Source organism: Amphibalanus amphitrite, unplaced genomic scaffold (assembly GCF_019059575.1).
Source record: "Amphibalanus amphitrite isolate SeventyFive unplaced genomic scaffold, NRLGWU_Aamphi_draft 000123F_arrow, whole genome shotgun sequence".
Lineage (NCBI taxonomy): Eukaryota > Metazoa > Arthropoda > Thecostraca > Balanomorpha > Balanidae > Amphibalanus > Amphibalanus amphitrite.
The window spans coordinates 19928-92016 of NW_024881618.1; the positions used below are offsets into that span (position 1 = coordinate 19928).

General features: G+C 50.6%; 1 protein-coding gene and 1 long non-coding RNA gene across 2 annotated transcripts; both read right to left on the minus strand.

Annotated features, from left to right (window-relative positions):
* Positions 1-6398: 6398 nt before the first annotated feature.
* On the minus strand, positions 6399-59918 carry LOC122381624 (discoidin domain-containing receptor 2-like). Its single transcript, XM_043366022.1, has 18 exons — positions 59701-59918; positions 52784-52889; positions 52275-52503; positions 50675-50822; positions 46496-46672; positions 45727-45860; positions 44089-44296; positions 40876-40974; positions 37814-38019; positions 37038-37314; positions 36176-36507; positions 35320-35424; positions 19923-20014; positions 14345-14527; positions 12523-12615; positions 11576-11717; positions 7970-8125; positions 6399-7558 (listed from the first exon to the last, which is right to left on the minus strand). Exons 1-18 carry the CDS (start codon positions 59786-59788, stop codon positions 7400-7402), a joined length of 2934 nt encoding a protein of 977 aa, XP_043221957.1. The 5' UTR covers positions 59789-59918; the 3' UTR covers positions 6399-7399.
* LOC122381625 lies at positions 26698-28070 on the minus strand. The gene is made up of 2 exons (XR_006256562.1): positions 27316-28070; positions 26698-26931 (listed from the first exon to the last, which is right to left on the minus strand). It is a non-coding gene; the product is annotated as an uncharacterized LOC122381625 (long non-coding RNA).
* Positions 59919-72089: the final 12171 nt, after the last annotated feature.

A 72089-nucleotide genomic window follows, 5' to 3' on the forward strand; every position in this document is an offset into this window, starting at 1 on the left:
ATTTCTCGTTTCGGTTGAAACGCATGTTGCATTTCAGTTGCGTCTTATCAGCTCCGGCCAATAAATTTATACGACTGACTGGGCTTGTTCCAGCCACCGTTGTCATACTAGATCAGTTGCCAACTATATATTTTTTTAGGCAGACTTGCCTCGTCATTGGGGGGCGTGCTACCTGCTGATGATTCCCGCCAATGCACAAAAAAGACACAACGATCACACAGTAATGCTATCGACATTGATTCCGGCAATAATCTCGTTTGACTGTTTGATCCAGGACGTCCAGCACATTCAAACAAGCTGTTTCAATCTTATCATATTCTGACTCAGCCCATATGCTGACTGGTCGGTATAGCTTCAACTGCTGCTGTTTGATGCAACTGTGCAGTCTTATCACCTTTTGACTGATTGTCTGGTCCGAACTCGTCATCCATATACTCGATCAGTCCACCATCATTTTCAGTGACCAGTTGTCCCGGTGCCATCTCTGCTGACCGATTGGTCCAGCCCGCCGTCCACTGACCGGCGAGGTCCAGCGCTCGCGGGAGCGGCCACCTCTCCTCTCCGACGTCTCACTGATCCCAGTTGAGCCGCGTGCGATCCTCTCTGAGCCTGCGCTCATAACGTGACGTCTCATCTGCCGGGAGAAAGTCGGCGGCTCTCGGCTGTCACCGCGGTGCCGCTCACGGCTCCACGGGCCGCGATGGAGCCGCTCTCCGGCCCGGAGCGACCCACTCCGGCCCGGAGCGACCCTCTCCATCCCGCTCCGGCCCGCTCCGGACCGCTCCGGACGGCAGAGGGTGCTCCGGAGAGGGGGCCATTGCAGGTCACCGGTGCTAGAACCCGTGTTTCAGCGCCAACCGACTGCCGCAGACGTATATGACAGCCGGGCTAAGATGAAGAGAGAGGGAGGAAGAAGGGAGAGGGGTGGATAAAGCGATTCCGACCATGGCTCGCAGCTGCCCGAGATATTGCTGGTTTTACTGCCTGTTCGTCCATAGGAGCCAACCGCAGGGAGGAGTGGACGACCAGGAGTGATGTGAAGATGAGAGCGGGTGACCAGCTCGACCATCGAGCTAGATAAATCAGTGTCACCTCCTCTGGAGAGCCCCATCCCCCGCTAAGTGGAGGGCTGGCTCCCACGACAGACGGCGCGGCGGTGTCTATTAGCTAACGTGGCCGTTCCAAGAAGCTCGGACGGAACCCTGAACAGTCGACCGCTTCACAGCATTCTGAATTATAACCCTGATTAATGGTGGCTAGAAAATTAGGAAAATGAACGACGTGCTACATAACCTTGTATCAGTTAAGGAATGGAGGAGAAAATTTATTCCGGCAGCTAGCCGATGCACAATTAGGAAAAGATAGCAAGAAACGTAAATCGTAAAGACTTCCATATCTCGCGCAGATAATCGGCTTAAGTTATAGGTATAACACCGTACTAGCTGCGTTTGAGAGCGACTGAGGCGATTTGATGCATTTTTTACGAAATGGAATGTCAGAAAGCACTCATATTCTTGACAGACTGTAGCTGATATTTACTGACTTGTCAGTTTTTGTTTTGGCTATTGGTTGAGAAATAAGAGTTTTAAAAGTTTCAATTTCGTTAGTTCCGCTCGCTGTCAATCTTTATATGCTAGACAATAAAGTTGCAAGTATCTTTTTTTTTGGTCGACTCCACCCGTTGGCCGATTTTTTATTGCGCGTGTGCATGCAAACATGGTTTGATGAGCACCAATTCTGTCAGCACCATTCTACTGCATAGTCTGTGGCTGGAAGACTGGATCACAACGGGACATCCTCTGCTCCATTTTCAGATTCTGTCACGAGATATCATTTCTGGAATGTGGGCCGGTCGTGCCCAAACACTTCCAGTCACTCAAACCATCACTGTAACATTAAATCCGGGAACTAACGGAAGTAATTGAGTTTCAGTTGTTAGTTTAAATATCTTTTTACAATCCACTCTGTTTCAACTAAAGTAAAAAACTGAGCTTGGGACGGATTTTCGTTCAGCTTTGAATCCTCTGGTGGTCTGGTGCTGCAAGCAAGCTAGTGAAAAGCAAGCATTCGTCCACCTTGCAATTAAAAGATTTTTTTCTTTTTTTCCTATTTCCATTTTGTTAAAAGACGCAGCCTTCCTGGGAGGCAGAGCGATACAGTTCCCACCAACAAGAAGAAATGTTACTGTTGAGACTTCGCGAATTTTTTAGGCTTACAAAGATTATACGAATCAACCTCAAACTTTGTCAACATCCGTGTCACATGTCATCCATTTCCTGTGACCGCAACTCACTGTCGAACCGTGATCACTTCAATCGCCATCTAAACCAAGCAGAGAACAGCTTGTGAAAATAATATTTTCGAAAGTGAGCATGGGAGCAATGCTGATGGGAGTGACTCCCTTCTGTGTATGACTTTAAAGGTCCTACCATGATGCAAATTTTGGAGTTCTGCTAGGAAAACCGTCCACCTTCCCTGCAGCACCGGTCACCCTTCGCTGTGACCTCGCTCGCCCCGTCTTTGTGGCGCGCCGCTGCAAGGCCCTGCCGGGAGTGGCACCGGACCGTGATCGTAAGGTGGTCATCACTGCACCCTGGGGACCGGCCGCGGACCAACAGAGGCGGACCACGGTCCCTAACTGCCGGCCGCCGGACACCTCGCGACGCCCGAAAACAAACGAGACGAGCACAGAGCCAAAAAGTCGCCGGGCGACCGCCGGCAAACGTCTGCCAGAGAACGGTTCTATATGTACTGTTTGGAAAAGACATTTACAGTTAGCACAGGGAAGAGACACATCTCCTCAGCTGCAATGATGATGCATTAAAGTTGCGGTACCGGCTAAAAAGAGAAGGTGCTTAACTGTTCAGAATTTGTTTGGTGATAACCTTTTCTCTTTTTTCCTCCATGCACTTCTTTGAGTTTTAATTCTGCTGTTTTATGATTCATGTCTTTGTGAAATTATATGCGCAACATATTAGGACAAAGGAATTCACCATAACATTCTTCTACGTCTCACCAAAAACATTTCAGTTTTATTTAAGATCCAGTAGGCCGTTTACTGCCTCCTGTCACGCGGTTTTATCTCGCCTAGCAAATTCAGTAGAGATTGAAATCAAACGGGATGAGCATGGGACCACCATCCCGATTGAGAATGGAGTGATATGACTGTAAACGTTGTGGATTTGTGTGTGCATAGTATGAATTGATCGATCTGAACGAATGTAACATGCGTTATTAATGGATTTCGGCTCATAAATGAATGTTGCACACATGATGCAAAAATAGTGATTTTGATATTTTCAGAGAGACAGACGTTGGAATGTGATGTAGTTATCATAGGTGGTCGTTCGCGAGCGAAGACTCCACATTAAACATGTGATGTTTCCACTAGCTTGAAGATATAGATTATACACTTCACCGTTTTATGGCTGGCAGGTTGGAATAATCATGTGCCCAGGTAATCTGAACCAGCTTCTCTGCTACCTGCGGTGCCTCTCCCCAGTCAAGGACCCTTGGAACTCCTTAAGCTTTTAATAATTCTCTGGTGTCAACATTCACCGAATGGTGAGCGACCTTAGCAGTGGTCACCGTCGCGTCTCATAACAATCCCGTCTAGTATTGTCCCGGCCAGGGACCGCTTTTATAACACAAAAATTTGCCATCTTGGCGCTGTCCTCCATTTGGCGCTGCGGGAGCGGGGCGGCACATAATTTATGGGTCTCGTTACACCATCCTTCTCTAATAACGGGGCGGTCGCCGGCCGGAGAGGATTCAATATGGGATGATTGACTATACAGTGCGGCCGGGCAAACAGAGATGTCAGCCCGCGTGGACCGGCGGGGGCTGTCTGTCACCGGGCGAGCTGGCTGAGAGGATGTCAGTCACTGCCGCACGGCATACAGGGTGGATCATGCTCGTAATTGGTACAACAGTTATTTTTTACTCATCATACTCGAGGAGGGCATAACATAACAGCATTTGATGTATGCCTAATAAAAGCTTTTTCAATTATGAAAGGAAATAAATAAAACAGATTCAAAACGTAAGTATCAGAAGGAACTTATGTTTAGATACTATCATAATATCGAAATGAGCGAAGAAAATAACCGAATTGAAAGGACCAGCACCTTTTTTATACACCTGGCGATTGGTCGACAACCCTGTATTGTACATACTACATACACACACAATTGCACTTCAAGTCATGCTTCATCCAAGTACTCGAGTTGTCTAATGCATATTTGATGTAACCAGCAATAAAACGACACTCTACTCGACGTAACATGATCCTTTAGAACACGAGAACACGACCGAGCAATAGTGGTCGAGCTTTGACGCTTTTAAAGACTTGGAAAGTTGCTGAAGAGTTCTTTGAACACCCATCCGTGTCTGTTCGGGTTCTTGGTAGACTCAACTGGTCGGTGTATCCGGTCTGTATTCCGGTGACTTTGGACCGGTCACATATGTTTGCCACTCGGCGCCAGCAGCGCAATCGTCAGTGGATTGGAGTGGATTGGAGTGGATTGCGGTGCAGTGTGGAGTGTGAAGTGGAGTGACTGTCGAGGTGGTCCGAGTGTTTGCCCGTCGGCTGGGCCGGCACCGCGGCGGAAAATGACGCACGCTGGGCCTAATTCGTCGCCGGGCAAACACCGTCTGTCAATCGGGGGTTCATGTTCAATAGCTCCGCGGTGCGTCGGCGTCGGTCAGCGGCCAGCAGGGCAGTCTGTCGGCGTTCCACCGACCCGGTCGCAGCTGCGTCGGCTCATTTTATGGCGACCGAACAGTGGGGAGAGGGTGTATTAGTTACAGAGGTTGTCATGCATATGGACGACATAAAACTGAGTGATGGCGCAGTCACAGTTATGAGTGAACGCTAAAATCTGAATCAGATTTCAGGCAGAGGAGCAAACAGACAGAGGGCTTACGAAGGGAAAGAGAGGGAGGACAGAGGATTACTGACAACGGGGCAAAGAACAGGAAACAGAGGAACAGATGAGAAAGTGTAGAACACTGCAGTGTGCTGAAAGTTTGATCACAACTCTTCGCTGTTATTTTATTTAAACATACACATCAGTGAGCACCTGCATTGACTAATTGATCCGGTATGTGAGGGACGGTGGACGACCCCCGTTAATATCGGTGTCCAGGGAGCCCGCCCCGCGCGCCAGCGTATGTCACGATTTATAGTCGCTCTAATGACGCGATGCACGCTGAAGTCGGCATTAGCAATCGTTTGCCGAATAATGACCCCATTCGACACCGATCAACCGGCCAGGAGTTCCCACTGTCATTGGACTTGTCGGCAGGCAATCTATTGCTAGCCGGTATCGGTTTTCCAAGATGCTGATAGTCGATTTGGCGATCACCCGATCTGGCGCAAGTCATATTGCCCTCGAACATGTCATAGCGTTTTCTGACGACATCATATCATCAGGAGTTGATTACAAGGCAATAATGAAACGTCAACGGTATCGTCCGCATTTTTCAAGTCCATTGTGGGTTAAATACCCACAAAAGCATTATAGATCTATGTGAATGTTTCATGTCCACTGCAGCCATGTGCACTACAAGTAAACGAAAGTCACTGAAGTAAATGACGAGTAACTTCGCGTGAGCAACGAGCGTGAATTTGTCGCTGTAGAATACAGACAGAACGCACGCAATAGAAGGAAATAGGAGCAGTTCGAAAACGACGGTAGGCTGACCGACGTCTTATGACGACAACCAATTCGACGAACCATTTTAAACTTTTTTTTCTGAAAACGTTTGGTGCCCCGACACATTTCTACTGCTACCTGTCATATTATGAGGCACTGGCGCTGGCACAGTCATTTCCTTCCATTTCGCGGCTGACTTCCTGCAAAGTGAAACAGGGCGCGGCTTAGCCGGCCGCTTGGGTAACAGACGAGCGGGCTTATCTTTAATGAACGGTTTACGAGGGTCTCCTTAAGTAGATGCCCCCGGGCGGGCAGCCGTAACTGCTGACTGCGTCCGGACCTAATAGCCACCAATGACATGGCTGATGCTCCTATTCCGAGAACTAATTGAAATAAGAGGACCATAACTCGCCTGCCTTTGGACCGTCCCAAATAGCGGCGTCACTGTCCTGTGTCGTTATGTGTCACCGGCCGGTCGTACCGCACAACACTTGCAGCGCCACGCCGACTGAAATGCCGACAGGATTGCAGCGATAATTTGATGTCCAGCTGCGACACATGTCACTTAATAATTTTACTTGATTTTATAACAAAGATACGTTAACCTTTCCGTGAAACATAGTAGTGTGCATGATTATTTGATGACGTGTTCAGGGCAATTACACCTTGACATAAATGTCTTTAGGAAAGGGTTCCTGTCGCTCTTCCGCTAAAACAAATTAAAACAGTGGACGGTTCCGATGCCGATAGGTGCTTTACATTTTATTCACAAGTACAAAGGATTCACATGATGCATGTCACGCACACTCGGATGCACGCTTCCGGTCTGCTACAGGTCGTATGTCGTCGGCGCCTCTCTGCGCGCGCAGCTATCACTACGTCCGGCGTGGGTCAACAGTGCACCAGATCTCCTCCGATTGTCCTTCCGAAGGCAACAACAAGCAGGGTCACATCCTAACCGCTGCTGACATCAACGGAGCGCCGCAGCTGCGCCACTTCACGGCGCAGCTCGCCCGGGGCCAAACCTCTGCGAGCGCGGCTCGCCGACAGAACACTTGGCACAGAAAGCATTACCAGCTGACACTTTGGAGTGCCAGTGACCTCGAGGTTTCCCACAAGAGGGAGTCAGTCATGCACAGGACTCGGGCCTTCTCTGACGGAGCGCGCTTGGCGTCAACTCGGCGAGAAGTCCTCTGGTACTGGTCACTGGTCGGGGAGTCCACACACTGATACCCCGTCACAGGCGCGCTCACGACTGGGTGTATGTAAAACGGCTCTGGCGGGTGGGACACCATGCTATGTCAGATGAAGGAGCAGGGTTCTGCGGCCCTCACACGGCATGTTTTCACTGCCACATCGGCGCGGGCTGCCTCCGAGGCTCCGACCCGCGCAAAGTCACCTAACTCGACCACTGTGCGAAGACCAGCGACGCTTCACTAACAGCACCCGTCCCGGTCTTCTTGTGCATGTCTTCATAGTGACACCGACTTCTCCTGAAGCCGGCTCTCTGACCCTGTAATCTCCCGATCCACATTGCAACGTCCCACAGACGAGTCCTGCTCTAAGCGCACTCACCAGCCCTCTTCTGCTGCCTTCCAAAGTCTAACCCACACTCTCCGCCGTCCAGTCGCCGCTGAGATCACGTCTGACCACGTCCTCACGTCACGTCCGCATCACGTCTGAGGGGCGCACTCGACCAGGGCGAACGTCCTGCCGGCGGGCGCGGAGGCGGCGTCCCACTGTCACGCGCTCTCGGCCGCCGGTCGGTAGCCCAGGTTTAGTCGCTGCAGGAAGAGCAGGATCTGACGGAACCGCGGCCGCTCGGCGTGATCACGGCGCCAGCACTCCAGCATCAGGTCGTATACCTCCTGGCCGCAGGTCAGCGGCGGCGGCAGGTACTCCTGCGGGTGGGGCACGTCAGGTCAGGTCAGCGACTGAGGTAGGTACTCCTGCGGGTAGGGCAAGGCAGGTCAGGTAAGTGGCGGCGACAAATACTCCTTCGGGAAGTTAAGAGTATGTAAGGTCAGGTCAGATCAGGTCAGGTCAGCAGCGAAGGCAGGTACTCTTGTGGGTAGGTCGGAATAGGTCAGGTCAGGTCAGATCAGGTACCTTTGTACCGTTTATTTACGGTCATAGAAGGTCAGGCCCGTGGAAGCGAGTTGTCTCTGATGTCAGGTCGGCAATGGAAGGCAGCTCTCTTGTACGCTATTTTTTTTTTAAGAAACACGAATGACGAATGCATTGCCTTCGTTAAAATACAAGCGATTTTTTAATGAAGAACTCAGCACACATCTCTTGACTACGTCACTGACCGGCAGTCGTCCGCCGTCGTTGTTGTAGAAGAGAGCCAGGTTCGAGATGACGGACTCGTCGCTGAAGTTCTCGAAGGGCTGCTCCCTGGCGAACGTCATGATCTCCCACAGAGTGACGGCGAAGGACCAGACGTCAGAGGCCGAACTCTGCTGGCCCTGCAGACGGAGGAGGGTCGGATCAGTGTCACCGGGGTACTGGTCGTCGGAGAACTAAAACCATTTTATAATTGAACACCTCTCTACCGATATACTGTATTTCACTATGTGTTGCCCGTTTTTAGAAAATTCTCTTCATTTATGAACGCACGGTTCTGGCTGCTATCAAAATACCTTAAGACTTCAAACAGTAGCCTGCAATGCTGCATACGAACCGCTTCAAAGAAGACTGACTCTGTTCGGAGGCCGTCAAGACTCAAGATACCGCAAAGCAATACCTAACCTATGGCTAAGGACGTGGAACAGCTTACGTCGGACATGAGGGCAATATTACCGGCTAATACATATAGCCGCATTTGATGTTTAATTAATCACTCAGCTTCACTCCCTCTGAACCTGCATAACTAACAGTTTAGCTCCGGTGGTAGCAATAAGCTACAGCAGAGTAATATCTGCAAACCTGCCCAAACAAACCGACACAGCTACGTCATTTTGACAGTTATTTAGGCTGGAGAATTCCGCATGACTCTCGAATAGTTGAAGACCGAACTACTTTAACCCGCGCACCGACGGGGGGGGCGGATATCCGCCCCCCCCTGAGGTTTTTCGCGAATAGCGGGAAAACCGCGGCGTGTAGCGCCGCGAAATTTGGTATGACTATTCCCTTATCAATTTTACACATGGTGTGCAAGTTTGAACCTCCTACCTTTCAAGGTCAGGTCACCAGGTCACTTTGAATGACCCAACCTCAAGTCACTTTTTTGCAACTTTGTCACCGTGCCAGAGCTACAGTAGATGTCGGAGGCCTTTGAAAGTCGCAGGATGTTATAAGGTCATTAGTAGCTACAATTAGTATATCTCGGAATTTTGATATCGGTGACCTAAGGTCAGGTCAATTTCGCGACCTCCCCATTATAAGTCAATGGGGGAAAAATCAACTCCCTGTTTTTACCACTAAAACGGGTCGGAATGGCCCCATATACCATACATGACTTCATATACGATCAACCTTCACTACCTTGAGGTCTGTTTTGCTGTTGGGCAGCTGTGAGGTCATGTGACGTCATCAAAGGTCACCAAAGGTTTTTGGCCAATAACTCCGTACAGGAACAAGATACAGACGCGTGGATGGTCTCATTGTGTTCAGCTCGTCAAGACGCATCGAATGATATACATGATGACCTCGAGGTCACGTGACCTGAGGTCAACCTTTGACCTTGACCTTTCGAGGTCAACATATATATCATTCGATGCGGATTGACGAGAGGATCACGATGATGCCCTTAGTTTGTTCCTATCTTGACTAATTCGAAAGTTATTCGAGAAAAACTCTCTCCATATTTAGCGCCGCCATTTTGACTTTTTCGACCCCTGTGACGTCATCTTTGACCTGACCTGAAAATGACCTTGGTAAAAATTGTAGATCTTGACCGTGCGTATCCGATGCCGTTTACCGCTTGTCGCTATCTTGCTTCGTTCTCGAGATCTCAGGGGGGGCGGTCTTCCGCCCCCCCCCCGTCGGTACTAAGTTGGCGCAGACCCCCGTCGGTGCGCGGGTTAAATACAAAAGCAGGGTCAGAGAGGCAGCCAATAGTTGCGGCGTTTTCACGCAATGCCACCATAAGAAATTATGATAATTAATGCACATTCGACATTTATCCAGACTCCATGCAATAAGCGGCCTATGTACCACAGCTTATGACTTGGAGCAAAGCCATATCGACCAATCAGCTAACACGTGGGACGAAGGTTAGACCGAACTACCTAGGCAAAAGGCAATTGACATAATATGCATGACGCAATGCTCCAAACTGGTTAACCCGCGCGGGGCTGGGGGGGGGTAAATTTTACCCCCCTCGCGAATTTTTGCGATCGCCAAACTTTCAGTACCTTTTCTTACATCAATTTGACACGTTCCCTGAAAATTTGAGCGAAATCCGTCGGAATTTTTTTGAGAAATTGACGTTTTAGTGACGTCATGTTCGCCATTTTCGCCTCAAAAACGGCAAAAGTTCAAACGCCGCTAACATCTTCATTTTTAAAGGAATCAAGACGTAACAAAAAATGTTATATGTAATTTTACTTTGTCTATCAAATGGCTATCTCGGTTTTTGAAAATTATGGATTTTGGCCTAAATTTTTTCAAAAAACTGACTTTTTTGGGAAAATCATTATAAAATCCAAAATTTTGAGTCTATCGAAAAAACCGGAATATATGTCAGAGAAGTGGTCTATGTGCACCTACATACCAAATTTTAGAAGAATCGGTTCAAAAATGTGGGAGTTATTTAAAGTTTTATGACGTCACGACACACAAAATTCTTGAAAAATGACTTTTTTGGAAGTTCTAGACCTCGTACGGAAACAAAAATAGCACCATTCGATTCGCCGCGAAAAACTGCATCAGATAGACGCCTTTTTAGGCCTTAACAACCAACTTCAAAATTTGACCTCACTTGACCTGACCTTGACCTGACCTCGACCTGAAATTCATCCAGAGGTGGTCCATATCACTTATTGAGTGTGCCTATTGAATTCTATGAGTAAAATGACCCATAAAACATGTGTCGCACATGCCCTTTTCTATATTTTGTTTTTTGGTGACCTGACCTGACCTGACCTGACCTTGACCTTGACCTCTGAATGATATTGTATGCAACGAATATTGTCTTGGTAGCCTAAGAACACGTTTTGGGCGATCAGTCTCAGTCCATGACTCCATTCTTCGGCAACTACGGTGCAAGGCCGATACTGTAGAAACTTGCAATTTGTACCCTTGACCTGACCTTGACCTTGACCTCAAACTTTAAATTAAGTACATGTTTTTAGTAGTTCGTGATGAGAGCTTTCGATTGGCGTTTGAATTTTCCAAATTGGACCATTAGTTCGGGAGATAACAGGGGGGGGGGGTAAAATTTACCCCCCCCCAGCCCCGCGCGTTCGGCTGGAGACCCCAGCCCCGCGCGGGTTAAGGTTTTATGCTACGGTTACGCAAGATTTATCACTCAAGTAGAGATATGGCATGCCAACCACACTTCTTCAACCATCGTGCGGATCTGAATAAGCACGGTTTGGATCATGATCAATATCGGTACCTATTAAATACCATGCATACGCTAAGATATGGCAATACTACTTGATAAAAATACCACTGAAAAAAAATCAGCTTTGGAATAGTACGCTGCAAAAATAATGCTCCCTCGTTTGACAAACGACCATCATTTTTGGCGACATTGCGAAAATAAGTAATTGCTTCCTTCTTTCATCAGCTGAAGCTACAAAGTTCCCAATGGGGCTGCCGAGTCAGAGGTGATTTATCACAAAACTCGCGGACATCTATTATCATATTCAGTGCGCGGCCGAGGCCCGTCGGTGGCTCAGGGCCGCCAGGATCACAAGACGGTGTCAGGGAGAGGTTGGGACTCCTGTCCTACCACAGGCAGTACTCACCATGAAGAGCGCCTCCCAGGCGATCCAGCGGACCGGCAGTCGGGTGTGGTCGTCCAGGCGGTAGTAGTCAGCCGAGTATAACTCCCTCCCGGAGCCTGTGTCCGTCAGCTTCACATGCAGCTCGTCAAACACTACGCAGTTTCTGCGAGAACGGCGCGGGGGGGGGGGGGGGTCACCGACAGACTTCACATTCAGCTCGTCAAATACTTTTCATGCGGCGGGTGAGGCGGGCGGAGCGTCACCAAATGCTACTTGTGCGAGCAGAGGATAATGATTTTATACAAGTTCGGAAAATAGATAGCCTGCATAAGTGTCCATGGCTAATTCAACAGCTGAGGCGCCAAGTCTCTAAAATGAAACAGGCAGAGTCGGATCCAGCTCAGAGTTTTTTTTTTTTGGGGGGGGGGGGGCAAACCATAACAATTTATCGATTCTTTCCATGCCTCGTCCATAGGCGTAATGTTAAAATTATGCCGTTTGGGAGGGGCAAATGCCCATTTTGCCCCCTCCCCCTGGATCCGCCACTGGAAACAGGTGACCGCTGAGGCATCTCTGCACTAGAGAAAGGTGGCTGCCGACTGATGGCTGGTGACCGGCGTCTGGAGACAGGTGACCGATGTCCTCCAATCTGTGACTGGTGACCCACCCCGCCAGCTCATCTGACCCCCATTACACCAATGGCGGCGATGCGTGTCGTAATGTCCCGGCTCATTGCTCAGAGGCTCAGTGGCTCAGAGGCTCAGCGGCTCAGCGGCTCAGCGTGAGAGGAGTGCCACTATCCACCATCAGACATCAGTCCTTATTAGTGAGGTGGGCCGAGCCCGCGGCGACGGACGGACTGCAGCGACCCAGAGGCTCGCGGGGATTATGACAAAGATAGTGTGGGCCCCAATCGTGGAGAGTATCCCTTTGATCACACTATTCTCAGTGCACATCGGTGTTCTCACCTCGTCGCCAGGTCCTTGTGTACCACGTTGTTGTCCTCCAGGAAGCTCATTCCAGACGCAATTTGGGAGGCGATATACAACAGACTGCCGTTACTGGAACAACAGAAACGGCAAGCATGTTAGAGCTATTCCTATCGACGCATTCAATCAGTCATGAGTCAATCAAAGGTCTTATTTGGATACATCCATAAGCGTGGCGCGCCTGCAAAACGGCGAGCCGGCTTATGAATTGACGTCTCATGAACAGCGCACATATCGCCAGCTGTCACAATTTCATTCGCCTCAGTAGAAGCAATCGGGGAGAGCCGGGTCATTTCTCTGATCACATGGCGGCCCCACGTGTAACATGAGCCTATTTTAGGGGCGGCGCGGAGCTGTCGGCGTGGGCTCCCGGCTCGTCCGGCCGGCCAGCCGACACTTAAACTGTAGTTAAACAGCTGCGGAGCGCCGAGCAGCCGGCCGCAGTGCCGGCTGTCGGCTCTGATCAATGATGTGGCCACCGGCGGCGGCTGTCCGGCAGATACAGACACAGAGACACATATAACAGGCACAGAGACACACAGACACAGACACACAGACACAGACACACAGACACAGACACACAGACACAGACACACAGACACAGACACACAGACACACAGACACAGACACACAGACACAGACACACAGACACAGACACACAGACACACAGACACAGACACACAGACACAGACACACAGACACAGACACACAGACACAGACACACAGACACAGACACACAGACACAGACACACAGACACAGACACACAGACACAGACACACAGACACAGACACACAGACACACAGACACAGACACACAGACACAGACACACAGACACAGACACACAGACACAGACACACAGACACAGACACACAGACACAGACACACAGACACAGACACACAGACACAGACACACAGACACAGACACACAGACACAGACACACAGACACAGACACACAGACACAGACACACAGACACAGACACACAGACACAGACACACAGACACAGACACACAGACACAGACACACAGACACAGACACACAGACACAGACACACAGACACAGACACACAGACACAGACACAGACACACGGACACCGACACACAGACACAGACACACAGGCACAAACAGAAGTGTGTGTAGATGCGAATTGCGAAGGAGTTGATGCCTGAGACTAATTTTAGAAACATATATTTTTGTTGCGAACTTCTAAGCATAAAGTTTAACGCGACTTCCTAAGTCACGTGTCTGGAAGAAAGTACACGGCAGTGTTCCCACGGACACAGCATATACGTAACGTCAGAAACCATCAGCCAGCCGACCACGAGTTGCTACGAGCCACCCCGGGGTTTACAAAGCCCGCCAGCTCTGTTACACACTGCGGTGGGACCGGGATCAGAGCCCGCATGCGATCCCCCTCTTATGCATACTGATGGCGCGGCGAGTGGGAGCCACGCTAGGAGTGCAGCCAACTTGAGATCGCCCGGGGCTCGGCCAGGTGCGCGGCTGCCGACAACTTTTAATATCCCCGGGCAGCGGCGCCGTCTCCGGGAACCGGCGCTGACCGCAGGGAGCGCGCCGTGCGTCTCCGGGATGGACCGGGAGGTCTCCGGGAGAGACCAGCGCTGGGACCGGGAGAGGCCAGCCGGAAGAGACCGGACGGTCACCGCGCCAAGAGAGGACCAGCGCTGAGACCGGGCGAGGCCAGGTCGGGCTCGAGACAGGGACTGATGCTGAAACTAGCGCTAAGACCAGCGCTGAGTGCGACGCTGGTACAGGAGCTGAGACCGCGGCGTCTGCCCACCTGAGGACGCTGCCGGCGCAGGTGCTGGTCTCGGAGACGCGGCTCTGCAGGAACTGGTTGAGGTCGCCCAGCGGCGAGTGCTCCACCAGGATGGCGGCCGGGTCCTCGCCGACACCCAGCACGGCGCACAGGTGCTGGCAGCGCAGCCGGCAGCCCAGCGACAGCTCCTCGCGGAACTCGGCGCTGAAACAGAAACAAATTAAAAGGTGAACGATCAAACATCCAACGGCGGCCCCGCATTCCGTGAACTCGGTGACTTTGGCGTTGAGCACTGAGAAGTTCGGGTGACTGGTGCATTTATTGAACAGAGTTTTGGAGGATACAGGCCGATGGCATCTTATAAACCAAATGTCTCAGGTTTCTGGTAATGTTTCGACGTTACAGCGCAAACTCTGCCCAGACAGGCATCGACTTTTGTTACAATTAAATGCACTTTGATCTATTTACTTTAATTCTTTTTTCACCTTGCCTTTAAATATGCAACCGGTAGGTTACTATAATCTTGGAGACATTACTGCTATAAGAAAGCAATCGAGTAAAATGCACCGGGCAGCCCATTAAACTGCGTTTCCTGGAATTAAACGGTTCTTATCCTTATCAATTATATCCTTATACCTCTGCTGTGAGATAGTATACGAAACATTTTGGCCAATATTACTTTTCCTGACTTGTCCCGATTGCAATTATTTTGTTGACTGTGTGAAGAGGGTATATAATATGAAAAGCAATCACTGCTTGAAAAGTGCATGGGCTGTATTCGGCTGCCCATTTAATTTAATTTGAATACAGCATGGGCTGTATTCAAATTAACAAAAGAGGAAGGTCATTATCAGAGAATTGCCTTCTCCGCAGGGGCTCTCAGAGGGAGGTCATTATCAGACGCAAACGTGACGCGTGGAGGTGTCAAATGCTCGAAAAATATGAAAATTCCCCGTCCTGTAGGCGGAAGCACTGAAGCTGTCGTACATTGCCGAGTGTCAGCGCCGGTGTGACTGGGTCTGGCAGCGAGTCCCGTTCTGGGTAGCTAATTTCCCCTCTGTGAGAGGTGGCGGCTCCGTGCGCCGGCCGCCGAGCGGTGCCGGCCCGCGGACGACGGGTCCGATGATAACCGGGCGCGCGCGGCGCCGTGCCAGTGATATCCCCTGGCGGCCGCATCCGGACCGGGATATTAGATCGTCACACAGCCGTGATAGATTGAAACTGATCCCGGCGCACGCGACGCCTTTTTACCGGCCGAATCATGTGCTGAAATACAGTGTGCTATTTCGGAGAGTGGTCTGAAAATGGTACTGACACCAGGCACGTCAATGTGGCATAGTGAATGTGGCTGGCCTGAGCGGAATGTCAAGCAGCTACAGACCATGACAGGATTATCCCTTCCTCCTCCCCCAAGAACGAGGGATTAATTGTTGTCAGGCGTTCTATACTGATTGCTTGAAGCAGGGAAGCGGTTTCTCAAACGACGCGTCCTATCTCGGCACAATTAGGGCGTCCCGTCGGCCATGTGTCGGACGGCGACAAACAGGGTCGCCACTAATTCCACTGCTCATCCCGCAAGATTAAATACGCCGCCGCACGACGAGCGCCATTGGCTCTCCAGGCACGTGCCTGTTCTTTTCGGAGTTAAAAGCGGCGTCTGACGCGGGCGCGGTGCTTTCAGCGTTGTCCGCCGGCCACAATATCGCCCCACTCGGTGCGGCGGGGGGCCGACGGCCACAGACGCGCCGCCGCCGACTGATGAGCTAATTGAAATTCCGCGCCGTGTCCGCCGCGCGAATAGAAAAATAATTCAGTCGACGTCGGTTGACCGACGCGCACGGCGTCCAGACGGCGAGCGATGGTCCAGGAGGGTGAGACCGAGCCCCATCTAGCTGGCTGCGGCGGTGGACAGGGCGGACGTGGGCCCATTCGGTGCGTAGCAAAAAAAAAAAAAAAAAAACGGGCAAAGCCGGCTGATGAAGAAAAGCGAATAGCTACCCCCGGCGCACAAAACGATCGCATGGATTCCAATAGATTTTTTTTAAAGCAAAACAGCTGATACTTTTCTGATGGCTGATTCACACGGTTATCTGCTCAGCATGGTATCGAACAAATTGGTATCATCCCTTGGCAACGAACAATATCACTGTTCGATGGCGTCCCGAGGGAGGTTTCTCGGGACTAAGAGTAAAAAATCCCAAAGTATTTTAGTAACATAGTAACAGCGAGTTCTTGAAGACTGGGATTCAAAGAAGCGAGTGAGTCGCCGCCTAAGTAGAAGGCTTCGTTTTCTCAGGAGAGCAGGCCCAAACGTACTTTACGTATCAGCCACAAGTGCGTGTCTCACGTTCTCTGAGAAACTTCCAACGTCTATACGGAGGAAGTTCTACTCTGCTTCCTGATGCCGACCCCGCATATATGTAATATGTATTCTGTAACATTCCAGAGCTGAGAAATCACGTCTATGGTGAACAAATTTAGAGTCTGAAGTGCAGCAAACATCCAATATTCGGCAGGTTAAATATCACGCAGTAAACGATATCTTCGGAATGTTTTCGTATACAAATGCTTGTTAACCGAGCTGTTAACCACGGATCTTGTGTGATGGTCGCTTTGTATGGCGTTTATCATAAAACATATCATATAAGTAACACAAGTAACAAGTAACATATAAAACATATGTAACATAACATTTTACCACACATAAAAACATATCAGCAACCATTGCCATCGCCGAAAGCATTGGGTGTCTGGAAACCATGGCAAATCCATAATTGCCATCCTCCTTTCCAAAGTTATGCATCGCATTGTGGATCACATTCACAAAGCTTCATCAGGCGTGAGTAACCAACACTTCTATGCACACCATGAAAGCGTCTAAAGATTTCGAAAACCAATTTGTACTTCATTACTGTGCCGTGCGTCGGTGGCGATATGGGTCGGCCGTGGCGAAACGTCAGCATGGCGCGGCGGCCGGAATCTGCCGCGCTATAGACTGTGCCGCATGGCTCCCGCGTAATGCGGGACAGAATACCAGGCCATATTGAAAGGAACTGCCCGTTCTGGCGGCGGGAGATTGAGAAGTCGCCTGGAAACGGGGCATCTGCTGCCGAATCACCATGAATTTCGGCCAAGTTTACAGCGGCAGCGACACGGGCTGGCGAGATCGGATAAGGCTCGTTCGTTGCGGCGCGGCCCCGTGTGCCCCATCCGGCGTACAAATTACCGACCGCGGTCCGCCACTGTGGCAGCCCGCCGCACCGCACTGCCGCGGCGGCCACGGATAATTTATGACCCAACCACTGCCGGCCTGATTAAGTAAATAAAACGGAAATAACAAGTCAAGAAGTCTGCAATCAACACTGGAAACAATTAACGTGGAGACGAATATGGATTGTGGCGAAACTCGCAACCTGGCGTAAACATCATTAATGCGCGACAGTATCCACAATCCTGGATTGAACAAAAAAGGCAGAGCCAGAGCCCTTTCGCAAAGTCAACTAAATTCACAAAATAGATTTTGTTTAACCATTTTGATGAGTTGCACGCGACCTAGCTGAATTACTTGTAAAGCAATTATCCTCCATTCATTGGCCGAGGAGGTGAAGTTCGGTAGATGTACGAGTAGGCCCTCATGATAACCCGTAATACATTAATCGCTTTGCATCACGTAGTCAATAGCCGGAATTATTTCATTACGTAATTTAAATACCCACAAACATCATCCATCATCATTAATATCCCTAATAAACTGTCATCAAGCCACAATTTAGGATGCCGCTCGATACTTGCGCAATTTATTCGCCAATTCCTTGATGACTTTATTTCGAACGACAAAGAGTCGAGGCATGTTGACCTTCTTTATTTCCAGCATCTCTGCCCTGTTTCATTTTGCAACTATTCGCTGTTGGCTGGACAGAAAGGCGTTCAAAGTCTCCAAACAGACGCCTTTTCATCTGGCGTTCAATTTCCTGTTGGCGTCGCATGTGGCTCGCTCGTTGGACGCCGTTGTTTGCGTCACGCCTGCGCCGCTATTGTCCCCTGTCAAGTCCAAACATTTGTAAGCTCGCCGCCAAATATGGCAACACCGCTTATTAGTTTCGCGAAGCTCTAGCGGCGCTGACTACCCTTCGCGCGTTTGAACAATACCGCCAGTCTGAGGGGCCCGTGAAGCGCCCTGGCGCGATTTTAAGGCCGGCGACCGGTCCAGGTTTTCTCGGTGAGTGTATTTTTGCTGCGTTGCGGCGCTGTGGAGAAGTTCGCGGTGCTCGCCAGCAGTCGTTACCTGGTGCGGCGGACAGTGACGAAGACAAATGGGTGCGGCAGGTTATGAGGTGGTCGGCGGAGCAGGACGGGACGTCGCCGGCGGCGGCGGGGGCGGCGGTGTACTCACGGACTAACGAGACGTGCTCCGGGCCGCGCTCCCGCATTTCCGCCGGCAAACACACTGTTCCGGCGGAGCGCCTTACCCTGAGCCGAGACCGGTGTTCCAGCATTGAGCACCGAACCGAGTGACCGATACTAGTCAATTGGCAGTGTAGCTTATTGGATCCAGTGAAAGACTATGAGCGATAATGCATTCAAGGAACTTATAAACAATCTAATGAAAACAACAAGGCTGAGGAAAACAGGAGAGACTGAGCTAGCTAGAAAGAGGAGAGACGCTGAATCTAAACACTTAATTTGCATGAGATCGCAGCTGCGCATTTACGCTTATTATAGGTATTCCAGAACAGTCATGTTTGTTCCGTTGGTCTGCATCGTCAGCCAATACTTCTCAAGACATATAGGATCAAATCCTCCAAGTAGCAAGTGGCTGCGAGCACTAAGCAGGTAAATTTGAGTCCAGAAATGATTCAGAGTAGCCGGCTTTATGTGAGAAGAAATACCAGCTCGATAGACCATTGACCGATGCAGTGTGGTGGCGGTTTTATTGCCACCGATACATTGCATGGTATTGCTGCATTACAATGATTACAAGCACCGTTTGGCACTGTGACGATTAATGGTGTTCCGCGTCCCCGGTCCGAGTTACAAGTGCAGCGGGTCGTTCTAACTAAGCCGCGCGCTGCACGACTTTGCACTTCGGTAACTGGGCCGTGTGAATTATGTCGATACGTCAGAGGTCGCGAGTTGCTGCGACTTTTGTAAGTACGCGTTTGATAGCCATGAGAATGGCATGCATTGCTGTCTGACAAGTTGTACCCTCACTCGATCGAGTTATAATTTACAGGCTTGTTCAAATGCGCCTATAAGTCACGCACTGACATTGCGAACAGCTTCTAAGAATCCCCCGTATACGACAGCTGCCCTCGCCGCGTACTCACAAAAATCCACCACGAAAGCAGTAGCGGCGGAACACCTTCAATTAAGGGGGGGGGCACTGCCGGCTTTTGGCCCCATTCTTTCCATGCAACGCCCATAGGGCTAATGTTCAAATGCCAAAATCAAAGGGGGCACGGTGCCCCGGTGCCCTCCCCGTTCCGCCGCCTATGCTGACGAAAGCTGTGTTCCTAGCTTTCACAGACATCCGCATTCCTCGTGCTCACTGATACGATTGGTGAGGGTGTAGGGAGAACCGGCGCGGGCCGGGACTGACCTGAGGGCGGCGCTGATGTTCCTCCGCACACATTTTCCGATGGCGACACTGCCGGGCGGACAGCGGTCGTCCACCAGCTCGTACAGCAGCAGCTGCCGGCACAGGTCCAGTGGTCAGTTGTATATTGATAGAGACAAGTAAAAAAACACGGAACAAATAGTGCATGGACTCGTTTCGATTATCAAATCTTCATCAGGATGACAAACTCAGAGAGAAAACAAGATATCTTGTTTTCTCTGTGGTTATGTCATGCTGATGAAGATTTAATAATCGAAACGCGTGCATGCACTATCTGTTCCGTGTTTTTCTCCTCAGTGGTCAGTGGTGAGCTGAGCTAGCAGCCGGTCAGTGGTGAGCTAAGCGGGCAGCTGCTTAGTGCTGAGCTCAAATACCAGCTGCTCTGCCCTGAGCCTAGCTGGCAGCTGGTCAGGACTCAGCGGGCAACTGTTAAGGGCTTAGCCTTGCGCGCGACTGGTCAAGGTTGAACTCAGTGGAGAGCTGGTCAGCTGTCAGGTCAGATGGCAATCGAACCAGCAGAACAGGCTGTCAAAGTCGCTAACAGGGCTTAGGACTTTGACTTCCTTGCTGGTTACCCCAGTGGGTAGGATTGAACTTTAAGACAACAAACATATAACAGACTCGCAGTATACGACAGCTGAGGGACGGGCGAAGAACAAAACCAGAATGGTGTGACCTCGGCACACACGGATTACAGTTGTTTTCGCCGACACTGGATATTATGTTGACCAAGTAGCACCACAAAGCTTTACTAGGCACTATATGCCAGTTTTATTATGTATGCCAGCTCTGTTGTGTAAGAAGGCTGGAAAATCAAGAGCAAACACACAGGCACCAGGCTCCGGTGCCAAGTAGAGGACTGAGGTGCTAATAATGCCCACACCGGCGTCACTCCAGTATTATTCCCAGCGCTGTGCTATGTTGTGAGGCTGCCAGTGAGTGGGCGGTGGAAACAGTGCTTATGTTAGCCGCCTCCCTCGGAATAGTGAGCTGTGTACGGGACCGTATGCCACGTCAATACCGCTATTGACGCGCCGGTAATCCCCTAGGTAAACAGACCGCCTACGACGGGCCGGCCGACATCCATTCGGTCGCGGCGGCGACGGTACCTACGTGTCGCAGCGTTCACGCACCGCTGGAGGCGCGGCGGTGCAATCTCTGCGGCTCCATCTATCCGCTGTCCCCCGGGTTACTGTTGAGGTGGATCGCTATCCAGGGTAGCCGCACCGCCGCGCCGGCCGGACACACTATCCTTCCCCGTCCGCATCCCCCCCGCCCCCCGCCGCCGCCCCGGCCCGGTCCGCACTGACAGCTGATTTATTTGCTACATATGCCGGGGAATTAAACCACCCGGGCCGGGCGGCGGTGCGTCACCTTAGCGCGGGCCGCCGGCGCCGCCGCGGCGCAGCGCATTGGTATTCATGCCAACTGTAGCGCTGATTTCCCGATTATTAGATTGAACTCCAGCGGGAGCCGGCAGCCGAGGCGCCCCGACCGGAAGACACGCGGAATTCGCCGCGACGCTCGGCGGAGACAAGGCGGACGTCGGCTGCCGACAGAGCGACGGACAGACGGACAGACGGACGGGCAGACGGGCAGACGGACGGACGGACGGACGGACGGACGGACGGACGGACGGACAGACGGACAGACGGACAGACGGACAGACGGACAAACGGACGGACGGACAGACGGACGAATAGACGGACAAACGGACGGACGGATAGACGGACGGACAGACAGACGGACGGACGGACGGACGGACGGACGGACGGACAGACAGACAGGCGGAAAGACAGCCGGACAGACGGACAGACGGATGGACGGACGAACGGACAGACAGACAGGCGGAAAGACGGACGGACAGACGGACAGACGGACGGACAGACGGACGGACAGCCAGACAAACGAGCTAATTCTGGGGCAGTCTGTCCTCGCAATCGTGCCCGCTGAGGACGTTGAATGTGTTTGTTTCTAAAAATAAATTTGGGAAGAAGACAATTATTCTGTCCCATCAACTTCAACTCCACCATAGTGTGTAATTTATCTGATGCTGGTTGAATGTTACATCGCTTTGTTCTTAAAGCTGACACAGTAAATTAACCATAATTAAACAGAGGCTCATGGGGAAACAATCACTTGGATTGTTTCGATCCAAGCCGATAGATCTGGGGCAATCAAGTAGCCTCACGCAATTATAACAGGCCTACCGTTATCAAATAAGTACATAAAAGTCAGTGGAAATGTTTCCAGAAAGAAGTTAAACTAAAACGATTGCTAATTCTACCGATAATCATGGCAGAAGCATATTCATAAGCATGGGTGCAACTTTCAAACTAAGGTTCGTTTATTCCACCAACAAGTTGCCAAATGTCCCTCCCCCCATTTGTTTCCAATAATCTATTCCCACGCCTGTTAAAGTATAAAACTTGGCAGTGTTGGCCAACGAACGATTGTGCTAAAAACTATTTTTCAGGAAATGCCATGCATCCTTTATAATCGCCTCAGTGTTTTCCATATCGCCATTTGGCCCATTTTCACGCTCTGGTTACGTTGTCATATGTACGCCACACCACCGCCTTTTCCCCTCACCCTCTGCGCTGCCTTCCAATAGGCCGCGCTGGTCGAGCCTCGGTATGTATAAATGCATGCATCTGGCACAGGTCGACCGATTGGCGGGGGGGGGGGGGGGGCGTCAGAGGGAGGCTCTGGGCGCCCCTGCCGTCAGAACCTGCCGCCTTCCTACAGCTGCAGTCCTGCCGCCCTACCACCCGTCTGCGGCCCCCGGCGTTCACGGGAGGTGTAATCAATAGGCGACCGGCACGTGTGTTGCTGATCACCAGACCAATTACGTTCGACAAAAGCCAGCTGCCTCTGGCCGGCGGCCACCCACACACAGAAAAATATTGACACCGTTAGCGGTGTAATTGCACCGTACATATCTGAGCACTTGAGGAAAGTTAGTTTAGTCCCTTCCCCGCTTAAATTACTCGCGCTTCCAAATGAACACCAGGAAGAAGGTAATTGAACACTGTTAGGAGGGTTGGGTGTTTTAATACATGTAGCAAAACACCCAACCCTCCTAACAGTGTTCTATTACCTTCTTCCTGGTGTTCATTTGGAAGCGTGAGTAATTTAAGCGGGGAAGGGACTAAATTAACTTTCCTCAAGTGCTCAGATATGTACTGTGCAATTGTACCGCTAACGGTGTTAATATTTTTCTGTGTGCACCGACCCGCCCTCTCGCTCTCGCGGACATGCAGACGCAGAAATAGGCGCGTGGATGCAAAACAATACAGGCACAGAAACACACGCAAAGAAAGAAAACGTACAAGAATCACCACCATCATTTTGTAATTAGGGAAATGGCAGACGGATATTAACAGTTTAACAAATTTGCAAGCGCAAAAAAGACATGTTGAAGAAATCATTGACTTACACAAGAACATCAGCATTCAGATAATGGAAAACGTTAGATGAAGAAAAAACAATCACTCATGTAACTTTTATGTTTTCTGTCCATGATAAAATACCTTAAGTTAACTGGTCGTCGGTCATTGTATACCTATATCTATGATGACATCATTCACAGAAAATGCCGATCTAAAATATGATTTATCAGAGAGTATATCTGAACAGAAAGAGCAGTGTGCTAGTGTGTTCGGTGCGTTAGGTCAGTATGCTTTGTTGTGTGTTTGTAGAGCAGTGTGTATGTATGTATGTATGTACTGACACCAAAAGCCTTCCACATAATGGCGTGGCGATTACGGCTTTGCGTTTATGGCATTTTCAAGCTGCATTACCGACATGAATGGTGTCACTGTTTCCTAAATGCGAGCACGTCCCTCCAGACTACTATACCAATTAGGCTTGAGGCGCCCTCAGTGCCTGTCGCATACGCTTGAACTTTGCCCGCGGTATTTATTTATTATTGTAAATGTATTCGTACTGCGCACCAGAGACGAATTTCCTTTGCGGATATGAAGCCAGCGTTACGGCCACGGAGTTCTAATTATGCGCTGATTAGTGAGTCATACGCAATCCATGAGCACGGAACTCATGTCCAGTGATTATTTCATGTCCATGTCCAGTGTATTATTTGTACCGTTTTGCCCATGAATGGTACACCCATTCATCGATAATATGCAATTATTGGAATAAGAATAACCCAGATTGATTCACCAAAATATAAAATTGAAATCTAGAAACCGGGCGTTTTCTTTTCAATATACTGTGTAATTTATAGATAGATGCCAGAGGTCCATTGAAAATCAAGAAGCAATCAAGGAACATCAAAGGAAAATTATTGCGCTACCATGCACGAGGCCATAACTCGAAGATTTGCAGGCATATATCTAGTTTAGTTAACTCAAAATTATTTCATGCCATAGTATAAATGTCATTTGCGCAAACAGTAGCCCTCAGTCCTCGTGTCTTGGAGTTTGTTTAATTAACCCGCGCCACGTAAAGCTATCGGCGGACCCTACCACCCGTAGAGGGGGCCGGTTCGGCCCCCCTCCTAAGATCTCGGAAATTTACCACCGGATTTTCATATAATACAAAGAGCGTTCGATAGCCCCACCGCGGAACAACCTTGTGACCAGATTTGATTGACCTCGGTCCAACCGATGACGTCGCAGGTCAGGTCAAAGGTCGCATTTTCACCGTTTACAGGCATTTCAAGAGATGTGTTGTGAAATCGAGTAAATTGGTAAGTTATTTAATAAAAATCATCGATGGAAAATTGTTCGTCAAACACATATTTTGCTATCTGAGGTCACTCATATCAGGTCAGACTCAGGTCACAGAGGTCAGGGCACAGAGGGCACAAAAGTGTCGTGTGATACATGTTTTACCTATAGTCCATTTTACATGACAAATGCGATTATGTGGGCCAGGCAGCCTTTGGGCCAGTTTAGGTTATGGTCAGGTGAAGGTCAGGTCAAGGTCAAGTCAATATTAGGTCAAATTTCAAGGTTGATGTTTTTCGATGCATCTCGTCACGGGAAGTGTAATGGTCGTTTTTGTTTTGCGCTACATGATCTAGCATTGCCAACAATTGAGTTTGAAATTTGACGTCATCATTTTTGAAGTTTTTGTTTCGTTTTAACGTGGCGAACAATAGATATCAACCTGAAATTTGGTATGTGGATAGATAATGGTAGGTACTATTATAGATATTCCGTTTTTTTTCGAAATTCGAAAATTTTGGGGGGATTTTTGGCTACTATATCTAAACCATCACTTTTTATTTTTGGGGGTCAAAATCCAAAAATTTCAAAAATTATAGATAGCAGTTTTATAGCCCTGTTAATTATACATCGTTCATTTTTAACCATTTTCAGTATCTGCTGTAGGCCTGACAGTTCTTCTCGCGAAGCCTTTTTTGGGTCTAAAATGGCAGAACATGACGTCAGAATGACGTCATTTGTGACCAGTTTATCATAGTCTCTAGAAAAATGTTTGGTCACAATATGTAAAATTGATGCCCGTAGGGCTCCTGAAAGTTTGGTTGCAATATCTGCAGCCTTTTCGGAGATATCGACGGAAAGAGGCCCAGCCAGCCTTCCCAAATGGGGCCCATATGGGCCCCAAGTGGGCAGCAAACTGGGGCCCATCTGGGCTGCCCACTTGGGGCCCAGATGTGTTTGTCATGGGCGTCCAACTGGGTCCCATATGGGCAGCCCAGATGGCCCCATATGGGGCCCAGCCGGGGCACATATGGGTCCCACATGGGCTTTCCCAGCCGGGACCCACATGGGTATAATTGAAAAATCCCACATGGGGCCCATGTGGGTTCGAAATGGGACCCATATGGGGCCCAGCCGGGGCACATATGGGTCCCACATGGGATTTCCCAGCCGGGACCCACATGGGTATAAGCGAAAAATCCCACATGGGGCTCATGTGGGTTCGAAATGGGACCCATATGGGGCCCAGCCGGGGCACATATGGGTCCCACATGGGCTTTCCCAGCCGGGACCCATATGGATATAAGCGAAAAATCCCACATGGGGCCCATGTGGGTTCGAAATGGGACCCAAATGGGGCCCAGCCGGGGCACATATGGGTCCCACATGGGCTTTCCCAGCCGGGACCCACATGGGTATAAGCGAAAAATCCCACATGGGGCCCATGTGCGTTCGACATGGGACCCATATGGGGCCCAGCCGGGTCCCATATGGGCTTTCCCAGCCGGGACCCAAATGGGTATAAGCGAAAAATCCCACCTGGAGCCCATGTGGGTTCGAAATGGGACCCAGCTGGGACCCATACCCAGCCAACATTATTACCTTGGCCCCACATGGGGCCCAGGTGGGCCACTTGGTGGGACCCATGTGGGCAGCCCATGTGGGGCCCACATAAATTTGTCCCTGGGTAAATGGTGGGGCCCACCTGGGCTGGCCCACGTGGGCTCAAGGTGGGTACCATATGGGTAATGGGGCCCACCTGGGCTGGCCCACATGGGCTCAAGATGGGCACCATATGTGGCCCACCTGGGCTGGCCCACATGGGCTAAGGTGGGTACCATATGGGGTCCACGTGGGCCAGCAGATGTGGGCCCTAGGTGGGCCCCATGCTGGCTCACCTCCCTAGCATCGTTTGTATTAATCAATAAATATTCACCAAAGCCCATCTTAGTTCCCACCAGAACCTACAATTAATTTCAATATGATTATAATATAATCGATGTCTGCTATTTCAATCACTCCCCCTGATCATTGCTGAACGTTCGCCACCGCAACAAAACAAACTGTCAGTGATCAATATTTATATTATCGATAAACACAAAAATGCTGTTTAAACTCTCTCCTCTCTTCTGTTCATCTCTAGACTTCTTCTCTCATCTGCTCCTCCGCTTAAACTCCAGCTGGTGTCCTCTCCTGGCGGCCTCCGTCGCGGTTCCTGGCACCCGTAAACCACTTTCGTGGCGCCACCTCCAGCTGGCCGTTGTTGGTGTCCTGGGTAAGCCCGTTCCGCCGCACGGCTCCTGTAAAATAAGCACCAGCAATGTAAAAGGTGCAGACACATAAGCGAATTGTGTATTGCCCGTGCTGTGTTCTACCATGATTCTGTATTACCTGCATTAAAAGTAACATCATCTGATTTGACTTGAATTAATTGAGAAATGAACTTTAGATATATTTTTTTGCAGGAAATAATCTGATGCAGAATAAACATACAAGGTCCGATTATGATGGACACAAAGGACATTAGTGCTTTATAAGTCGGCTGCTTGGAATTCGCTAATCGGACAGTAATTGACGACACCTGAAATAACATATGAATGGGAGTGCTGCTGTTATTCTGACATCCGCTATCAGGTGTCCAAGGGAGTTGGGCAATTAAATAAAGAGATAAAACCATTACTTACTGAACACGACATCAAAAAGCCGGGTACCGCCGAAAGCCCTTTTCCCGTGCCGTCCATTTACGCTAAGTCGCGTAGCGAGTGCGCCCGTCATGACGCCTGCTATCGTCCTTCGGACCGGTGTAAGCGGGGGCGCTTACACCGAGGTCGGCGACAAACAGCCACCCGGAGTATCTGTCCACTGCCACGAGGTACTTCCTGCCTGCGTGATCGGCAAAGTCGATGTGTTGTTCGAACGGCCTTTCCGCTGGCGGTCTCCTCATCATGGTCTCTTGCTGCTGAGCGAGTAGATCTCTCTGGCAGCTGGTACAGCAGCGGGTGATATTTTCCACATCCCGTTAGATCCCGGGCCAGTAGACGATCTGTCTTGCGCGGGCCTTCGTTTTCTCCTTCCCCAGGTGGCTGGCGTGGAGGGCTTCTAGAACAGTCCTTCGTAATCGCTGTGGTATGACGAGCCTGCAGCCGATCCGGCCTGACCGACTGGACATCTCCACCGACCGCAGTGACGCCTTCTACCTCTGGAAGGAGAGATGGGACGACTACGTCCTGATGTCACAGCTGCGACTCGACCAACTAGCGATACAGCTGGCGTCGCTGCGGGCGCGCCTCTCCGAAGAGACTCGAACGCGGTCGTGGTTGCGGCGCGGCCGCCACGGCTACGCATTCCTGCTTCCTTTCACTTTCGTTAATCGCACTTTGTACTCACTATGGGCGGGTTCGAGCTAATACCGACCACGCCATGTGTCGGTTCCGCCCGAATTAAGGCTTTATTGGACACGCACACCACTCAGAGTCTCAACGCCAACTGGCCCGCCCAGACGCCGCAGCCCCGCCAGCCGGTCGGCTGGTCACCGCCCCGGGCGGTGCAGAGGCGGCCCCAGGCCCCGTGCGGTGGGCCGAGCTCCGCCGGCGGGTCGCCCGCGCAGGGGCGGGCTCAGGCGACACAATCATACGACACAATCACAACATTGACTGTCCAATATCAGCCGTAGCTGGTCTCACAAACATCAACTATGCGACTTCCTCACGACGTCGAAGTGTATTTTGGAGGCATGAGACTAAACAGCGAGTTCTTTTTTCTTGTAATATCAGTTGGTGACATACCAGGGAAATAAGCTAAAATTAGAGCGCTCTATTTATTGCTCCTGCCCCATGTTGAAGAGATACCCCTAAAAGCGTGATCTTTTATCGGCCCTTACGCAGCAAGGCAGTAATTCTCAGACCGGTGGATGGTATCAATAGAAAGAGAATGCGTCAAAGATTAACATGAATTAATTAAAATAACATTAAAATGTTAATTAAGCGTGGAAATTAGTCTCAAACATAAGCTAATTGTTGCTCCTACCTCGGCGACGGCGCTCCCCGCAGTCGGCGGAGAAGCTAAAATAATAGCCACCATCCTCCTCCGTAAGTCAATTTTAGAGCGGCCGAGTGGGCCACCAAACTGAGATGAGACGTGGCTAGCAATTGCGAACTGCCATAGAAATCAATATCTTAAGACGTACAATACCTATGGGATAATTACTCTGAAGCTGGAGTGAAAGCATGAGTAGATTGCAAGAAACGAAATGCATAGATTGGTTGAATTATGTACAATAGGCACAGCTCAGATGAAGCCATTTCTTTGATGTTGACATTTGACATAACCCTTCCTCTCCTCACCTACGACCTAAGTACGTTGGCAGTTACCGGCATAGTTTTTTAGCACGAGTGTAATTCGCCATCGGACCGCAATGCATGTTGCTAGGCTGCTGCAATTACAACGAACATACGAATACTGCCTTCATTTGTAGACGCTTGTTTTTTAGGCGGTCTTTGACGTACAAGGGGGCATACCTGTCGACAACTTGAGTTTCTCCGAATTTCAAAAACTCCCAGAATTCCAATTCCTTATGCACTGTTGTAGGTACAGCTATGTTCACAAGTTTTCGTTTCCTCCTGCTCTAAAAAGGATGATATTTGTCGATTTCGTGCGTCGCTGATAGAAGGGTGCGTTTAATAATTAGGCCCAACGCTTTCTGCATCCGCGAGTACCTTGAAAAGGGAACAACAGTTTCCATTTATTACACTATGGGACAAGTGACAAAATGACCAATGCAACACGCATGAAACGGAGCTCATATTCCTAAAAATGTCTACAATCACTTCTTTTCTGACACTATTAGCAAATACCATCTCAAGTTAGGTGGTTGACAGACAGTCAATGGAGATCTGGGGAGACTGAGTGATGCCAATTCACCACTTAACTGATAATGAGGGCCGAGGGAAGAGAAACATGCAACATGCACAACTGACAACTTGACAAGTGACAAAACACTACCACTATTGCGCAGTGCACAACAAATTACAGCAGCCAGCCCAAAAATGCTTTTGGTGGCAAATTGCAAAACAAGTCACTAATAAATGTCTTAGTTGCAGCTGAACACTGCACAATGATCACACTGTTCACACATTGAGTGAGATGCCACAGGTGGTTTGAATCACACTTTGGTACAACTGCAAATCTGAAGTGTTGTCATGAGGTTCATGCCTCCATGATCACAGCACTTTGGTTGTGGTTGGCATAACACTTGTAGTCTGCAGAGTTCCACATGAACTGCAGACACCTCATCTGGTGGTCTTCATGTTGCTCAACTTCTTCAGGAGGCAAATGTCGACCACCCAGCGGAAGCATGGTCCTGCAGAAAAGAAAGGTAACGCATAAGGTACAAACATTATCTGCTGAAACAGCCCCTTCTGTTTGCTGTTATTAAACTTTTAACACAACATAACAACATGTATTCCATGTATATTACATTTGTTGAAGTAAAATATTTCAAAACCAGAAAATGAAATTATATTGTGGCATAATTCACATGCTCAGCTATCAGTATCAAATAATAAATTAAGTTAAAATTTGGCATATTCTATATAACACATTCATAGAATATTCTACTTCACGTCACAAGGACTCACAATCTTTCGGTTGGGTGTTTGATTGACGCATTAACTAGGTTTGTCTTAGGCTTTATTATTGCAAAAAATTCATATTGCATTATTGTATCAAAATACTGCCAGCAATAACAAAACAAGAACATGAAATGTCAATGAGCAAGTCGCCTTTCCTAAAAATGGATTACTTTGAAAAGAATTTGTTTCTTTTAAGGAAAAGGAGAAATAATTATCAGGTACTTATCAGAAAACCACTCAACCAGCAAGTGGCTGGGTGGTTTCACAGCAAACATCAAGCCAAAACATATGCTTACATTTATCTAACAATTGAGCCATTTGACTACACAAGGATATGTGAGCAAAATAAGAATCCAATTATCCAATGTTGACTTCCTTGCAAAGTTTATGCCTTATTTTATGAAAATGTGTCGCTAGAATACAGGGTTGGCATTTTTGCCGGCAAAAACTAGTTTATGCCATTTGCCGGTTTAAACCGGTTTTAACCGGCAAAAAGTGGCAAAAACTGGCAAAAACTCAGAATATCACAATGCTATGCCTAGACATGATTTTGAACAGGAAACATTTTAAGGAGAATTCGGTGAAAGCTTTATGCTTTCAAACAGAAGTGACATTGACCATTGAAATGTTTCATACCTAACTCAGAAACATTTTCATGGGCTATCCATAAGGAGCTAGTAAGATGTCTTTTGGGGGTAATAAATAAGCCAATGCAAGGGTGACTGGGTGAGTCCTGCACAATCAGAAGTGCGAAGAGGCATCTGCCATTGATAAGCGCACGGCACCGCATGACACCCTACTTACCGAGGCCGCCTTGTCCCACTCTCCCCTTACATGGAAATACATTCCGTTGTGGATGTCTACCAACATGCATAATTGCATAGACATTTTAAGCAGGGATAAGTAATGAGGCAACTTCAGAATGTTAAGTGCATCTATATAACTACCAGAAATGCATTAAATGCATTTCTGTACATTTCAAATCCATTCCTAACTAGAAAAGTTAAAGGTTTGGCCATCTGATTTTTTGCCAGTTTTTGCCAGTTCTTGCCACCAGGGTTTCTGCCAGCCGGTTTAAACCGGTTAAAACCACTGGCAAAAACCAGTTTTTGCCACCCCCTGCCAACCCTGCTAGAATATGATACTTATCATCGAATATTATTTAATTTACGATTTATTTCGATCGGAACGCACATGGGGTCCCGCGCCATTTTCGTCGACGATGATTTGATCGTGTTTCATGAAGAGATAAGGGGTTTCAATGGTCTTTCAAAGCAATAATTTGATGCAAAAATTTGTAGGAAATAATATAAAGCTGGTTCAAATGGCCATCAACCATTTAAAACACCGAAAATACTCACAACTCCGTCCCGACGACCACGCAGCACCGCGCACGCCACACTACTGGCACAATGCCAAAACTGCTGTCACAGCAGAAATATTTTTTTTCTCGATTGCAATTGTGGAATTATTTATTAAACAGAAGATGCTCTTTCCGAAAAACCGACTGATTTCATACACAGATGCATGGAAAATAAAAAAATCCCAGTAAGTTTATTTGTATTGTTTTGTCGATTTTGACATGCTCCTAGTTTGCAGCCATATTTCGATATGTTCTACAGGGAGTTCAGAATTATTTCAGGACCAATCTTTTCCTCGTTCATTTTCCCGTCGATCATGAAATTTTTAGAGCGGAACAATTAGTTTCCAGGCGGTCCGAGCGGTTTTCGTGAGATGGGTGCAAAAATCGGCGTCATTTTTAGAGCCTCGACACCAGCTCAACACAGGACCCTATGGGAGACGGTGAAGTAGCGGAAGCAATAAATAGAGCTCTCTAATTTTAGCTTATTTCCCTGGTGTGTCACCGACTGATATCATACACATTGGACAGTGAAAAAATAAATAATGGGCTGCCCACATCCAGCCCACCTACACCCCACTACATGGGCTGCCCACGCAGTGCCCATGTTAAGCCCACCATACAGGAACACCGCGTGAATGCCTGTGTTCACCAAAATTCCTGGATATGCCCTCGTACATGTGCAAGCAATCTCATTATCAAGCATTATGCCTGCCAAAAAATATGTGGGCAGCCCATGTGGGGCCCACATGCAGCCCACATATTTGCCCATCTCTAGCCCATGGCCCACCTAGCCCACCATGCCCATCAACTGCCCATGTGGGGCCCACATGGGCATGCTGGCTGGGGTTTGCCCATTTGGGCCCCACGTGGGCCCCGGATGGGTGTGCCCAGTTTGTTGGTGCCCAGTCTGCCCACATGCTGCCCGCATCCAGCCCAGATAGGTGTCGGGTCAGTTAACAAAGTTTTGTAGTAAGGTTTGCCCATTTGGGCCCCATGTGGGCCCCGGATGGGTGTGCCCAGCTTGTTGGTGCCCAGTCTGCCCACATGCTGCCCGCATCCAGCCCAGATAGGTGTCGGGTCAGTTAACAAAGTGTAGTAAAGTTTGCCCATTTGGGCCCCATGTGGGCCCCGGATGGGTGTGCCCAGCTTGTTGGTGCCCAGTTTGCCCACATGCCGCCCGCATCCAGCCCAGATAGGTGCCGGGTCAGTTAAAAAAATTGTAATAAAGGAAATGTTTATTGCAGATTGGTGTAGGTGTCGGGTCAGTTAACAATTAGTTTTGTAGTAACTTTTGCCCATGTGGGCCCCGGATGGGTGTGCCCAGCTTGTTGGTGCCCAGTCTGCCCATATGCTGCCCGCATCCAGCCCAGATAGGTGTCGGGTCAGTTAACAAAGTTTTGTAGTAAATTTTGCCCATGTGGGCGGCTGGGCCCCATGTGGGCCCCGGCTGGGTGTGCCCAGCGTGTTGGTGTCCAGTTTGCCCACATGCTGCCCGCATCCAGCCCAGATACCTAGGTGTCGGGTCAGTTAACAAAGTTTTGTAGTAAATTTTGTCCATGTGGGCGGCCGGGCCCCATGTGGGCCCCGGCTGGGTGTGCCCAGCTTGTTGATGTCCAGTTTGCCCACATGCTGCCCGCATCCAGCCCAGATAGGTGTCGGGTCAGATACCAACATTTTGTAGTAAAGGAAATGTCCATATCCCAGCAAACATGCCCACATGGTTCCCATATGGGGCCCACATGGCCCCCCACCTCTTCCATATGGGCCCCACATGGGAATAGCAGTGGGTGACACATGGGACCCATATGGGCAAGCCCACGTAGGCCCCATATGAGACCCACGCGGCCCCCACATCAGGGACCCATATGGGCCAGCCTACATTGACCCCATATGGCATCATGTATGAACTTGATGTACTTGGAGTCCAAAATTCACATGAACAACAGTCACCTTTTTTGCTTTTATGCTCTTGGAGTAACTTAAATGGGGCCTACATGGGTGATCCATATGGGACCCACATGGGATGCCCATCTCCAGCCCACATGCGTTTGGCCCACCTGGCCCATTTTTCCCATATGGGGCCCATATGGGTAGCCCATCTGTAGCCCATGTCCCACATGGGCCCATCTGGCCCATGCTCACCCCATATGGGACCCACATGGGATGCCCATCTCCAGCCCACATGCGTTTGGCCCACCTGGCCCATTTTTATCCCATATGGGGCCCATATGGGTAGCCCATCTGTAGCCCATGTCCCACGTGAGCCCATTTGGCCCATGTTTACCCCATATGGGACCCGCATGGGATATCCATCTCCAGCCCACATGCGATTGGCCCACCTGGCCCATTTTTATCCCGTATGGGGCCCATATGGGTAGCCCATCTGTAGCCCATGTCCCACTGGGCCCATCTGGCCCATGTTTACCCCATATGGGACCCACATGGGATGCCCATCTCCAGCCCACATGCGTTTGGCCCACCTGGCCCATTTTTATCCCATATGGGGCCATATGGATAGCCCATCTGTAGCCCATGTCCCAACTCCCACGTGGGCCTATCTGGCCCATGTTCACCGCATATGGGACCCACATGGGATGCCCATCTCCAGCCCACATGCGTTTGGCCCACCTGGCTCATTTTTATCCCTTATGGGGCCCATATGGGTAGCCCATCTGTAGCCCATGTCCCACGTGAGCCCATCTGGCCCATGTTCACCCCATATGGAACCCACATGGGATGCCCATCTCCAGCCCACATGCGTTTGGCCCACCTGGCCCATTTTTATCCCCTATGGGGCCCATATGGGTAGCCCATCTGTAGCCCATGTCCCACGTGGGCCCATCTGGCCCATGTTCACCCCATATGGGACCCACATGGGATGCCCATCTCCAGCCCACATGCGTTTTGCCCACCTGGCCCATTTTTATCCCATATGGGGCCCATGTGGGTAGCCCATCTGTAGCCCATGTCCCACGTGGGCCCATCTGGCCCATGTTCACCCCATATGGGACCCATGTGGGCATGTTTGCTGGGGCTCAGCCCATATGGGACCCAGATTTAGCCCAGATAATAGCCCACATGTAGCCCATGCCCACTTAAGCCCAGATGCCCCACTTTCAGCCCATATGGGCCCCATTTGGGAAGGCTGGCTGGGGGACAGGGAGGCCGCCCCCCCCCCCTACGGTGCGCGGGTTAAATCACATGCCATCTTGTGTTCTCGACAAATGACAGTCCCAAATTATCTTATTCACTGTAACACGTCTGGATGTGCATCTTTCCCATTTCAGTTAAGTATTTAACACCCAGAAACAGAATGAGGAAACAAGTCTCATTGTCCATCCACGGTCCCACACCCTGCATGCTGCAGGCGGCTACTCCCACACCCCGCCGTTGGCTACATGCGTCTGGTGGTTGTCGGATGAGTGTTTCCGCAACTCCCCGCCTCTCCGCGTGGCGCGCTGGCTGCCGGGCCGGCCATCACTTTGCATTTCAGAGAGATTCGGTGCGCCACTGGGTGAGGGCGACGTTTGTTACCGGCGGCTGCAATCTGCCGGCCGTCTCGGCCGCCCGGTCGGCGATGGTGATGGGAGGGGTGTGAGCGAACAGAGCGGAGCGTCCGAGCCGCGGGGTGTCGGGCGGACACGATACATCACCGGCGGACAGGCGCCGCGAGCCCCAGCGCTGCAGCCACTCACCTCTCCGTACTTTCCGTCTCCGAGCCGCTCCTGCATGCGCAGAGAGGAGGCCGCGAACCGCTCCACCTGCGCCCTTATCGGACCGGCCAGCGGCGGCGCCGGGCCCTGCTCCGCGGACAGAGGGGGAGGGGGGGGGGGCAGAGTGAGCGGAGCGGCCCGGGCGGCCGATCTAATTAGACGTGTTTTGGCGCCGCCTGTTTCCTTCTGCGGCGCTCAGGTGAAAGACCATCCGTCGCGTACAACTGATTGCCTTACACGGGCCCGACGGCTGGTCGATAGTGACGGCCGAAATCCGCCGCCGACCGCCGCCGACCGCTCACCGTAATCCAATATTAAGGCCTTGATAAGGCAATGCAATCATATCATACGCTTACGGGCATGTAAATGCAATAACACAAATGAAGTGGATATTTTAATCATCTTTCAGCTGTGATAATGGATTGCATCAACAAAACGCAATTAAATGCGAGGAACAACTGAAAAATAGCCATAGATGTATCGTACGTACGAGAATGGAAGAACACTACTATAGAAAAAGTGCATCGACAGCGGTCTCGCAATAATTAAAAGTTCAATCTCAATAGCCATCTTGGCACAGCCTTCTCGCTAATGGGTAGTTTTTGAAGAATGAAAAACAAAACTGAAGACAAAATGGCAGCGAGAAACTTATAAAAAATCGCCACGTTTTGCGAGTTGCGAGCTGCAAAATCGCCAAATAAATGTGCACCCCCAAACACATATTTCTATACAGCTGAACGCCGTTCGGAGTAGCTGGAGGGTGTAACCGTTCGGCAAACGCCACGGTGACACCCTCCAGCTACCCCGAAGACCCCACCGGACTGACCCCACGGCTCACCTTGCCTCTGTCGAGCTCGGCGTGCTCCTGTCTCCGCAGTCTCCTGAGGGACGACAGCGGGCTGGAGCGGGCCGGGTCACGGCCGCCCGAGCCGCCGCTCTGCCGCAGTGTGTCCGAATCGTGTCCGGAGCCGCGTCCCGCGCGGACACTGTCCGTGTCGTGTCCGGATCCGCGGCCCGCGCGGAGACTGTCCGTGTCTCTGCCGGGCGCGGCGCCGGCCCGCCCCCCGGGGCCGCCGCCGGGTGCCGAGGGTGTGCCCCAGCCGGCCGGACTGTGACTCAGGCTCGGCCGCAGCTCGGCAGTGGTGGAGTCACTCAGCTCAGAGGTGCTCTCTGCGACCGGAGCGGGCCACACGTGAGCTCAGCGGAGCATGAGTGACAACCGCCAGCCAGGATTTACGGCGTTTACACTCCCAGACATGACGGAAAATCGGGTCACGTTTGCATTGATATTACTAAGGAAAAGTGCATGTTAAACAAAAGTAAGCTGATTATGAGAGGCTTAGCAAAGATTTCAACAAGCAGCAGTGGCTGCAAACCCTGTCTGAGGCCGTTATTTTGGCCTGACCTACAGTATTCGCCCTCCGCTGAAGGTCCGACTTCCAAGAGAGCTCGTGACCTTTAGCGGCTGCCCAGAGACTGGGCGTCAATCGAAGGTCATCGTAATCACGACCGAAACGAATTCGTGGGCCCGGTTACAACTCGCTGAATGTATTTTAGGATCCCCGTATAATCGAGTTAAGGGGCCAAATGGGAAGCATACAGTATCATTTAAAAGTTCCATGAAGCCGCTTTTTATTATCCATCGTTAGGCAACTTTTCTTGCGGCAATAATTTGATCCGAGCAGTTAGGTGGCACTCACCCGACTGGTAGACATTTTTGTCGTCCCTCGACTTGGAGGCCTTGAGTTTCATGGCGGGGAATGTGCTGACGTCCAGCTGGTTGACCACCAGGCCGTTGCCGTTGATGACGTCTCGGGGACCGCCGCCGCCGCCGCCGCCCCCGCCGGCGGCTGGCCGGGCGGGCAGGGTGTGCGCCGCGGTAGTCCCTGAGGCCACGTCCAGCCGCCCGAACAGACCTCCCTTGGCGTCACTGAGCCCGCTGGTGAGCGGCGTCAGACCCATCTTACCGGTGACGCCCTGCCGCCGGACAGACATTGCGGTCAGACGCGACCGCGACCGGACAAAGCTACCGTCAGACGCTGGCCGTCACGGAACTGTATCCGAGTCAGCGCGCCTTGAGTGACTTATGGTTCACAGACCACACGGAAATGTCCAGCTCAGAATGCCAAATGCTAGATGAAAGGAAAGAACATCTTCAAACGACTATGAAGTTTCCAATATTTAATTAAAGCAATGGTGGCCTCTCCAGTTGAGGTTGATGCCGTTAGCAGCCTCTACTTATCTCAGCACCGCGGGCGACCTCCGACTGACCCTCGTACCATCAGTGACCTCTAACTAACCGGGGTCCTGACGGTGACTTTTGACTAACCTTGGTGCCATCATTGACCTCTGACTGACCTGAGTGCTAATGGCGACATCTCCGACTGACCTTGGCACCAGCGGTGACCTGTAATTGACCTTGTTGCTGACGGTGACCTCTGACTGACCTTGATCCCGGCAGTGACCTCTGACTGACCTTTGTGCTGATGGTGACCTTTCTGTCGCCGAACGGCCCCGTGAAGGTGGTGTAGGTCAGGCTGTCTGATTTGAGCCGTCGGCCTCGCCAGTAGAGCAGGCCAGCCGCCAGCAGCACGGCGACGGCCAGGAACGAGAGGAGGCTGACCAGCAGACCCAGCTGACCGCCCGACAGACCCGACTGGGTCTCCGGGGCCGACATTGACACTGTCGACAGGCGTGATACACCGTCAGGGCCGACATAGATACCAGCCGTCGTAGATACCAGCCGGTGTACTGTATACAGACCGACATACTGTCAGCGGGCCGACATAGACACTGTCGACAGACCGGATGTTGACTTTCTGTCTGTTGACTTTATGTCCTTTGACTTTTTATCCGTTTACTTTTAACGTTTTGACTTTTCATCCGGGAATCGACCGATACACCGTCAGGGGTCGTCAGAGACGCTGCCGACAGGTGGGATACGCCGTCAGGGGCCGGCATAGACACTGCCAACAGCCCCGATACGCCGTTGGGTGCCGCGACATGCTGTCGAAAGCGATCAGCCTTTGATCTATCCTGGCACCAGCAGCGGCGGCCGCTCGCATTGGAGAGTGGTCGGATTGGGTTTGGTATGAATTCCGCTACACGGATTCGCTCCGTGACCCTGCATGCGACAGCTCCAATAGGACCGGTCCGCAGTCTGATCAGCGACGTTCGACACCGCCCGAGTTGGGTTATCCACCGTTTGTCCCGGCTGGAGGGTCGGGGACGGCGCGGGGGACCGGGCGGGGAGGGGAGGGAAGAGCTGCAGCCGTTCCTGCGCCGTGGTCTGATTAGGAGCAGCGCTGTGTTGCCGTGATCAAAGCCGCCACTGGTTGATGAGGCGGCGCCGCCCCGTCTTAGATCAGATGCTGTTTGTGGTCGCGGCACGACACAGCTCAAACGGTGTGAGGCGCCGCTCTGCTATAGTTTGGGCGGCACAACACAGCTCAAACGGCGTGAGACGCCGCTCTGTTATAGTTTGGGCGGCACACCACTCAAACGGTGTGAGGCGCCGCTTCGCCACGGCGCAGCGCAGCGACATTGTGCGTGTTGTTAGAGGGAGTCTGTGAAGCGTTGTTGTTATGCGTTAGGCCCTTAACCCTATTCCTGGCGGGGGGGGGGGCCTCAGGAGACCCCCCTGAGGTTTTTTGGTTATTTCTCCCAAACGCGTTGAGCTAGGAAGCTCAAATTTTCTGACTTTTCCTAAAAGGCTTCTACGCAACATGTCTGAAAATTTTGAGTTGATCTGACCTCAGGTCAGGTCACCAGAGGCGGTTTGGTGACCCTACCTCAGAAAAGTTTGCAATCACGCCAGAGCTAGAGTTTTTGACCGATCAATTTCTTCTCTTCAGGGTTTAGTTAGGGTACCAGTATGTGCAATTTGTATATCTCGGAATTTTGATATCGGTGACCTAAGGTCAGGTCAATTTCGCGACCTCCCCATTATAAGTCAATGGGGGAAAAATCAACTCCCTGTTTTTACCACTAAAACGGGTCGGAATGGCCCCATATACCATACATGACTTCATATACGATCAACCTTCACTACCTTGAGGTCTGTTTTGCTGTTGGGCAGCTGTGAGGTCATGTGACGTCATCAAAGGTCACCAAAGGTTTTTGGCCAATAACTCCGTACAGGAACAAGATACAGACGCGTGGATGGTCTCATTGTGTTCAGCTCGTCAAGACGCATCGAATGATATACATAATGACCTCGAGGTCACGTGACCTGAGGTCAACCTTTGACCTTGACCTTTCGAGGTCAACATATATCTCATTCGATGCGGATTGACGAGAGGATCACGATGATGCCCTTAGTTTGTTCCTATCTTGACTAATTCGAAAGTTATTCGAGAAAAACTCTCTCCATATCTAGCGCCGCCATTTTGACTTTTTCGACCCCTGTGACGTCATCTTTGACCTGACCTGAAAATGACCTTAGTAAAAATTGTAGATCTTGGCCGTGCGTATCCGATGCCGTTTACCGCTTGTCGCTATCTTGCTTCGTTCTCGAGATCTCAGGGGGGGCCGAATCGGCCCCCCCCCCGCCAGTTTCTTGTCCCGGCGGAGCCCGCCAGGAATAGGGTTAAGTGTGTTCGACATGGCTTGTGCTGAGGCCAGTTTTGCCAACAGAAAATGAGCCGCCTGGCGGAATTCTCTGCCCAAAGTCGTCTCCAAATTAGGCCATGTCCAGGCGGAAAAAAATATAAGGATGTGACTGATTATATCAGCTAGGCTGGCTGATCTAATAAGTCACATCGGTATAACTTTTTTCCGCCTGGATGGCCCAATTTGGGGACAAATTCAGGCAAAAATTCCGGATGGTAGCTATTTTTTTCCGTTGGTAAAACTGGCCTCTGCATCTTGAATACATGGTTATCACAAAACGTGACCCTTGACGGATATGAATTAGGCATATTTAGAATGCTTTTGTTCATGTCATATACCTACAGGCTACAACTACTATCCAGATACCTATATGGCAACAGATAACGAGCAAAAACCTCGAAAGGATATTTGACCACGACATCCCCAAAAAGCCTTCTAAATATGACCCAATACAAAGCTTAGCTTCCCATATTGTGTGGGTCCATGCCACGGCCAAGGCGCTACATGTACATATGTACCGCTGCGGCACTGCCCACCATGAATAAACGGCAGTCGCCATCGCCAGTCGGTCCGATGTTTATACAGACAAGTAGTCATATCATTAGCCACTGCGCTGCACGTGTGTGCACGCGCGTCCTTGCTGACCGACTGGCGCCCGGAGGCAATCAATACCAATTACCATCCAGTTATTGTGGATGACCCGTGTCCTGGAATGCAGACTACATAAAAATAAAGGGAATCTAAGGACGCAAGGACACTAAATTGAAAATATGCCGCTGTATATTCGATGTTTATGGTAATGCGCCAATGCATTTAATGTTCATTTTCTAATGCTCCGTCCAGTAAACAATGGATGACCCATTCAAAAAGTGCATCGGGTACAAAAAAAGTGGGGCAGCTGGATGAGCGGATAGCTCAATATCTTACTGATTTTGCTGATATCCTGTGGTCGAGCTCGCCATACTTCGGTGTGTGGAATGGTCATTCCATCACCTAGACTGCCAGTGCACGGCTGGGCGCATATTTCTGAAAAAGACGGAGATCGGTTAACACAATATAATAAATCATACAAATGTATTATTATGTTTCTCAGCCCCAAATGTCATTGATTGCCACGAATAAATTTGTCAAACAGACGTCCCGGCTGAACTTTTAAAGCGAGCTACAGAAATACTTGTGGTAGGTAAGTGAAACAATATAGCGCACAGGTGGATGTGTCCAATCAATTTCACCCACTTAAAGGGTCGTTAATAACGCAGTAGCCATATTACACATCAAGGCAAACGACTCGAAATGAGTCATTGTTAGGCACAGGTGTGCACACTGGACACTAGACAGCAATGTATTGTCAGGGAAGAGGCTTGGCAAGCACGTATCTACAATTACCCTCTTAGCAGATACAGAACCTATTACATGTAATCCCTCAAGTCCCGCGATAGTTCAGCACCCCTCCCCCTTCCCTAAGAATGCCCTATGGCCCTGGGCGTCCCTGATAGAGCTCTACGGCCATATGGCTACCATAACGGCGCCCCATTGTTTCGGGCGAACACGAAGGCGCCCTGCAGCTCCGCGCTTAGCTAGACGTTTGTTTAGCCTCTAAACAACAAATTTCCTGGTCCGGACTTTCCCGCCTAAGTTTGAGGAGTTCCCCCTTAATGCGTCTCATGGCTCCGGGCTAGGCTATATGTTACTTTCCTCAGCTCCCATGCAAACTGTGACAAAGGTTCCGCTGTACTCCGCGCTCCCCTGAGGACGCCCCATGGCTCCGAACCCGGCTCGCTGACCACTCGGTGCCGCCATGACGGATGGTTGTCCGCATTACACGGCTACAAAGACCGGTGAGCGACGCGTTCGGCCGATACCGTGACCGCAGCACTGCACCTCTCTGTCGGGCCGGCGCGGCCGCACGCTCCATCAGCGCATTTGTAATCAACGGTGCCAGCGGCCGGCAGCCGAACGACCGCGCCGCCCGGTCATCCATCAGCGCCTGCACGTACCGGGCCGGCGGCCGCGCGCGCTCGGACGCCGGGCCCGTCATTGATTGCACAGCGCAGTGGACCCGCCCCGCGAACATTCATCATTGTGAAGCAGATGCAAAATGGCATGTGTCAGGCACGGACACAAATTGACTACTCAAGGGCACAACTTGACCGAATTCATGCCAGCTGCCGACGTCATAGGTGAGCGAGATTGACAAGTTACCTTGCCTGGGCGGAATTGCCATGCGGAGCGGACGAAGTGGAGTTAACGAAGTTGTGAGTTTCCAGGGGCGGATTCTTGGGTCTCCATAGCGGACTGAACTAAATCCAGCGGAGGTGTTCGGAGGATTCAACCGGTGGATTCAATGGAGCTTATTGCGGGCGGCTGGCAGGCGGGTTATCTGGGCAGCCCCGGCAGAATTTAAATGGTAAAATCCGCGGGGGCTATCCGTATTCGCTCTGTGATCCGTGTGAAATGGTCCGCCAGAATGTAAACGGATCGGGAGACGGAGTGGAAATAGGGAGAGGGAGATAGAGGAAAGGAACGAAGGAGGGAATAGGTAGAAAGGGAAAGGATATAAATACAAAAGAGTGAGGAAATGGAAATTTGGCTGTTGTGAAGACTAACCAGGGAAGGAAGAAAAACTTTGCTTATGAACTGAAGTAATGATCATTGAATTAAAAGAGGCAAAACCGAACAGACCTGAAAAGTTGGCGAACCGAATACCAGGATTAGGAACATGAATTGTGAACTACGCTACGTAGATCCAAACATTATAAAAATACTAATAATGAAGTATGTGTATCAGTTATTTTTGTTTGATCGCATCACCGAAACCCTTCCTCAGGGTTTCTCAAAACTCCAGCTAGTCGGATCCAGACATATCATCCAAAGTTGATAATTTCTCTAGTTCGTGTCATGGGGCATTCCGCGGTCGGCACTCGACTACGAACGTTACATTCAGCCTCGCCGACCGACCGGCCGTAATTTGTGACTGGCACCGGAGCGGTCCGTAATTTGAGACTGTTCCGCTGGGGTGCTCCGACTATTATGTTATTGAGGAATTAGCGTGAAATCACCTCGACGCCGCGGCTCGGCCAGTCGGTTTTGCCACCGCACCAGGTGTTTGGAAAGGCCGAACGTCAATCCAATAAGCCCGCTATTGGTAGTTCGACAACCGGATGAAAAATAGCCATGCAGTTGGTTAAAATTTCCAGTCTGCATACATTGAAATGGGAATTATAATGAAATCATTAAATAACTTAACTTCTCTACATACCTACTGTAAAAAAAAAAAATAATCGATATGCTCTTGCCACCCGAAACTGTACCTAACTACCCTAAAAAAAAAAACACCGAGCAACATAAAGTATTATTGCAAAATAAAAGCACAGAGACCGGCGCATCTATGCACTGTCTTGGACTGGGAGCGCAGCCGAACCAGGGGTAGATCTTATCTGCGATTTATCACCGACAGTCGTCTGCTCTCACGGCCGTTTGAATTAGGATATCACGCTGTCATCCTAAATTTCCCAGCTTCAAACACCTCCTCAGAGTCTTAACCAGCGCCCGAAGAACAAAGGCCGGAGAACTGGTGACCAGCTTTGCTCCTCTGTGGCGACCTAGCCGCGGTGGCTATTGATTGGGTATACTTGGAGGTCACCTGCCACCCTATACCCTTAGACGTCACTGAGCTCAGTATCAATCACCGCTCCTTGAACTCTGACTCGACACGGGAAACCCCCTTCACCTCCGACCCACGCATTCCGCGGAGACTGACCGGCACCCAACAGCGTGGATGGACAGAGCGGGGGCCGGGTGCCGGCCCGATCACACCTGGTCAAGCAGTGGGCACCTCATCCGGGACTGACTGACCTGATCTAACTGACCTGACACCGAATCAGCCTGACCTGATTGACCTGACTGACCTGGACTGACCTGACTGACCTGGACTGACCTGACTGACCTCACTGACATCACTGACCTCGCTGACCTGAGCGACCTGACTGGCCTCGCTGACCTGAGTGACCTGACTGTCCTAACTGACCTGACTGACCTGACTGACCTGACTGACCTGACTGACCTGACTGACCTGACTGACCTGAGCGACCTGACTGACCGACTGACCTGAGATCGACTGAGACTCAGACTCGGACTAACCTGAACTGAAGCGTATCTCGCTGATAAGGATCCAGCGAGCGCTGAAGAACAGCTGGATCTTGACGAAGCGGGCCGCCCGGCCACCCAGGCTGATGGAGATGTTCCTCGTCTCCCCGTTGGCTCGAACGGCCCTCGGATAGAACACCACCGGAGACCACTGGTACAGCTTGCCGCCGTCCGAGAAAAACACTCGGACCAGCGAGAAAATCTGCGCAGAACAGGACGATACGATACAATGCCCGTGTCCTTACAGTATTCCAGCAACGCTATATAAAGTTTATATGCTTTTGGCTTATATATTCTTAATCATTTAGTACCGGTTTTTTGTGTTAAGCAAATGTTCGGGATCAAAACACCGTCATGTAAAGCTTGAAGAATATGCATGCGAATACAAGGAACGCAATGATCCTAAGCATGTGCCGGACTAAAATTCATTGAATATGAAATGTAAGATTTTGCAATCAAATACCTCACGCAGAGTCAATGCTTTCAAATTTCAATGATGCAACTACTGATCCTATTTCATCAGACGCTCGATACGTCAGGTGGCTAAAGTTAGCGCCCAACATAGATGATACATTAGATGATTATTATAAAACCGTATTGAAATTTGCATTCTACGAATTTCCGCGCAGCCAAGTTCATCAAGTATGCTATAAACTTAGCAAAAGAATGGGCATTCAACTGTGGAATCCACCAGCAGCGCATTACGTTATAGCAATGGTTGCAAGCAACATACGCTTGTCAGACTTCCGTGGGCCGCAGCTGGTTCATTTACTGTGGTTAGCTGCCGACAGACGGTTCGAGTGAACATCGTCCTGTCGTCACTCGCTGCACCAAATGTGTTTGTTCTGCACCAAGGAACGATCTGTAACCTGTTTGACCTTTCAATGGATTGTCAGTCTTTTGCGTAGGCTTTGCACGAAACGTGAGGCTTAGCGTCATCCATCGGCAATAAAACAGCACTCGTTAATTTTAGTGGAACGTCAGCTATGTGCTAGCTGGACGCGAAAGCGCTCCCCTGGCTCCACGGCAGCGATGATAGGTCCTAAGGGGCGACCGGCTACCGACACAAAACCATCGCGCTGTCATCGCTTTGACACACGGCTTTGGGCGGTGTCAATTCTCCCGATGGCCATTGTCGATGGCAGTGCTGACAGGGGTGTGATGTATGTCGACAGACGCTATCCACGTATGTCAGGGTATGAACTATGAGTGGTGTGGCAACACAGGCAGGATAAGCGCCACAGTTCACATTACTCAGTAATTGGTATAATTGATCAAATATAGTAGACGTAAAACACCGTCAAAAGTACGACATTGATTATTGCAAGCAATCATTCGCTAACGTCATGGTTGGCATGTCGTGGAAGCTTCACTTGTCATATGCATTATCAAAATAACTTTGATAAAAGAGCAATGATTTATGGCTATGTAGATCCACGATAAAAACTGTTTAATTTTACTTCAACTTTTTATACCTGTAATTGAAAGTCACGCCATCAAATAAATAGTAAATAATTTCCCCCTAGTCCAAGGGGGCAGGTGACTAGGCCAGCACCGTGTGCGACTCTGCCTTTGCAACTTTCCGAGGAGCCCAACGCTACGACCATTGACAGTTGACACTGGTTGTCTCACCTGAATTCCTCGACTGTAGTGCACGTTGGTGAAGAGTGATACTTGTGAGAAATTTCGTACGGCATCGAATTCGAACGTAATCTCAATTGGATACTGTTGAGATGCGTTGTTCGCCCATCCTACCCATTCGTATCCTGAAACACAGTTGGACACGCCGCTAACACATCGACAAAGGTGTAACACTTTGAAAGCTTAACTTGATTACAAGTCCCAGAGTGGGCAACTTCCAAAAAGAAAGATTTCCTTTACACTGTCGCGGTTCTATAAGCAAGTCACGCATTGTCACAAATTAAGAGTTCATTGCTCGGAAAGGAGGCCCTTTGCCTTTCAATTCAGTTGGATACAATTCAATTATGCCATTACTTCGCGCAATTTAAGTTCCAGAAAATTGAAATGAGAAAAAGAGCATTTATGTAGTCTTGCAATGGCAGTGTTATGACAGGAAATCCACACTGACAGATTCTGTGACGTCAAAAAGCGGGTGGAATATTGATCTGCATATCTTTTTAAACTGTTCTCCAACAAATGACTGTGCGATCCCTCAATCGCGGATTTATATAAGACAGATTGTATGTCTGGGAGTCGACATCATCTCATTTAAATCTCGTCTTTCGTAAGACTTTCAAACAAACAAACGCATCTGCCAGCTCGCTCAACAGCTAGCACATTTTTTTTTCTAATCGCATATTCCGCGTTTCTAAGCATGACATGCATACAGCTAAGTGGTGTTTTTTTGTATTGCACTGCACATGCAGGTTTTCGGACTCACCCTTTCCGTACCCCCGGTCGTCGAGGAAGCTGTCCCCGCCGACCATGCCGTCGCTGAGCTGGCCGAGCCCCCGCGACAGGAAGCCGCGCCGTACCTCTCCGTCGAACGATAGGTCACCGAGGCTGATCTCCGGAGAGTATGCGTCCCCCTGGCGTACCGAGTAGGCCAGGGGGCCGTCTGCGGCAGACGACAGGGGAGCAGTGTCAGGGGACCGTCTGCGGTGGAACGGCAGGGGAGCAGTGTCAGGGGGCCGTCTGCGGTGGAACGGCAGAGGAGCAGTGTCAGGGGGCCGTCTGCGGTGGAACGGCAGGGGAGCAGTGTCAGGGGGCCGTCTGCGGCAGGGGGTAGAGGGGGAAGTGTCAGGGGGCCGTCTGCGGCAGGGGGTAGAGGGGGCAGTGTCAGGGGCCGTCTGCGGTGGAACGGCAGGGGAGCAGTGTCAGGGGGCCGTCTGCGGCAGGCGGCAGGGGCAGTGTCAGGCGCCTGATGTGTTAAAGATGCCAGGAATATGTAAACACTGCAATCTGTAGATGCACGAACTTGAGAAGGACGCAGCTCTTACTCGTAGTTATACTCGGGCGCGCAGCATGCATCCAAATTTTAGCATGATGAGTGCGTTTATACAATGTCTTCGATGAAACATTTTTTAAAGTGACCATCCCACCTTCACATAAGTTTTGAGTTGAGATAGCCAAATTGGTGGCCATGGCCTGAAAATACCGGTTTGGGCACTCACAACATCGGGAAATGTTTTAATACCTGATACCTGATACCTGATTAATGGGATCGGATGAGGCACTAGGATGGCCTGGTAGATCCGTCTAATCGAGCTCGGGACGCGTCAACAAACTTGATCTATTGGCTTGCTTGATACTGGAGTTCTCTCCAGTGCTTGTCAAGCCGGTTTTTGTAGCTGTTGGTTGACGGTGCGCAGACAACATCTTCAGGGAGGCCGTTCCAATCAGTCACTACCCGGGCTGAAAGGTGCTGGCGCCTGACTCGGTTGGTTGCAGGCTTCTTGGCGATCTTCAATCTGTGGCCGCGAGTACGCGTTGTGAGTGCAAGCGTGAAGAAGTCGTCCTTGTTCAAGTCGCAGCGACCGTGGATGATGTTGTAGGTCGTAATCATATCGCCGCGACGGCGCCGGTGTTGCAGGGACGGAAGGTTCAGTCTTCTCCGCCTTTCCTCATACGGGAGGTGACGGAGCTCGGGGACAAGGCGAGTCGCTCTCCTTTGTACTCTCTCGACCTGTCGCCTGTCCGCAGCATTGAATGGGCCCCATATCTGATTACAATACTCCAAGTGCGGATGGACCAGTGATTTGTAGAGTACGGGAAGCGTCTTTCTGTCGATGTGCACGAAGCTGTGCTTGATTAGTCCAAGCATTCGGTGGCCCTTACCGATGGCAGCTGCTGCTTGTTCCCTGAACTTCAGCCGTTGATCCACGAGAACGCCCAGGTCCTTCTAGATTTCTACCGCCTCCAGGGGTGTGCGTGCGATGGAGTATTCAGCCCGCGCATTACGACTGCCTAGGTGCAAGACCGTGCATTTCGTTGGGTTAAAAGGGAGTCTCCATCTGCGGGACCAGGCCGCCAGGGCATCCATGTCATTCTGCAGTCTTGTGCGGCTTTGTTCAGTGCTAGCTTCAACGTAAACCTTCGTGTCGTCAGCGAAAAGCCTGCAATCACTGGTAACAGCTCGAGGCAGATCGTTCACGAAGATGATGAATAGCACCGGTCCCAGGACCGTTCCCTGCGGGATGCCGCTGCCAACATCAGTCCAGCCGGAGAAGCTCCCATTCACCACAACTCTGTCTTCTTCCCATCAAAAAAGAACGGAGCCAGTCGAGGAGGCCGCCTTGGACGCCCATGTCGTGGAGCTTTTGAATAAGCCGGAGGTGAGGGACCGAATCGGAGATATGGAATTTCAAACTTGCAGTTTTCGGATTCTAAGGGGCTAATGCATTGGAATGCCCCCTTAGAATTTGTGACGTCAGCGGAGATCTAACGATTTTTAAATCTTTTACTAAAACGTTTGGCAGCACGCGGTGGTATATGCTGCTTTGCGCGCAACAAATGACGCACTTTCAAATAAAGTCGCTAGGAACAGCGGAGATCCCAAAAAGTAAACAAAAGTAAAAGTCTCCAGATCTTGAGAACCGGTTAATATTTTTCGATGAAATTTGGTAGATATTCGTTTTCGCTCTTTCTGAACCGAGTGACATTAGGTTCAGACTACTTTCATGCCAATTCATTAACTTTTTTTAAGGTGGGAGGGTCCCTTTAAAGTAAGTACACGTAATGAGTCCCAGACGGCCACGTAGCCACCACAAACTGTCCCTTCCGTGTCGGTCTCTGCCCCTGTGTCGCTCTCTGTCTCAGTATCTGTGTTCCACTGCCGTTCCGCTGCGGCCCCCGTCTCTCCCTGAAGCTGTGCTCCATCGCTGTTCCTCAGTGGTTCCGTTCCACTGCACAGTTCCAAGTCTCCCTGTCTCTCTGTATCTGTGCTCCACCACTGCTCCACTGCTGCGGCCGCAGTCTCTCTCTGTGTCTGGTGGTCGATGGCCCTCTGAGGCTCGGCAGCCTCGTTACCGGTACGACCCATCCGGGCGATGGCTGCCGATCGTTCGCCGGCACCGCCGCACCATGAGAGGAGCGCCGCGCCGCGCCCATCCCCGTCAGATTTCACAGGCCACCGGCCAGGTGCCATCAGCCGGAGAACGGCGCAGGTCACTGACTTGGCGCCCTAATAATTACCGGGAACGGCCGAAGGAAATGAAATTCACAGTCGCAGACGGCGGCTACCAATTACCTGATGGCGGCCGCGCTCCACGGCCCTAAATGGCGCCGCGGCCGGCCAGCGACGACCGCCGGAATTCGCAGCTAAATCCCGGGGGAGTGCAGCTAACCGCGCTCCAGTGTCTCCACGTATGCTAAACATTACATCGTCTGTATTGACGTGCGTAATGTGGGTACATGCAAGAGTAAAAAAATAATTGATAAGCAATTCTCATATAAGAAACCACTTAGGTATGCCGTATTGTGCATTGTAGTAGTTGTATAGATATTATAACGGACCCACAGATGATTATAGCGTTTTCATGAAGGATTCTGGCAAAATGTTAAATGTACCAAACTTGACCAAAGCTAGCAAACTCTATTTTACAGCAAGTATCTTCATGTAAATTCATGTCAATCCCTTCATCGAGTAAAATGTGTGATAATTTGATAAATAAGGTACCTATAAAATCAACTAATAACAACCTAAGCTGAAAACTACTAAGAATCGAGTATCAACTACGAATCTTATTTGACCAAATCTCCTTAAATGTGACCCAATGTGCCGTCGTGGAAACGGCTAATATTTTTATGTTTTCGAACTGCAAAATGATAATGTTGTCATCATTCCATTACTGGTGATTCAAATGTGTTTCTGCTCGGCGGTAACTATTGTACTCTTTCTTACACAAGTCTACGGATAGCTTTAAGAAATTGGTATGCATTCAAGACGATGACAAGCAACTACCTAATATGTTTGTGGGAACTTGTGTTCAAATCAGATGCAAACTAATATGAAAACCACACGGGAAAGAAGATAATGGCACCATTTGTTGCGTCTTGATCGCCTGCTCCTGCCCATCGGATCCAGACAAACGTGGGAAAAGTGCGACGAGCCTATGCCATTTACCTGCGCCATGGATCATGCACGTCCCATTCATCACCATTTTGCCATGGAACGCTCCACCCCTATCGTGACCCGGTCGTGAAAGGTGGGCAATGCCATAAACACTAATGGGAGTACCGTCGGACAGGAAAGCATGCTTGGCATTGGGAACGCACGCGCTTTTTCCGTGTTTGCTCGTCATATGGGCATTATGCAAGAAAAACAGCGACGCAATGTGTCGTAAGTGTGATGATTGTGTGGGAGAGAGAGGGGGAGAGAGAGAGAGGGGGAGAGAGGGAGAGTGAGAGAGAGAGAGAGAGAGAGAGAGAGAGAGAGAGAGAGAGAGAGAGAGAGAGAGAGAGAGAGAGAGAGAGAGAGAGAGAGAGAGAGAGAGAGAGAGAGAGAGAGAGAGAGAGAGAGAGAGAGAAAGAGAAAGAGAGAGAGACAACAAAAAACCGGCAGCTCTCACCATTTCTGCGGCAGCCGAGCAGCCCTCACCATTTCTCCAGCATCTCTCACCTTTTCTGCGGCAGCCGAGCAGCTCGACGCGCAGGCAGACGGTGCGCGAGTACTCGCTGTAGGGCAGGAACCGCACCCGGGAGGACACCATGGGGGGCACCAGCGCGTTCTCCTTGACGTCCACCACGTTCGTGTTGCCGGGCAGGATCTGGCGGTGACAGCAGGGGACGTCACGCAGGCTGTCGGGAGTGGCGGTCTTTTGCTAGAATTCATTCTGTCTAGTTGTCTCTTGGTATCATCTCAAATGAAAATCGGTCGTCAAATTTAGCAACTCTTTACACAAACCCAGTGTTTGTTGAATCATAATTGCAATTCCGCCACCCGGTGATAAAATGCAATTGCAGTAGTATATTTGAGATTGAGTTTTTATGAGCTCAGAATCAAACTACATGCCTACCTATCTAACCACATGTCACATTACACAATACACACATAGACCTTCTAGTGATGGTAGTACATACAGCTCCTGTCACGTTTCCATGTCAGGCGAAAAGGTTAACTTTGTGAATGGTTATTTCGGCGGAGTAACAGATGTCGGCTGGCCTGTTTTGTCGATCGTTGCCGTCTGGACTGACTCTCCCCTCACCCTCCTTCCCTTCCACCTGCACTACATTCCACAGTCGGCAGCTCTGGCCGCTAGGGAACAGAGCCAATTAACGCCGTACCGTGGGCAGTGTGTGGGTGGATCTCGAGGGTCCGGGGACGTACGCGGTGACGCCTCTCTCGGGGTCAATGGATCGTGTTACCTAGCCGTCCAGGCACAGAAACGCGGACTGAGAGGCTGGGCTCGCGTTACAAATGACGGAAAGGGTGGCTGTTACCAAGGCGCTGCCGGTTACATAATAAGAGCACAGTATGCATTTTCTGCCGTAATTGCTTACGCCAGGTGTATAACTCAACATACATTTGTCACAAGAACACAGTGAAGGCACATAAAGCTTCCTAAAACTGTTTTGCTTGTGTATGGCGGTAAATTATGCTGCCTGTCTAGACTGGGACGAACTCGTGTCGCATGTTCCTCCACAGCAATAGTCAGTCTATGAACAATGTACATCATCATTGTGAGGAAGTTGGACGAACTTTGCAGGCCCGCTGGCGGCTTACAGCTGGTACCCGCCCACTGTGTTCATTTGACCAGCCGGTGCGGTCTCTTCAGGATCGATAGTCATTCACTACAGTAATGTGGACACATGTGACCGTCCGACTGAAAAGGCGCTGCGCTCGTGGTTCCTGTCCGGTTGTAAAGAAACATTGATTTTGGGCCACGGGTCATAAATAACCTGCGTATGTCACAGCGCCGGGTACACAGAGGTAACAGAAAATGTTAGTCTTCACTGGAGCTAACTGTGTGACCTTTTTCGCCTAATTCACTCTCCCTTAGTTGTGACCTCCTTATCTTATAACCTGCTAATGCACCATTTTCTGTTTCTTTTATAAACCCCTGTGACCTCTGTGGCCTTCTCCTGTCACCTCCCCTGTGACTTGTGACCTCCTGTGACCTCTGTGACCTCCTCCTGCGACCGCCTGTGATCTGCTCCTGCGAGCTATGTGACCTGTGTCCGCCTGGACTGTAACCTCAGTGCCCTGCCCGGGGACTAACCGTGGAGCCGTCCCACAGGGAGTAGTTTCTCCATCCGACGCCCTGTCGCCAGTACTGAAGAGTGAACGTCCGGGTGTGCTCGACGCCCTGGCCGCGGCCGTAGCGGCCCTGGGTGAGCACGGCGGTGACGACGTGCTCCGACGGCAGCGCCACCTCGAGGAACTCGCGCGAACTGCGCGACACGGGGTGCAGCGGGCACCAGGCGCCCGCCGCCCGCTCCACGCTCACCCTGGGGGAGGACAGCGTCAGGTGAGCACACTGGGGACGCTGAACACTGCGCACTAATAACTAAATCATAAATTACATCAGAGCTAATTGCAGCTCGTTACACTTCCCGCACGAAATAGATATCAATGTTTTCATCTTTGAAGAAAGCATTGGTCAGTTTCTCTCCTATCTCTCTTCCCTCTCTCTCTCACTCTTTCTCTCTCCCTCTCTCTCTCTCTCTCTCTCTCTCTCTCTCTCTCTCTCTCTCTCTCTCTCCCTCTCTCTCTCCCTGCTGTGCCCACCTGCCATTCTGCGGTCCAGTGTTATTCTCGTCGTAGCTGGAGGAGGCCGTCATGGCGTCGTCCTTAATTTGACCGGACGTGACCCCCAACGGAAGCCGACATGCTCCTGTAAAAAACGTTCATTGTTAGTACAACAGCTCATGACAAAACATTCAGGTGCTTTCTAAACATTATGATAATTAGCGTTTATAATGCATACCATGCATATTGCATACCCCAGCCCCTTTATTCCCCGTAAAATAACAGATTGTTTGTGTCTGTTGTTATGAAAGTGGACTTACTGCGTGGTGGAATACATGCCTGGTGTTCTATGTAGATGGTTGATAATGTGAGTAAGAGAAGCCTACTCACACTGTTCCTTGAATAGATGCTTTCCGTGAATAGCTGCAACGGAGTAAGGAATTTCGTTTGTGGGAAAAGGTCATCCTTGCAGCATGTGATGCAGTGGCGGATCCAGGGGGGCAAAATGGGCATTTTCCCCCCCCCGAACGGCATAATTTTTTTAACATTACGCCTATGGACGATGCATGGAAAGAATCGATAAATTGTTATGGTTTGCCCCCCCCCCCCAAAAAAAACTCAGAGCTGGATCCGCCTCTGTCTGACGTGATGCATTTTGCGTTCACTGAGGGTCTACTGTCTATGTGCGATATACATCACCTACGCTCGTCCTGCCGCAATGGTGCTTTGTAAATAGTAAGCCTTGTATATTTACACATCCCGTGCTTACACAAAAGAAAACTGACATCAGTTTATTCAGTATAGAAAAAAAAAAACATATAATCGCTGTTTGCTCCATCGTCAGCAAAATCCACTCCTCGGCTGTTCTCGAACTCTGGTTAGACTGTACCGCAACGCAAAGGTGCATTGCGGAACAGCCTACCCAGCTAGAGTTTAGAGACCATGATGAACGGCGTTTGCCGTGCACACTGGGCCAGCGGCCCGGAAAAGCGCTAGAAATTATTTATTATTGAATTGTTGATCTCAGTGACAAGCAAACATGCTAAAAAAGAAGTGCGGCTGCTTAACCCTCGCCGGGCCTATTGTCGGACCCCCCCCCCCTCGGCAGGACGAGGGGGGGGGGGTTGGTACGACCCCTTTTCGTCGTTTCGCCCCTAATGGAGCTAGAGCCTCGCGGAAAAAACAAGCGTGTGCGCCGTTGTAAGACGGAACGATTGATACCCGATTTTAAGGTCCCAGGTCAACTGGTAACCTCTGAGGTCAAGTCAAAAAGCCCGAGGTAGGGTTTGGTTTTTGGCAAATAATTTCGCAAAAAATGGCCGCAGAGCAGCGATTTTGGCACCGTCGTGTTCGCCTGGCTCAGGCGCGTCGAATGATATGCTTTTTGTTCGGGTGAGGTCAACTTAACCCTCGCCCGTAAACGGCGATCTGCCACCTTCGCCCATGCAGGGGGGGGGGGGGGTTGGTGCGACCCCCCCTTGGCGTTTGAAAACGGAGCGTCGTAGAGCTTAGCGGAAAAGACCAACGGATTGCTCTTGCCGAGATCTCGCGATTGGTGGTATATTTTTTGGTCCTAGGTCAACATTTGACCTACTTTTGACCGGTCAAAGGTCAAATTTTCGGAAAAAATAGACTTTTTTAACTTTCCGCGGCGATTGCGGCAAAACGGTAGGAGATATCGACTTGAAACCTTCACTATCGTGTTCCTTGATCAATTCTCTATCGTTTGGTATGTATTTCGTTTCCCTAGCTCTAAAAATGGCGCGTTGGGAGCGCCGGAAGTCGGCAAGGTCACAGTCGGCGGCAGAAATTCGAAAAATCAAAATTTAAATTTTTGAAATCTGATTGTATTTTTGGATTTGGAAGGTCCATTTGCTCCCTATAGAAGCTAATATTGCTGCATATTCCCATTGAGGTGACAAGAATTAGCAAAATAGTGGTTCGGGCGCTTTTCAAAAATAGTACCGGACGCTGTTCCTCTTGTGACGTCATAGCTCCGTGACCTGACCTGACCCGGTCAAGTTTCTTATACCATATGATAGCCAATACTTGCCCCAACATGCATGGGAAGTTTCATCACGATCCATCAACCGATGTCCGTACCACCGGCAGGAAACCTCGGGCGTTGGCACTCAGTTTGTGAAAATCCGGCCGGAGGCTGTTCCCTTTGTGACGTCATAACTCCGTGACCTGACATGACCCGGTCAAATTTTTTTATCAAAAGATGCGCAAGGTTTGCCCCATAAGGTAGCTAAAATTTGGCGGCGCTGCGCGCCACCGTTTTTGCACTATTTCCGAAAAACCTCAGGGGGGGGGGTTGCACCAACCCCCCCCCCCCTACATGGGCGAGGGTTAAGGTGTTGACCTCGAGTCAAGGTCAGGTCAGAGCCCATCAGGCCACGAACTTATCGAAGGAGGTCGTATCGCATATCATTCGATTCGGGAGGTCTTCCCGAGTCCATTGGTGGCTTTCCCGAGTCGCTGGCTCAATTTGATTACGAGTTATTGACGAGAAACCCCTATGACCCTAGTGACGTCATAAATGACGTCACGGAAGGTCAAAAATGCAAAAGTAAAGCATCGGATCTTGTAAGGAGTGCATGAAATCACGATTCCGTGTGCTTGAGATAGTTTGAGATCATTCCATGCGCAAAAACAACAGTTTTCTTATTTCCCCATTTACTTTTAATGGTGAGGTCACGTGACCTCGAAGAGTAGCAGGCATTGGCAAAAACTGCGAGTATGGCATGACAGATAGATGATTAGTGGTTTGTATGGCACGGCCATTTTTAGCGGCTCGAAATAACATTTCTCAAAAAGTCTAACTAAAGAGCAAGTTGTTGTTGATTGTCACTGACTTGTGTTTGGGGGTTAGTACTGACTGAATTATTGACTTTGGCCAAAAAATTTTGACAGCATTGTGTGCGTTGATCAATTCTGAGCTCAGGGACATATATTTTATTCAGATTATAAGCATTCGTTTTTCATAAATTTAAGCGCTTTAACCCTCGCCCGTAAACGGCGATCTGCCACCTTCGCCCATGCAGGGGGGGGTTGGTGCGACCCCCCCCTTGGCGTTTGAAAACGGAGCGTCGTATAGCTTAGCGGAAAAGACCAACGGATTGCTCTCGCCGAGATCTCGCGATTGGTGGTATATTTTTTGATCCTAGGTCAACATTTGACCTACTTTTGACCGGTCAAAGGTCAAATTTTCGGAAAAATAGACTTTTTTTCAACTTTCGGCGGCGATTGCGGCAAAACGGTGGGAGATATCGACTTGAAACCTTCACTATCGTGTTCCTTGATCAATTCTCTATCGTTTGGTATGTATTTCGTTTCCCTAGCTCTAAAAATGGCGCGTTGGGAGCGCCGGAAGTCGGCAAGGTCACAGTCGGCGGCAGAAATTCGAAAAATCAAAATTTAAATTTTTGAAATCTGATTGTATTTTTGGATTTGGGAGGTCCATTTGCTCCCTATAGAAGCTAATATTGCTGCATATTCCCATTGAGGTGACAAGAATTAGCAAAATAGTGGTTCGGGCGCTTTTCAAAAATAGTACCGGACGCTGTTCCTCTTGTGACGTCATAGCTCCGTGACCTGACCTGACCCGGTCAAGTTTCTTATACCATATGATAGCTAATACTTGCCCCAACATGCATGGGAAGTTTCATCACGATCCATCAACCGATCTCCGTACCACCGGCAGGAAACCTCGGGCGTTGGCACTCAGTTTGTGAAAATCCGGCCGGAGGCTGTTCCCTTTGTGACGTCATAACTCCGTGACCTGACATGACCCGGTCAAATTTTTTTTTATCAAAAGATGCGCAACGTTTGCCCCATAAGGTACCCAAAATTTGGCGGCGCTGCGCGCCGCCGTTTTTGCACTATTTCCGAAAAACCTCAGGGGGGGGGGTTGCACCAACCCCCCCCCCCTACATGGGCGAGGGTTAAAGAGCGCCGGGCCGTCAGTAGAGCGGCGAGGTGACAATTGCCCCTACATCATGTGGTTTACTGGCGCATATCTCGAAAAGTAGCAGGGAAAAGCAGCAAAGCACCTATATGAAACGAAAGATGAGTAATCAGAGGCTAGTATAAGATGTTCATTTTCAGCCGCTCGAAATAACGTTTTTATAAAAGTCTATTTAAAAATTTAGATATGATTTTTATTTAGGTCTTGCAGCTGCTTGCAAAAAGCTAGCTTATCTGGCAGAAAAGCGATGCAATATGTAAGAATGTTGCTGGCACTGTGAACAACAGTGCCCTGAACTAGTCTGACAGAAAATTTCGTTCAAAACGACGATTGGCCAACTAACAAATTACCACTAGAGATCATCATTAGAATCGGTAAATGTAGTGGCCACTGGAGAGTCTAAATTGTCTTGTGTTTGGTGACAACTGACGACCTGAATTTTGACCTTAGGGGAAAACTGGCATCGGAACCGTATTCTTCGGTCAATTTGGGATTTAATGATACATATTTTGTTAATATTGCGGACAGTCAGTTTGGAGGAATTTCTAGCGCTTTTCCGGGCTGCCGGCCTACAGTGCCGTGGAAAGGAAAACGTTATCGTCAGTCCTCATACAGGACGAATCTGTCCTCAGTGAGTGTGCACATATATACATATAGATCCTTTATTAAGATTGAGGGTAATGCTTGGGGGATAGCAGTGAGAGTATTTCTTATACTCTCACTGCTACGCCTAACCCGTTCTTTGTAGGTCTCCCATCTGCGCTGTTGGGTCATCCCTATGTGGAAAGCGGTTTCCATGATCTCTCTCTCTCTCTCTCTCTCTCTCTCTCTCTCTCTCTCTCTCTCTCTCTCTCTCTCTCTCTCTCTCTCTCTCTCTCTCTCTCTCTCTCTCTCTCTCTCTCTCTCTCTCTCTCTCTCTCTCTCTCCTCTCTCTCTCTCTCTCTCTCTCTCTCTCTCTCTCTCTCTCTCTCTCTCTCTCTCTCTCTCTCTCTCTCTCTCTCTCTCTCTCTCTCTCTCTCTCTCTCTCTCTCTCTCTCTCTCTCTCTCTCTCTCTCTCTCTCTCTCTCTCTCTCTCTCTCTCTCTCTCTCTCTCTCTCTCTCTCTCTCTCTCTCTCTCTCTCTCTCTCTCCTTTCCCTTCAAACTTCAATACAAATGATTGATGGGCAGTGGGTATTTGAATTAGATTCTAGATGTTCATTTAATGGTGGTTGAATGGTAAAATTCCATCCAGTTTCAAGCTGCAAACATGAATATTGCACAGATGCATTGATGTTATAGCCTGCAAAATATTGTCGTGAAATCAAAGCAATTCCAGGATGGTGCTCTGTTAGCAGAGCAGTGTGGCCTTTTACCAGATCCACAACTGGTAGTACTATGTCCCCACCGCTCAGAGAGCGTGATTCTCTCTCAGACGGCGCCGAATTTAGAATCTCTAGCTCCCAAAGGGGTCATCTACAAACCGGTGGTGCCTCAGCGCACCACGGCACTGGTCCGTCGTTCGGCGCTGTAGGCCCGTCGTACGGCGCTGGCGGTTTCTTGCTGGCCCGGCACGCAGCGGTCTGTCGTCCAAACACACCGGTCCGTCGTATAGTGCTGACTGTCCGTTTTAGGGCATGCAGCGGACGGTCCGTCAAGCAGCACCGGTTGCTGACTGTCCTGTGTCCACCGCACGTTGCTGGCAATCCGTCTTGCGGCGCTGACGGTCGCGATTCCATGTGCAGTGGTCCCTAGTATAACGCACAATAGCAGGTCGTGGTCCGGTGCGCATTGGTCAGCCGCGGAACGTGGAGCGACCCGTCTCACGGCAGTGCAGCGGTCGCCGGCTCCCACGGGCGCCCTTGCAGGCCTGCACAGGTGTCGGCCGGCCGCTGGTGCCCACGGGACACCTCTGCCGAGCGCCGGCCGCCGGCCAGCGGCCCCAAATGGGACCAGTCGGCCGGGTCGATAACCGTGCCGCTGTATTATTCAAACTGATCGGCCAAAACGGCGCGGATGCCGGCCAGAGGTATCCAGAGAGGGTTACTCTGGAGTGGGGTGACCAGCGGAGTGATCCGTAGTTGGGTCAGATGTGCGCCGAGACGCCGTACTACCGATCGGCAGTGGCGTCTCGTCACTCGAGGTATTGGCGAGGACGCCGGCGCCACCGTCAGCCTCGGCTATACAGAGAGCGGTGCACCTGGCTCCTGTCGGTAACGCGGCGGCCGGCTGACAGACGGCCCGAAATATACCGGCCTGGAATGGAGCGGCCACTATCGCTCCTCTATACAGGCGCGCCGCGTCAATAGTGGCGCGGCACGGCGCCGCCGGCGGCGTTAGCGGCGGACGTGCGGCCGGACCGGGGAATAAGGCGGCCCGGGCGGACCGTCAGTGCCGTCCGATGAGGCCGCCAATGTCCGCCACTGACCTGGCGTGACCCCTGCACACAGAGTACCCCGCCCCTCTCAAATCGATGGCCGCGCGACGCGCGTGCAAACGGCCTCCAGCTGAGCAATTTCCGAAGGTCTTTGGCCGACAGGAATTCACTCGACTCCTTTTCTATCGCGAACGTCCCATAATACATGTGAGAGACTGGTCTTCATTTAGGTAAAAGGAAGGACCCTCTAAAGAGAAAAATGATCATGCAAGGATTACGGAGGGAAGCCGGGGTGGTTTTAAACGTTTGAACCCATCATGTCATGTAAGTAGTTCATGCTCATAGTCCAACAGGTCATTTGATGAGCACACGTTCGACTAAGTAGTTTTGGCTCAAATAACTAATCAGCAAAGTCACAACTCGTCAATACCACGCTAAAGAAGGACGGAAAGAGGTGTAGCTATCTCGTATTGTTTACTTGTTAGCAACTAAGCGGAGAAAAAATGTTCTTTTATGTAGTTGATTCGGCAAGAAATCGGGCATAATCACTGTAACGAGCGCAGAATTTTTTTCTCACAATATTTCGTGCCATAATGTAATTGGTAAGTACGAGCCGAAGCCATTGCACTTACCAAGATCGACGGCGGCGGCGGGCGCGGCTGTGGCGATCAGCAGGGCCAGGGTCCACTGAGACCGCCACCCGGCGGCGGAGACCAGCATGCTGTGGCCGTCACTGACAGCCGAGGGACTCGACAGGGCCACTCGGCGGCGGTGACCGCGCGGCGTCAGTCATCACAGGCGGCTGCAGCACGGCAGCGACTGACCGGTCCCGGCGGCAGCACGGCAGCGGCTGACCGGTCCCGGCAGCGGCAGCGGCTGACCGGTCCCGGCGGCGGCACGGCAGAGCTCGCCTGGAAACGGACCGGGGCGGGGGGTTAGAGGCGTGACTGAGTGACATTATAGCGCGGTCTGTGTGAATGGCGAAGATTGGTAGATAATAATTAGCGGATTGTGTGCAATGACGAAACATTTTAATGCACACTTAGAATGTCTAAGTTTTTGAGGTCATCATTTGATCTATACATAATAGAGTTATCACTCAGGTGCATGTTTTATTTCTAAACCAGAGGTTTCGGCACTGTCACGCTACATATTAGTTGAAAAGCAATTTGCGTCCATATGCTGGGTCAGGAGTCTCTCATTTTATGTAACGAGGGCATCGTTTGAAGGCTATTGCCAATATTACTTCGAAATATCAGTTGAACTCTCTAGTCACGACACGGTTCAATACAAACCGTTTTCATGAATTCAATAACAGTATGAGTATTCGAACCCCCTTGATAGCAATAGCTCTCATTGCCAATGACGATTTTAGGAATTTTGCATACGAGTCTGGGTGTACCGATGCATGAAATTCTGACTTTATCCCTACAGTCGTTTCCGTTCTCTGAATGACGGACTCGGACTACGGGCGATGCTGACCGGCCGGGGTCAGTGTGTTCCCTTGTCGGGACTCAACTCGAGCGGGTAAATGCATCATCCATCGTTGCGTACAAATCTTCCAAAGGATGGGTGAATGCGTAGGTGTCTTTATTTCATATGGGTGAGTGCGCGCAAACTTTCTTTTGCGTCAGTCGTCTGAAACAATATGTAGTTATTACCACCCCAGAGCGTCGTAATTACCTTTCCCTGCTGCCCCGTGTCACCATTACAACCAAACCTGCCACCATGCCGTAACCGTATAGGGAAGTGACGCCATTACCACTCACCAGCTGGTTGTCACAATTCCGTACACTCCTACCGTGTCACAGAACTCTGTCCCCGCCGCGGGCAATTGTCACCATTCCGTCACCTGTGGCACCGTGTCACCATTACCATCTGACCCCGTCACTAGCCCGTCCCCACGGGAACGTGTCACCGTTCTGTCTCCACTGGGAAGTGTCACCTCCCCATCCCTCGGGCACGTGTCACCGCTCCATCCCCATGGGCACGTGACACCGCTCCGTCCCCCCGGGCACGTGTTGCTCCCGGTCGTCTCGTAACGCGCGGTCTCCTGCGCCGGCACTTCCTTCGTCGCTGCGTCGTGTTGTGATATAATTACCGGCGACAGAGGCGGCCGTGCGGCGCGCCGACTAACGCGATTAACCTGGACTCACACCAGTGAGAGCAATTCGGCCGCCGGATAACAAGGTTGGCCGTGTCCACGCAATTCCCGGCTCTTGGTCTCAGCCCGCGGGGCGGCCGGCCGGTGGCGACAGCGGCGGCTCCAGCCGGTGGCGACAGCGGCGGCGGCTCCGGTTTCCGGCGCCGGGCCCGCAGCGGGGTGCTTTGATCGGCACCGCTCAGGCGCCCGGCGTCTTTGTGGCCGCCGAAAGGCTGACCGCGCCAGGTCGATTTTAATTCCGGCGTGGGCGCGCGGCCCGGCCGGCCGGCCTTCGTCGGCGGGCCGGCCCGACTGACGCTCTAATGCACCATCGATTCGGCACGCGGGCCCATATTTCGACCTCCACGCCGACAGCAGGGCCGACTGGCAGGTGCTGGGCCAGGTGGGACGAACCCGCCCGCCGAGGATACTTCTGAGCAGCCGAGGAACTCTAGATGGGGTGCTGGTATAATTCCTGGTCCGATCGGCTCGAGGCAAGGTATGCTGGCACAGTCTTTGTGGCCTGTGGGACCCAGTCAGCACAAGCCACGGTGCCAGGACAGTCCCAATACACCTGTTAGGACCAATCGCCAAGGGAAATTGCTGTCAATATGGTTCAAAGTCTGGAAATCGTGTGCAGCTTTCATAGACATTCATTCAATGACATTCATTTAAGACATTCATTTTTGATATTTCACTATCAGCTATGCTTGCGATCCAATTCCGAAACATTTTGTCTGGTTTATTTTTACATGTTTTGCATCTGGTACCAATCTGTGTCGAGGCGTGGTCACTGAATGTTTTGCGAGAGAGGAAAAAGTACACCAATCTAGGTCGGAGGTCAGCCGTCCTGGAACGACCGACATTGCCACCGCCACGCCCGCTGGCCTCCCAGAGCTGGCGGCGCGGCGGCCTCCGCGCGTCGCGCCACCCTGGTCCGTGTTGTGCGGCACAGCATATGGGCACGGCGCCTACACTGGCGCCATCTGTTGGTGGCGGTATAAGCTGACGCTCTGCTGAGCCCTCGCATCGTTCATCTATCAGTAAAGCAGTGACGTAGCTGATCACAGTGATCAGGGATTAATGTGGTCAGTCGGTCCCGTACGCGTACACAAGTAACAAAATCATGGCTGAGAAAGTCATCCACCACGGAAATTGTTGCCGTTTCTAAAAGAAACAAGCAAAACATTAACTCAATTTCTAAGGAAGACGTCTACCTATTTCTCGATAAACACGAGATAATGAAGAAGGTCCGCAGAAGACAAAACGAGCGAGCAGCCAGTCTTGCCCAACCCACCCGAGCGAGCCGCCTTCCCTGAAGCCATCATATAGCCGGAGCAGCGGCAGCAGCTGCCGGCCGGCGTCCGGCGCGCGGCCCAGATGACCGACCTGTTCCGGTCGTGACGTCATCGTTGGCCGGGCTAATTACCAGATCAGGCTAATGCCGGCGGCATCCAGCGATTTAATTTCGGCCCGGCCTTATTAAATCCCGTACAATGGATCATAGGCGATGGCGGCGGGCCAGCACGCGGGAAATTGGGTGCCGGCGCCGGCCGCCACCGCGGAGAAGTCGAGAGCAAAACTGAGACGGTGTTCTTGGCGAAAACTCCGCGACAGTGCCGGGTTTGGTTTAAGAGAGCGGTCGGGGTGGACAAGAAATATACTGTGACCATTCTAAGAGCCTGGCGTGACCGGCTTGTCATCGAGCTCGAGGACCCGTCCCCTCTCTCTCCCGCCGACGTCTTTGACGCGCTCTCGCCCGAGTCAGGTCGGCGTCTGACTTCAAAGGCGGCCGTGTCACTTGTCAGAGTGGCTCTTGAGGCGAGAAGCTTGGTTTGTGCCCTGTCGTTGGTCTGAGCTGAACTCGGCCGGGTTACGGCCGCCGTCGAACTCTCGTTCCACTCGGAACGGGGGTAGGTCGCAGAGGTGGTGGAGCTCGCCCGACTCTTGACGCGCCGCCGGCCGGCCGGATCACAATATCGCCCGGCCACCAGTGTTGTTGAGAACTTCATCTGGTCTCGGCTGTTCGGCATAAACTGGCAGCGGGGCGGTATATGAGCCCGGCCGCAGTCAGCTGACCGATCTGCCGCCGCCGGCCCGTTTGATGGCGACCAATATTCACCGCACCGATCCGTCCCGGCAGTCAGAGTGAACAGATTGCATGCAGCGCCGTGTCATCGACTGAAATTCACAAAGTTGACAGAATTTTGTGGCTGTTGAACGCTGAAAACCACTTCCAAAAAGAATGAGAATGCGTCATGCAGGACAGACTCAGAATTAAAGGCATCTGGAAATTGAGAAAGGTAGAAAGAAAAATAATAAAAATGTACATGGATGCTCCTCCTACATATGAAAGTGTTTATATCAATTTGTGGCTTGGCAACCAAATAATAGCATCAGCATAATTACATTATCTGACGTTTAAGACATGATATAAAGTCGCTAACATCACCCAGCGCGAGTCACTGATCTATTTCTCTCCTCCTTACGTCACCCGCCGTATGCGATTGGCTCACTCTCCAGTCATTTACAGCCTGGACACTGTATTCCGCTCCGAGTCCCACGTCAATAGGGCAGCTCGATCGCCGACATGACACAGCGACAGCAGCACATTCCCGCACTAGCTATTAGCAATTGTGCCCCGTGTAATGAGCTCGTCTCTCGTTAATTGCTCCGGGTGGCAGGCGACATTGTTGGTCCTGTGACCGACCAGGGAATGCAATCAATATGGCAATGAGATGGCGAGTGCATGGGCGTCGCGTAGAGTTCCTGCCGGAAAATGTGTGGGGTCAATGATGTCAGTCATTGTGTGTTCATTAATGTGATGTACCGCGACTCCTGTTTGGCTTAAGCGCACCTTAGACAGTGAGCTTCCGCGGGCAAGCTTGTTTGCAATGTGTAGTCGTCTTTCGTGTCCGGGTCTCGAATAAAACAGCCCAGCCACATCAACGAGCGGGGTTCCAATTGATTTTCCCCGAGTGCTGCCGCCAGAATCCATAGCCGACCGGGGTCTTCCGTGCGCCAGGCCATTACTTGAGGCGACCGCTGACAAAAGACCGCCCAATATACCATCGGCAGTCTATATGGTGGTGACCTATGGCGGCGGCGGTCCCTGCCAGCGGGCGCCGGGGGTGACCGGGAACCCAGCCAGCGCCCGCCGGCCGGCGGACCGGGCGGCGACATTTTACGGTGGTGCCGGGCTATGATCCGCCACCAATTCAGGCATACCGGGGACGGCGATTGTCCGGCCCGGCCTGCACTGCGCCGCACACCAGGAGTGCTACAAGAGCTGATATGAAGCCACCCGCTCTGAAGTATGCTCATGTTCACGAGCCAGCGCTCAGTAAAGGCCAGCTTTCATCAGGCAACTACGTAGGGGCACGGATCAGAAGATATTGAAGTTCCAACGACATTTACTTTGGTTATCACAACGCTCAAGGAGCATAAACATGAATAAGCTGAGCGTAATTGCCATAGGTGATTTTTACATAGCAGAACTCCAAAATTTTGAAGCTGTCTATAGAATCTAAAGCGTATTTGTAATGCAATCCTTTACATGTGAGTGATTAAACGTACTGGACCGTATTTAGGCGAATTGTTGAACCGGGTGTCCACTTCATCGCTCAGCTGAGGACTTAACTCGGCAGGCGACTCGGTGACTCGGCTGGCGACTCAGTACTGGGGACTCTATGACTCGGCTGACGTCTTTGTGAGCCATGCATCTCTGCGCGTGATCTCATGACGCTCTGCGACTTCCATTCTGCATGTCAGCGGCCATTCGCTCACCCGTGCTGTCAAGGGCGCCTGCTTTTGACCCCGTTTGCCGGTGTGACCGTCCTGAGACTACAGCTCGTTCACTTGGGATAAAAGAAGCAAAATAGCTTGAACCCGAACCGTAAGTCCTTTTCCTTTTAGACCTGCCGTTATTCCTTTTCTGTTGGTACCGTATTTTCTTCTCTATCTCAAATTCCAACAACACGAGTTTGATAGACCACCATAAGAACATTGGTACATTATAGTGTGCTCAAAAGCATTAACATCGATCCTGAGTAAAGTGGCCTCAGTTCGGCAGTCAGGTGACGCTTCACTAGGAAGTGAGTGACGTCATATGATGACTGTGACGTCAGATCGAGGTCGGGTTGAGCGTTCGGCCGACAAAGCGTGGTCACACACGCCACGGGACCGACGGGTCTGACCCCGTCGGCCGCTTGAGGCACCGGTGAGGCCCGACTAATGTCACCAAGCCACGAGCGACTGACTCCGGCCTGACTGCAACGGCGTCACTGCACGGCACTTGGTGACTCCGGCAGACCACCGTCACCGGCACCGTCACTGGTGACGCTGACGTGCGTCATCAGTGACGTCACGGACGCGACACTGTAAGCGGTGACACTGAGAGTCCCAGTTCAGGCCATCGCGAGAGTTGGGACCTGTTGGCCGTGACCGTGTCACCTCGACCTTTGTTTCCGGGACTCAACTTCGGCCGAAAACTCGCGAGTTGAAACTCAGGAATCTCTTCGGAGACGGCTGATTCTGGGAATATTGCACTGACAGGAATCGGCCAATTTCGATTACGTAAGAGCCATGAGTGTGAAGGAATGAAGTCAGCTATCGCAAGAATCTGAAAATGCTCAGGTCTAAACGTTTATTTTTTCTGTAGAGGAACTATAGGAAGCATCAAGCAGGCGCAACTCCAGAAATTAAAATTAGGAAAGAAGGCAACTTTGCTGGTGGTTCCGCATTCTGCATTAACATCAGCCGCCTGTAACTACGGCTCACGCTATAACGGCTTCTAGTCCCCATGCTGAAATTCAGACCACTTCAGCCGCCCCTCTAATTAACCAGCCCTCACAGCCCACACTAACGGCCAGTGCCTGGACAATGGGCAGTGTCTGGTCAGTGGTCAGCCCCTGGCCAGGTCCCGGCCGACCCGTAGGCAGGAGGGACCGTGCGTCTGTGACCGACAGGCCCACAATGCGGCGCAGGCGCTAATTGAGCACGTCACCCATGAATGACGGCCAGGAAATGGCTTGTTGTGATGCACGGGCCCGAGCGGGGTGCCGGGCCGCACGCTAGGGCCACCGCTGGTCACTAAGGCGCAGAACCCACTCACACAGACACCTGCAGACACACATACACACACAGACGAGCACGCGGACACGGGGTGCCAGGAAATGGTCGGTCGGTGTGCAGGAAATAGGCAGGTTACTGGCCAGCCGCCCGGTATTAGCGGATAGGACCCGGACACTGAGGGAACACTACTCACGGGACAGGTGGGGCTATCAGCAAAAACGATAGCTGGAGGGCTGGAGTGGCGTAAATGGCACGCTGGGAAGTGATTTGATTACTTAGATGGGGTTCCACCAATTTGTATGGGTTCGAAAAACAAGATCATGTTAGTGAAAACACGCAGGGATGACACAAAAAAAGAAACACCCGTCCCACACAAAACACATGAGAGCTCAACGAAATTCTGAGATCCGACAGAGACAATAACTTCCGAAAGCCAGCTTGCACGACACGTAATATGTGCAGCATGACCATTGGCCATGCTAACTTCGGGCATCAAATTTTACTGCCGTCAGATAATGGTAGCTACTGGTTTGCAACAACATTCAAGGTAGTGTTTTTCCATGTTTCAGCATAGCGTGAGGCTCATAAATGATCATGATTAGGCTCATCGAAGCCAGTATGTTTTGTTCGATTCACCTCCAGAGAAAAGTGATGATTCTGAAACAATACAGTTTCAACATAATCACTAAGTGCCAATGTCAGATGAACCTCAAAATGAAACGCTAACTAAATAAGCTATTTGGCATTCCCAGAATGTCAGTCCTCAATCAACTGACAACTATCATGTGCTGCCTGTTCCGTGCTGTCCATCCCATTTCCTTTCCGTCTGTATCCTGTCCGTTCCGTGTCATTTCCGTTCCGTGTTTTATCCATTACGTGTCCTGTTCTCTCCGTGTGCTGTCCGTTCCGCGACCTGTCCGTCCCGTGTTTTGCCCGTACGTGTTCTGATTGTATGTATAGTGTCCTGTCCGTCTCGTGTCCTTTCCGTCCCCACTACTTTCCGTCCCTGTAGCAGTAGAGGGACGCATGGCAGCTGATCCGCCACTGGTGTCAGGTCTGTCCGACCACGATGGATGATCCGCAGCGCTGAACCAGCCCTGAGCCCACCAGCCGCCTTTAACCCTATTAGTGGCAGGGGGGGGGTTGTTTTTATCCACCCCTCAGGTTTTTCGGGAATATCTCCGAAACCGCTGAAGCTACGATGCTGAAATTTTCTGACTTTTCCTAAAACTAAATTGGGCACATTCCCTGAAAATTTCAAGTTCATAACTTTACCAGGGGCGACTCCAGAGCACTGGGAATTGGGGGGTCCTATTCGTGAAGCGAGTCATTTGGGCGAAGATGACGATGCTGCACCAGTTTTACGAACAGTGAATAAAAGGTATCATGTGGTAACATATACAGTTATTGTGCATCCTCTTTTGACACGTTTTTGCTATAATAGGCGGATCCAGGCGTCCAAAAAGGGGGGTTATGTTTTACCTCCCAACATAGGTGCCCTGACACCGCCTATGCATTACCAATACAATTTTAGTCGTTCTCTCATAAGAAAATTATAACATAACAAGACCATTACCACCCTTTTTAGAAACAGTACCAACAAAAACCTTATTTACTATACTTTTTGTGTACCCCCAATCTCAATGATCTGTATCCGCCTATGATTTTTGAAAATGCATATTTTTAGGATCCATGTGAATTCCTGGTTCATTCTCTATCGATCGGCAAAAGTTGCGTTAAGATTGGTTTAGAAACCTGGCCGTGATAAACAGTCTAAAATGTATCTGCAATTTGCCCGTTTTTACCCCCCTCTACCCCCCTATTGACATTTTTTAATTTTTTATTTTTTAGAAATGTAGATCACGTTGAGCGAAATCGAATGCCGTTTGAATTTTGAAAATCGGCCCGTTAGATCTCGAGATATCAAGGGGGGGTCGTAAACAGCCCCCCCCTGCCACTAATAGGGGGTAGCCAGGAGCCTGCCACTAATAGGGTTAATGGAGTTAACTGTTGTGTGCTTTGGAGCTCAACACCACACAGCCACAGACAGGCTTTCAAGCTTCCATCATTCCGCATACCAATGAGTTTGCATTGTCTCAGATTGTGGACCTAGTGGCGAAGGCCACAATTCAATTTCCGGATTTGCGAAAATGGGAACATTTGTGAACCAAGAAACGCAAAAAGAATAAGATTTAAACAATAAAGGAAAATGTTGGTAATATTACAGTCTCAGCACATTTTACGTAAGCCTGTTTTCATTACTATCTTCGTGTTTCTTTGATGCTATTATTTCTTGTTGACCATCAAAGAGACTAAGGAACGTTCCATAAAATATTACTTTGCCTTACTTTGCGTATGCGATCAGCAAATTGTCTTTTTGCGCTTAGTCCAATTGAACTCGTCCCAGACCACTCCCGCAATCGGCGAAGAGACAAACGAATTCAAAATATGAAATAAAAATAGCTCATGAAATATTCACAGGCCAGTGACAAAGCCAGTTCATGACTTTACCTATCAACCAAATGAAATGTCAATCCAACGTGACAAGCAGAGAGTCACGTAGGAACCATAGCGAGCGTTGATTCTGCCAGCCCTCCAGTGAGTTCCTGCCTACAAATGGATCCTTTACTGAGCGCACCGAACTGCACAAAGAGTGCCCCTGAAGGTCTCGAACGCCGAGAAAGCCGTCTATTGTGGCTCAGTATGCGTCTGCCGAGACCACATTCAGGAGATCATTGTGTTGGGTTATGTATTGTTATGTATGGGCTGTGTTATGCGTTGCGTGGCCGGGGTGAGGCGTCCCTCTCGGCGCGCTGCTGGGTGCGCCTCTGCGGGCCGCCTCCCGCTGGGAGCGCCGCTGCCACCGGCGGCGCGGGGTCACGGCCGCAGCCGGGGGCGGCGGTCATTCTGGACCTGGGAGCCGCCGCGCGCGGGCGCTGCCGCTGGTGCTGCTGCTGCTGGTGCAATGCCTGTATTGAGCACCAATACACGACTGATGGATACGCTGCCTGTGGCCTAACATTGGCGCGGTCAAGGTAAGCTCATTTACGCTCCCTACTTTTGAGTTATGCTTGTTTAAACAATAACCGTTTTAGCAGCTCTTATGCTATCGATTTACGATAGATGAGCTCTTAGCCTACGACCTGAAATTTGGAAAAGGTGCAGTCGTTCTCGACCCAGATTTTGCTGATTTCAGGTCGATTATGTTAGGCAAATATTAAATCACGCTGAGGCACTGGCAGCGCCTACAGCTCATAAAGCACAGATAGCGTGGTCGTTTAAGACACGATTTTCAAATTATCTGGTTTTGTCATTGCATAACGTATCGTTGGGCGATACGATCATAGGGCTATATCATTAGTCGTCGATCATACACCGCCCAAAATGGCGAGTGAACTGTACTTAAAAATTCACAACACAACAAAATTTAGCGGTCGCGAGGAGGAAAATTGGGAAACGTGGATTTTCCGTTTTGAGACGCGTTTTGGCGACTTGGAGGGGGCAAAACTAGCAGCTGCCCTGCTCGACTTGCTGGATGGTGCTGCTTTGGACATTTGCGGGAACTTGGACAAAAGAGCCAGGAGCGACTACAGGGAACTTAAGGGGGTCCTACAAGAGAAATTTGGATCTAGTTGCGACACACGACGGGCTCGGGCTCAGTTGCGTCTTATCCGTCAACTGCCAGAAGAGAATATAGAGTTATTCGCGGATCGCGTCCGAAAGCTTACAAATCTGGCACACCCGGGGTTATCCAGTGAACAGGTGGATCATATAGCGCTAGATCACTTCCTGTGTGGTCTGAGCGATCTTAAGCTTCAAGAGAAGCTGCACAATGACCACACTGTGCTGTCGCTTCAAAAAGCGGAGGAAGTTGTCCAGAGACTTTGGGAAAAGGACCTCACTCTCGCCGTTATGCGGGCGTCCGCCGGTCATGACACGGCTGTGGCAATTTCGTCTGAAGAAGCGCAATCCATCGAGGGTGGACAGGCACCAGATATTCTGACCATTCTTGGAGAACTCCGGAGTGAGTTGAATGAAATGAAAGTCCAGCTGACCGAGCACCGCAAACCGACCGGCAGTAGACGAGGCGTTTGTTACCTGTGCACTATGGTTGGAAACGGCCTCACGGATGGCCGGGGGTCAACGCGAAAAAATGTTTTGCCCATAACTTGTTAATGCGTAGACCGACTGCGATGAAACTTTGCATAGGTATACCAGTGTCTTTCGTGCATCATACAGTAACTCAGAAATGACGAGGTCACGTCACGTCACGCGTGTGTGACGTCATCATTGCAAGTATGTTATAAGTCGCCTATGTCTTTCGTTATGTTATCGATATCGCGAGGCATTTTGAACATGTTTTGAATACTGCTATTACTGAATGGATATTGTTGTTATGCTTTAGGGCAAGACATATCAACGTAGTGACGCACAGTGTCTTACTATTGGTCATAAACGGTCAAAAATTTGGAGAAAGAGTATTTATGATTTTTTTTTAGATTGGGCAAAAAAGTAAGAAATAAAATGACGATCAAATGACAAAACATGCGTCAGATTAACCCGGCAGTTGCTGGGGTATTTCCCCATCCGCCGTTTGCCCGGGGGGGGGGCGTTCAACGCCCCCAGCCGATAACTCGCGAACAAATAGGCGCAGCGAAGCGCACGAGGCGCGGCAAACGAAAGAAGAACGCGACGAGACGATTCACATGAATACTTTAAAGTTGAATTTCGAGGTCACAGGTCGGGTCAAGGTCAGGTCAAACACTTGAAATCGGGTTTTCAGTAGCATGGACTTTAGAACCTCGCAATCGGTGCCTCGCGTTTCGCGTTTCGATTATATCGTCATCAGTTGGTCCTAAATAAATTCAGTCATCAGTTGGTCCTAAACAATCTGTCACAACTGTCACAACCCTTCATATAAGTGCTAAAAGAGTGTCAGATCAATGTAGGGGTCAGTCAAACATAGGCCACTGGCCAGGGTCAAAGTCAGGTCAATCAGGTAAGCACATAACCCCGAAAATTAAAACTGGTACCTATTCGCAGCCCATGCATGACACATGTTTTATGGGTACTTTTGGGCGTAGAACACGATGGTGACATTCATTTTATCATACGAGTACGTAGCTGGTTGAAAAAAGATCAATTTCAGAAATGCATGCATCATGGTCGTGAAGTAGTCACGAGAAATTGCCAACATTCAGTTCAAGATTTTGGGAAATGTAGAACGATGATCAAAAACCATAGATAGCCATTTGATTTGCCATGGTATTGGCAGTGTAATGGCGTTTACAGCATGTCTGTATGTCTGCTCTGTCGGTGGATATCCATATCCATACTCCAGGATATCCATACACGTTTGCACGATATCCATACTCCAGGTGCAGCGGCGAGCAGTTACTTCTTACGAGGGGTGCGGAGTCGAAGTCAGAGTCGGAGTCAGAGTCGGAGTCGGAGCCAGAGTCGCCCAGAGTCGTGGCAACGAGCCAGGAGTCGGAGTCGGAGTCGGGGTCGGTCAGGAGCCCGCAGTGGAAGTCGGAGTCGGTCCGAATCGGAACAGCTCCATCACGACTCCGAAACACTGGCAGGGGTCCGGAGTCGGAGACAGAGTCGGCCGGAGTCATGGCAACGAGTCAGGAGTCGGAGTCGTAGTCGGAGTCGGATTTGGCTCCACCACGACTCCGCAACCCTGCTTCTTACCATCATTTATAAGGATAAGCGATTGCAAGACTGACGAGCCGACCTGGTGCTAACGAAGCGACGGGTAGGTACGCCTCGGGAGATGAAGCTTCACGGACGATTTTGCGC

Excerpts from the sequence above, each read along its gene's own strand:
- LOC122381624 (XM_043366022.1), bottom strand. The coding sequence starts at position 59,788 with ATGCTGGTCTCCGCCGCCGGGTGGCGGTCTCAGTGGACCCTGGCCCTG. Across the intron at positions 44,297-45,726 it reads ACTACAGTCGAGGAATTCAG|ATTTTCTCGCTGGTCCGAGT; the intron begins GTGAGACAACCA and ends TGTTCTGCGCAG. Across the intron at positions 7,559-7,969 it reads ACGACGGCGGACGACTGCCG|GAGTACCTGCCGCCGCCGCT; the intron begins GTCAGTGACGTA and ends CCCCACCCGCAG.